Genomic DNA, 72,089 nt, shown 5'->3' with positions numbered 1-72,089 from the left:
TTTGTGAAATTCATATAGGAATTTGGTTCTTTTAGATGCGATGTTAAGTCCTTTAGCATTAATGGACAATAGTTTAAGGGAAAGGGGTGAAATTTGCGGTCTTTGAGAAGGCATATAAAAAAAAAAAAAAAAAAAGAAATATAGAGGGGTGAGGGGGGGGGTGTTAGAGGGTAGGTGTAGTACCTAAAACAGGTACAAAGAGTACAAACCGGAGGGAGGGTTAGACCAGCTAAGCCTACCTATATATATATGCCGGTAAGGTCAAGGAGGGGTGAAGGGAACCACTCCTTGTGTGGGTTCTATGACCATATGAGGTACAATCCAGTGATAAAAAATTGTATCACAAAGTAAGAAGTTTCTTATCTGTTGGGAGGGACCGGCGCCCAGGGAGTTCCTAAGGGCATAATAAATTTATAGAGGACAGGATTAAGGTGCAGAGAAGTGGGGAAAAGGATGGTGTAACTGTATCTTAGTTTTTGCGAATAGACGGCTAGAGCTATTGCTATATAAATGAGGTGTGGGAGAGAATGATCTCCTGTAGAGAGACTGAAAAGGAATTAACACAGTGCGGGCCTCTGATCTAGAAACCATGAAACCAATATGAAAATTTTTAACAGCAAATGTGCTAACAGATGTAACCCTTTTACCCATGGATGGGTTTTCCTAATTAGGTGCATTGTTTAACCAAGTTGTGCGGTATATCAAGTCAGTAAGGAACCATTCCAGAAACATTCATTCAAATCTTATATAAAGAAGAGAGGTGGCGTATCGAGAGTCCCCCCAGGCCGCGGTGGGTTCAGCTCTGAGGGTGAGCGTCCTATAGTTTTTATCCCCCATTATGAAGTATTTTGAGCTACACTGAGATAAAAGGGTGCAGCTATATCTCTAGTAAAAAAAAAAAACGATCAAAAACAGCGCATCAAAGGGACTAGTAGATTGATGTGAAAAAGACTTTAAAATGTCATTTATTAAATGTAAACAATGAACACAGACATCTGATCCCTGCAGGATCTAAAACACATAAAAAAACACCAATCATAAAATGGACAGATGTTTGATAATGAAAAGCTCCTCAGATCTCTCAATTATAACTTTGGAAAGGTGAAAACCAAAGACCAATGTGCACAGCTATCGAATGCCTAATGAATGCAATCAATCATCTGAAAGAACCCAGAGTGTTGTATGAAAAGTCAGTGTAAACGAATGGAACAACGTTCCTAGGGATACTCACTTCATAGGTGTTCAATGGGCTGCAGAGCTGATGAGTCCAGTCTGATGACCGAGGGGGAGGTGTTTATTTCAGCTCCATCTGAAGCGTTCGGCTTGGAGGCAGAGGTGTAATGCTGCACGCTGGGTGGTAAGGATCAAGCTTAGTCACCAGATGATATCAGCTGTACACATAGGCAGCTTAGAGAACGCTGCACTGCTTGCAGCGCCGCTTGTCCGAGCGGCTGTGGATCACATGAGAGGCTTGTCACGTGGAAGGCTGTGAAGGGGAAGGTTGCTTACATGTTTCGCGCTCCTGCGCTTTGTCAAAGGGCTTTGACAAAGCGCAGGAGCGCGAAACATGTAAGCAGGAGAGTCGGCATAGCAACCTTCCCCTTCACAGCCTTCCACGTGACAAGCCTCTCATGTGATCCACAGCCGCTCGGACAAGCGGCGCTGCAAGCAGTGCAGCGTTCTCTAAGCTGCCTATGTGTACAGCTGATATCATCTGGTGACTAAGCTTGATCCTTACCACCCAGCGTGCAGCATTACACCTCTGCCTCCAAGCCGAATGCTTCAGATGGAGCTGAAATAAACACCTCCCCCTCGGTCATCAGACTGGACTCATCAGCTCTGCAGCCCATTGAACACCTATGAAGTGAGTGTCCCTAGGAACGTTGTTCCATTCGTTTACACTGACTTTTCATACAACACTCTGGGTTCTTTCAGATGATTGATTGCATTCATTAGGCATTCGATAGCTGTGCACATTGGTCTTTGGTTTTCACCTTTCCAAAGTTATAATTGAGAGATCTGAGGAGCTTTTCATTATCAAACATCTGTCCGTTTTATGATTGGTGTTTTTTATGTGTTTTAGATCCTGCAGGGATCAGATGTCTGTGTTCATTGTTTACATTTAATAAATGACATTTTAAAGTCTTTTTCACATCAATCTACTAGTCCCTTTGATGCGCTGTTTTTGATCGTTTTTTTTCTGCTGCATCCATTTTTTGCCAAGTCCATAATGGGTTAACAGCCGCACATTGAGATCATCTACAGGACATTTATTTAAATAAACGAACATCCCACGAGATAGCCAAGCGCTCTTAAAGAGTCCAGTCATTTGTGCGCCAACTTTATATTGTTTTGTTTTACGTTGTATATCTCTAGTAAACATATAGGTATCGGTTTTTCTGGATCCAAGAAAGGTGTGGACCTGAAGGACTCTCCACACGCCCGACCATCTTAAGTGCTAATAAGGTATTAGTGACTGTGACTCCAAGTGGTAACCATTCACCAACACCCACCTGGTTAACAGTATTGATAACTAAGGACATAAACTTTGTTAACAGTGAAAAACATAAAACTTGAAAAGTAAAGAAACCTTCAAAAAATCAACATTTTGAGGAATATTAATCAGATTAAAGGAGCCCCCTCAATGTTACTGTTACATAGGTATTTCAAAGATCGGGTCTCGTGGGATAGATACCGCTTTAGTAATCAAGGAGAGTCTTAACCCATTAAGGCATTAATATAGAGAGTGCTGAAGAAAAGGACAAAAAGGGTTAGAGGCCTGCACATAACACAATAGAACAAGGCCTGACAAACAAACCTAATACAAGTTCAAACCTTGTCTCTATAAAGGGCTATTATGTCCGTAAATGTGTAAAGAGTATCGGGGTTGGAGCCCTGTATTGGCAGTTCACTTGTGAAAGGAAAAGTGATATGAGCTACTCAGATCAGACTTGCCCTGGGTCAGCATATACGATGAGGGTAGCGAAGTGACTTCACATTTGTAAGCTGATGTCTGTGTTCATTGTTTACATTTAATAAATGACATTTTAAAGTCTTTTTCACATCAATCTACTAGTCCCTTTGATGCGCTGTTTTTGATCGTTTTTTTTCTGCTGCATCCATTTTTTGCCAAGTCCATAATGGGTTAACAGCCGCACATTGAGACCATCTACAGGACATTTATTTAAATAAACGAACATCCCACGAGATAGCCAAGCGCTCTTAAAGAGTCCAGTCATTTGTGCGCCAACTTTATATTGTTTTGTTTTACGTTGTATATCTCTAGTAAACATATAGGTATCGGTTTTTCTGGATCCAAGAAAGGTGTGGACCTGAAGGACTCTCCACACGCCCGACCATCTTAAGTGCTAATAAGGTATTAGTGACTGTGACTCCAAGTGGTAACCATTCACCAACACCCACCTGGTTAACAGTATTGATAACTAAGGACATAAACTTTGTTAACAGTGAAAAACATAAAACTTGAAAAGTAAAGAAACCTTCAAAAAATCAACATTTTGAGGAATATTAATCAGATTAAAGGAGCCCCCTCAATGTTGCTGTTACATAGGTATTTCAAAGATCGGGTCTCGTGGGATAGATACCGCTTTAGTAATCAAGGAGAGTCTTAACCCATTAAGGCATTAATATAGAGAGTGCTGAAGAAAAGGACAAAAAGGGTTAGAGGCCTGCACATAACACAATAGAACAAGGCCTGACAAACAAACCTAATACAAGTTCAAACCTTGTCTCTATAAAGGGCTATTATGTCCGTAAATGTGTAAAGAGTATCGGGGTTGGAGCCCTGTATTGGCAGTTCACTTGTGAAAGGAAAAGTGATATGAGCTACTCAGATCAGACTTGCCCTGGGTCAGCATATACGATGAGGGTAGCGAAGTGACTTCACATTTGTAAGCTCGGGAGTTGGCCAAGTTCACTTGCAACGGATTGTCATCAGTTCGACCCAAAAAGATACAAAATGTATTCAAAAATGAGACTCCAAAGCACCCCAGAAGGGCCTTACCTTTCAGTGTAAATCTGGATCATTCAATTACAGAAAAAGAGGTTGAGGGTTGACAGAATAGGTTTACTCACTGTATACAGAGTGTATGGTGGTGGTGGTAGTCCAGGAGTAGATAGATAGCGGTTGAGATGGGGTTATTTGAGAGAGGCATGGAGCTACTGTCTAGGTGTCCATTGAATCTTGCCTGTTGATACGGTCTCTCCTTCTGGGTGGAGAGATGACTGGGCTTCCTTGCTCTGCTCTTCTTCCATGGTGCTGTGCTGACGGAGATCTACGACGTCGATCTCTGTTTCTTTGCGTTCTGGGAGTCGTGCTGGTTGCCACTTCAACCCATGTGTCATGAATCTGGAATGAATTGTACCAGTCGGGTACATCTGTTACGGGGAGGTTGAGCGATTCGCAAAATGATTGCAGGTCGTCAGGAGTGCGTAGGAAAGCTGTGTGGCCTCTCCATGTTGCAGATAGGCAGAAAGGGAATTTCCACCTATAGGGGATGCCTCTGGTCCGGAGTTGGTCAAGTAATGGACGCAGGGCCCTGCGTTGCTGTAAGTTAATGTTGGAGAGGTCTTGGAATAATTTGATTTCATCACCGTTGAAGAGCACTCTGTTTCTTTCTCTGGCCTTTTTGAGAATGGCTTCCTTTAGCGGAAAATTTACCAGGCAACAGACTATATCTCTCGGCGGGTCGGTGTCCCTTCCCCTTGGACGGAGAGCGCGGTGAATCCGTTCAAAGTCAATTGGGGAGTCTGGGGGCCTCTCCAGCAGCTCATTGAAAATAGAGGTTGCCGTCTGTATTACAGGGATTTGATCTGTGGTCTCGGGGACTCCGCGGATTCTAATGTTATGACGCCTGCCCCTGTTGTCAAGGTCTTCAATGTGGCGATGCATCTCTATTAAGTGACTCAAGTGGTTATCCGAAACTCTTTGTATTTGTTTCAGGGCATCAGGCTTAGGCGAGGCCGTGGCTTTGGGGCCTTCACCTTGTGGCGGACGGAACATCGCCGGGATATTAGCAAGCGGGGACAGACTTGTCTCGGCGGCGTCCCGGGATCCTGGAGCGCTTCTGTCTCCCTTTCCCATGGTCGGATGGGTGATTTGGAGCCCTGTGTGCGGCGAAAGTTCTCCCTGAGCGCCGGAGGAGATAAATCAAGCGTCCATCGCTGTCCCCGGTCCGGCCACGCCCCCTAATTTCTTTACTTGTTAACTGAGAAAGGCACCAGGACAGCATAAAAGGTTTTTAATTTACTATACGTTTCAAATATAATATAAAGAAAAACTTTAGCTATAAAAAGACTTTAGTATTAGTGGCATACAGAAAAAAACAAGAAAAGACTAAATGAAAGCCACAGTTTGTACTGCTATATTCAGCTGTTTCAGGAAAATTTCACAAAGTACTAAAATGGTCCTTTTCCAGAGAATAATGTTTTGCTCTGTTGGTGACATCAGTACCCTACAAAGGAAATACTATACTTTATTATTAGGATAGAGCCTAATTGGAAATCTATGGCTTCCTTATTCATCCAATATTTTCACATATCACATATGATTGCTCCATAATCCTCTAGGGCAAGGGTCTCCAAACTTCTTAAACAAAGGCCAGTTAATTATCCTTCAGACTTTATGGGGGCTCGAATGTGGCTATCAGGAGTAGAAAATGTCCTGGTATCGGTAACAATGCCCCATCATTGGTGTCAGTGGGAGGAATAGTGCCCTATCGTTGATGTCAGTGGGAGGAATTGTGTTCCATCATTGGTGTCAGTGAGAGCTATAGTCCCCCCATCCTTACTGTCAGTGGAAAGAATAGTGCCCCATCATTGGTATCAGTGGGAAGAATAGTGCCCCATCATTGGTATCAGTGGGAGAAATGGCACCCCATTATTGGTGTCAGTGGGAGGAATATTATGCCAAGGGCCAGCTAAAGGGAAGCAAAGGGTCACATCTGGCCCCTGGGCCACAGTTTGGAGCCACTGCTTTAGGGCATTAATTGCAAAACCCCCAATGGATCTTGCTGGCTGGGAAAGATTTTACACAAGACCTTAAAGGTTATGTCTTGAGACCCTACGTGCAGTACTTTCCACCCAAGATACTTGATCTAGGACCCCTGCTTGCCACTTTTTGATCAACCACTTTGTATTTGACCATTCTACCATTTGTGCTATTATTGCAGCCTTGTAATATCTCTTTATATCCGGTGTTGCTAAACCCCTGTGTTTTTTCCCCTGCTTATTAATGCAAATTGTACTCTGGGTTTTTTATTGTCTGGCAAGTGTTCTAATCATTTCTTGCTCTATCCAAAACTAAAACAAAAAGAAAAGTTTTTTCCTGACATTATAACCGAAAATTTTAGGCACATCTTTTTTTTTTTGTTTGTTCCTGTGAATATTTATTGAACAGAAGGGATAATGCAACATTGTATGTTCAAAAGGCTCAATAATGACATTTATAAAATGTATTAATATTTTATATAGCATCAACAGTTTGCACAGTGCTTTAGAAAATACGGACGGGCGACAGTACAGTTGGAATACAATTTATTAGCTCATGAGAGCTTACAATCTGATGCTGGGTTCACACTAATGTGAATTGGATGTGGGTTCCTCGCATCCAATTTGCAGTAGCAGAAGATTGTGACCGGCTCTCTATGGAGCCAGATCACATATCTCTGCTGTGGCTCCGCTGAAAAATTTCACTGGATCCTGTGTGTCTTTTGGTTTGTTCAGCCAAAAATTTGGCTGAAATCGGACCTGAAATGGCAAACGGGGATGCACCGGACTCCTGCTTGTAGCTTAGATGTGAACCCAGCCTAAAGATATATTAGGACATTTTGGTGAAAATGACTTTCGGGCGAAATGTTATTACAAATGTCTGTTTCACAAACTTGGCAGATAAATATCTATCAACATATAATCCAACACAACTGAGTTTAATGCTGGCCATAGAGGGATACTATCTTTCGAGATTTTCCAAGTAACATTATTTACTTTAAAAAAGAATTGGATGTAAATGGAGGAAGAACGGGAACATTACAGTCACTACTGTATGTGGTTCATACAATCATTTGCATTTTGCACAGTAGCAGATATCTATGTAACTCATAAGTTTAATTTATTTTTTATCTGACCCGCTCCGATCCGAAAAAATGTGATGGAGGAAAAACCTACTTTTCCATCCATCTGAGGATTGGATTGGGTGACCACAGTCTCTACGGCCCGTCCTCATCCGATCCCCTATAGGGACCTGTCATCTTCCTGCTCAGTGTGGATCGACAGAGCGATGCCCCGCTGAGCAGAGCAGGCTCCGTACACGGACACATCCATGTGAAGGAGCCCTAAAAGCTACTTCTAAATAATAAATTAAACTTATGAGTTACATAGATATCTGCTACTGTGCAAAATGCAAATGATTGTATGAACCACATACAGTAGTGACTGTAATGTTCCCGTTCTTCCTCCATTTACATCCAATTCTTTTTTAATGTAAATAATGTTACTTGGAAAATCTCGAAAGATAGTATCCCTCTATGGCCAGCATTAAACTCAGTTGTGTTGGATTATATGTTGATAGATATTTATTGCAGCACTTCCTGCTTAAATTCATATAAGATGTGTGTATCTATTTGTTAACAGTTTGGCTTAGAAAGAACAAAGTGAAATAGAAGCTGTGTCCACAGGAAAAGAAAGGTGTCAGACTGGACACATATCCAAAGCTCATAGATCATTCTGCATGACTGGATCCTAGTATTTGTGGCCATTGTAACACTTCCAGATGGTAATATCAACACCCCAAAAAGGAAGGCCTTGTAAAAAGCTCAAGCATTTCCAGTATTTCCACCCCTGTAGTCCTAAAACAGAAAGTATGTATGTCTTATCACTTCCATCACATAATAAACAAATTCCTAAGCATAATTCATGAGCAATGGCAATTAAATTATTGTTTTGTCTTGTGAATTGTGCATCCAAAATAACTTTTACGTTTTATACAGAATGCATTGTTGCCTTGTTAATGGAAGTATAAAAATTATAGATCTGATGGCAAAATCAACAAGTAAAAAACGACTGTATGCTACAGGGGAAACTTATAAAAACAAAAATTGATGTGTTAATGCTAATGACAAATTGCATCATTTATCGTTCGTTTTGATTACCTGATTTTCCTGATTTGGTCCACTATAAATTTACCCATCTATTATAGGAAAACATCGCTGGCTATGTTGGATTTTCATTTATTTTATTTAGAGCGTTTTCTCAAGCAGTATTGCTTCTATCACCAGAGGCACAGTGGACACTTTCAAGATAAACTTTTGCATTTTACGTTAAAAAGACATACAGGGCAAAGTGGAAGTGTCTCTGCAAAGCCCCCTTCCAAACCACTTATACTTACCTTACCAGTGCTCCCTTGACACTACCGCTTCCTCCTCCATAGCTGATGACAACACTAGGTACTTCCAGGTATAGAGAAGCTCGTGACCTCCTCCCATGTGATAGTGCTTAGTTACTGTCACCTGACTAAGGGACTGACGCTCTACCCGCTTGCTGATACCAGTCATCATAACATTTCTCATTGGCTCCCAGGGTCAACAACAGTGGTGCAAGGAATGCTGGGCATAGACAGATGAATGTTGTCATAACTTGTTGCTGTCTATGAACAGTAGAATAGGGAAATGAGAGGGTTGTGATGCAATATTTCCTTAGGCTATCTGAGTAAATTAACCCTGCTTGCAGGGCCTTGAAAAAGTAGTCATACCCCTTGAAATTTTTCACATTTTGTCATGTTACAACCAAAAACTTAAATGTATGTTATTGGGGATTTTATGTGATAGACCAACACAAAATGGCACATAATTGTGAAGTGGAAGGAAAATGATAAATGGTTTTCAAAATGATTTACAGATAAATATTTGAAAAATGTGGCCTGCATTTGTATTCAGCCCCCTTTACTCTTAATACTCCTAACTATCTAGTGGAACCAATTGCCTTCAGAAGTCATCTAATTATTAAATAGAGTCCACCTGTCTGTAATTTAATCTCAGTATAAATATAGCTGTTCTGTAAAGCCCTCAGAGGTTTGTTAGAGAACCTTAGTGAACAAACAGCATCATGAAGGCCAAGGAACACACCAGACAGGTCAGAGATAAAGTTGTGGAGAAGTTTAAAACAGGGTTAGGTTATAAAAAAATATCCCAAGCTTTGAACATCTCATGGAGCACTGTTCAATCCATCATCCAAAATGGAAAGAGTATGGCACAACTGCAAACCTACCAAGACATGTCTGCCCATCTAAATTGACAGGTTGGGCAAGGAGAGCATTAACCAGGGAAGCAGCCAAGAGGCTAATGGTAACTCAGGAGGAGCTGCAGAGATCCACAGCTCAGGTAGGATAATCCATCCACAGGACAATAATTATTCATGCACTCCACAAATCAGATCTTTATGGAAAAGTGGCAAGAAGAAAGCTATTGAAAGAGAGCTGTTGAAAGAAAGCCATTAGAAGTCCCATTTGCAATTTGCAAGAAGCCATGTGGGGGACACAACAAACATGTGGAAGAAGGTGCTCTGGCCAGATGAGACCAAAATTGAACTTTTTGGCCTAAAAGCAAAGCACTATATGTGGTGGAAAACTAACACTGCCCATTTCCCTGAACACACCATCCCCAGCATGAAACATGGTGGTGACAGCATCATGTTGCGGGGATGCTTTTCTTCAGCGGGGACAGGGAAGCTGGTCAGAAAGATGGATGGAACCAAATACAGGACAATCTTAGAAGAAAACCCGTTAGAGTCTGCAAAAGACTTGAGACTGTGGCAGAGGGTCACCTTCCAGCAGGACAACGACCCCAAACATACAGCCAGAGCTGGAATGGTTTATATCAAAGCATATTCATGTGTCAGCATGGCCCAGTCAAAGTTCAGACCCAGAATCTGTGGCAAGACTTGAAAATTACTATTCGCAGACACTCTCCATCCAATCTGACAGAGCTTGAGCTATTTTGCAAAGAAGAATGGGCAAAAATGTTACCCTCTAGATGTGCAAAGCTGGTAGAAACATACCCAAAAAGGCTGTAATTGCAGCAAAAGGTGGTTTTACGAAGCATAGACTCAGGGGAGCTGAATACAAATGTACGCCACACTTTTTTCACATATTTATTTGTAAAAAAAAATTGAAACCATTTTATCATTTTCCTTCAACTTCACAATTATGTGCCACATTGTGTTGGTCTATCACAGAAAATCCACAAAATAATACATTTATGTTTTTGGTTGTAACAAGGCAAAATGTGGAAAATGTCAAGGGGTATGAATACTTGAATACAAGGCACTATATTTTTGGCCCACACAGCAGCAGCAGAGAAATGGCCAACAGATTAGTATTGGCTGGGGAACTCCAATTGCTAAATAAGTACTTTATATTGGCATAATATATTAATTTATCCCCTAATGTGAGCTTTGTGATTGGCTTGGGAGAAATAATCGGCTTACCACACACAGGACATACACTCATGGAGAAGCCCAGCAGGAAGTTTGCATAGAAAACTGAAAAATTCCTCTACTTCTCACAAAAAAGTCACAGACCATCCAATATGAATGCTTCTGAACTTTTTGCACTGAATTCAAATTTCAGATGATTTAAAAAAAAGCAGTGGGTTTTGTATCATGCACAGTATATGAAGTTGGCCATGTTGGAGGGCCTGAAATCAGTTAGTAAAAGTTAGTGGGTCCTCAAAGTCCAATCAAAGAATAGCCAACATAGGTACTGACCTAATGCTGCAGAACTGTCAGGATTAAGTCCCCAAACACCTGTACATCATCTTACTGTCAGTAACACATTCTTAAGTATAATAAAAGGTTCCAAACTGCTGATATGACTGCAAGTGTAATCTAGCTAGATCCTCATTGTCATGATACTTGGTATCCAGATGTGTACAAATTTCACAAGAATTTCTAATTTCACTGAATTTTATTGTAAGTTAAAGTAATTTACAAAACAAGAAAACAAATATTGAACTAAGTTCAGTTCCACAAACACATGGCATAGAATATATGGAAGACACGCCTAGGAAAAGTACAGTTCACGTGCTAACAGTGCAAATATAGAGGTCATCCATAAAACATTCTAGTCAGATGTACATGTACTTGTGTCAATCAGTGTATTGAGTCATATCTATTTTCACACCAAGTAAGCCAGTGTGAAGCCAATTGTTCAACATTGAAAGCAAGCTCCCCCTGCTATACCCCAACATGCATTCATACATACAATTAGTGTGCACTATGGTGATCACCTCCGAGCAAGGTATATCCACACACATTTATGTGAAATATCACAATATCAACATAGTTGCTGTCTGAAATACTTTTTCTTCTTTTTTTAGACTAACAGTAACATTTTCAGAACAATCATTTAGGGAGCTGTACTGATACACAAATGTTTAGTGAAATGTTATGAAAAAATAGAGTAGATTAATGGAGTATAAATTGAGGGAGGATAAACTTATGTCCCTAGAAATGATTTGTGATGCAGTGTGAAGCAGACACAAAAAGGGTTAATCGGGATGTATTTTAGTTGGAATGATGAGAAGAGGAGATGAATTGCAACAATAATTGAGTTCTTAACCCAAATAACATGATCAATCACCTGCTTGGAGCAAATCAACATTAAAGCAGAACTAAACCCCATTGATTTAATGTTTTCAAAAATGGTTCCATTAACTTCAGTACAGATGGGGATAAAAACCTGAAAGTGGTTTTAAACATACCCTACACTATCCAAAAATGGTTTGGCTTTAATTACACTTTAATGGTGGTTATGCTGTAATTTAAGTTTCTAGAAGGAGAACAACATCAGAGGAAATCAATAAAGAACTCACAACAGTTTTCTGGTGTTATAACCCTTTAAATGGCCTAAAAAATCCCTACCACTCATTTTGGTAATTTTACTGACATGTGTAGCAGATTTAGGTAGTTCTTTGCTTCTGCTGCAACAAATTAAAAAATAATTCCCTCCAGTTCATAGTTAACAAAACTGGAGGTGATAAAGGCCTACTATTACTTGACATTCAGAGAAAGGAAGCATGCCTGTCCTTGTACCTGGTGTAGCAGAGTGGCATTTTTGCTGCCACTATCCTCTTCCTGTTACTGATTGTAAAGTACTCTTTACAGCTGACAACCTCCCTCCCGACAACCTGTGATGCTGCAGTGGGTGAAGCCTGCTGGAAAATCTGAGATCAAGTTCAAGTGGGGAAATAGTGGGGGACTAGTGTCTGTGAATCCTCATCAGACTCCACCCTTCAGGAACAAAATTTCAACGGTGGTGGTGGTGGGGGGGGGGGGGGGGTGGAGAAACAGTTGCATTCAGAGTGGAATGTCTGTATGAACACTCCACACTTGATGCATGCTCCAGATTCATGCACCTGTCTACAACAGATTCATGAATCTGTCACCGGCACCATCCTCTGACATGTGAAGGCAATTCAGAAATTCCAAAGCGTGTCTTAGATACTCTTTATGAGTTCCCCTGTATGTGTCTTATCTAGGGGACCAAAACGATCATGAACCTCCCTAAGCATCAGTTGCTTGATATTGATTATTTCTGTTGTGGTAATGTAGATATACCAATGAAAGCAGAATTTATGCAAAACAATATAGGATCTTTACACCATGCAGGCATTGTGCATCCCTGAATGGCTAATTTGGTGTGCATTTATTCAAATATTTTAATTAGTTATGTATCCTATATAGAATATTACTTATTTTACAATAGATTAACAATGTTTTCAGTAGACACGTGCGCCGTCAATAAATTTGTTTTGTTCTGTTCCGTTTCGTATTAGAATTAATTTGTATTTCGTAATTCGCATGAAATACGAATTTTCGTTAGGGGTTCAATATCTTTTTGTAACAATTACGAATGTTCATTATGATGAATTTATCATTGTGAGGGGCTCCCACCATCCCTGTGCTGTGCTGACTTCCTGGGTTTTTAACTTTTAGATTTGTTATCTTTTCATAACAATTACGAATGTTCATTAGGAATTTGGATCTGAAATTCGTAAACAAAATGTCATATTTCGTACAGAATTCACAAGCATAGCAATTTGTATTTTGGATCCTCCTGAATGTATGAATTTACGGGAAATTCGTTACAAATTTTCGATTCGTACAATACACATGTCTAGTTTTCATTAAAGCTTCAAAAATAGGGGTGGCAGTACAGCATTATGGCAAGATTCACGCAGCTGTATGCTATGTCACTGAATGGACTCCCTAAAATATGAAATATGTTTGATCACGCAAAAATAAGAATTTAACATGGCCATCTGGATTGCAACTTATAAGTTTCACTAATATGGTGAGGCTTAGATAGACAGTTTATGAGCAATTCTAGTCTTTGTGATGCCAGAAGCCAAGTTAAACATGCAACATTTCTATTTCAGTCTGATCTTTTTTGGACATATCTCACACAGGACCTTTCTTCTTACATGAATTATAACCACCAAACTAGTGAAATAGGTTATTTGAAAGCATCAATGGCAGGGGAACATGCATTCATATATTATTTAGTTATGTAGAATTCCTGAAAAAACTTATTTTAGTAATTAGCATTATAGTAATAATTGCATCTTACAATATGCTATTTATGAGCTAGAGCCATAAAACATTTCCCATAAAGTATTTCACTGCAAAACCGTGTAAGGAAGTGTAGTCTTTATCAAGCTCAGAACGACTGGGACCTCAATTGATTTAAAGCCTTATATCATATTTAAACACTCAAAAACAAAAATGTAAACAATTGCATTTTCTTAGTCCTTATATTGTGAATGCATTCGTTTTCTGTTTTTTTTTTCATGTTGTTTTGGGTGATTTATTTATATCTGTTAATACTGTGCATAAAACACATGCTGTCCCCTCATGTCTACACTAATTTCTATCTATGGAAGGAACTGTGGTCGACACATGCTGGATTTTAAGCATGTTTACCTTTGTTCATCTTCATTACATCATGGATTGATGAGACTAAAAGTTTACAAAAGTGAGATAACATTGTTTGCACTGTCATTCCAGCTTAGAGATAATGAAAAGGACACTACATTTTTGGCTAAATCAACAAGTATTTTCTGTACTTGCTAACATTTTTAAATAGGGAAACTAATGCAACCACCACATATAAAGACTGGTAAGCTGCAATATTTTTTCTTTAAATACACTTTAACACTAGTCTGTCGTGTTTAGTTACAACAATATCAAAATTTGTTGATGGAGATGTTATGCACTCTGTGCATCGCACAATAACTGCTGAGTTTTAACATTCCCAGAAGAAGTTAAAGTGGTTGTAAAGACAGAAGGTTTTTTTTTATCTTAATGTATTCAACGCATTAAGATAAAAAGCCTTCAGTGTGCAGGAGCCCCCCCTCAGCCACCCTAACACTTACCTAAGCCCCTTCTCAATCCAGAAATGTTGTACGAGAGACTCGGCCGTCCGGAACTCTCCCTCCTCATTGGCTGAGACAGCAGCAAAGCACCATTGGATCCCACTGTTGTCAAAGTCAGTGAGCCAATGAGGAGACGGAGGGCATGGGGCATGGCCACTGTTTTGCATCTGAATTGACACACAGAGCTGCGTCTCAGCTTGAGTGCCCCCATAGCAAGCTGCTTGTTGGCTGCTTGTTGTGGGGGCACTTGAGAAAAGGAAGATCTGGGCTGCTCTGCACAAAACACCTGCACAGAGCAGGTAAATATAACATGTTTGGGGTTTTTTTTGCACAAAAAAAAAAAAACAAGACTTTAGTATTACTTTAAAGCCTAACTCCATGTTTTAATGACCTTTAAGTAGTTTGAGTCAGACTGAGCACTGTGCAGCCATTCACATACAGCTTTGTATTTTATGAATGATTACAAAGCTTCCTCTGACTGGCTGAAGTTGAGATCACGGCATTATCTGCCCACCTCTATGTCTCAACCAATCAGAGGAAGCCTTGTAATCGTTCAGAAAACACAAGACTTCCTGTGAATGGCTTAGCAGTGATCGGCCTGGCTCTATTTTGTTCTGGGGTTGGGACTGGAAGTCCCTGTACTGCTGTCAGAACACAGCTCTATATACTCTATGTAGCTGATGCTACATACAGTTCATACAGTGCTGAGAGCTGCAGCATGTGTTAATAAAGGTAATCGTTTGTTTAGACCAGCTTAGTCTAAACAAACTATTAAAAGTTCACTACAACCTGGAATTAGGCTTTAAATATGTACTATGTATTTAACCACCTCAATACAGTGCACTTACACCCCCTTCCTGACCAGACCAATTTTTAGCTTTTCAGTGCTCTCACAGTTTGAATGACAATTACTCAGTCATGCAACACTGTACCCATATAAAACTTGCGTCCTTTTTTCCACACAAATAGAGCTTTCTTTTAGTGGCATTTAATCACTAGTGGGTTTTTTATTTTTTGTGCTATAAATAAAATAAAACGTAAATTTTGTGAAAACAATGCCTTTTTCTTTGTTTCTGTCATAAATTTTTGCTAATTAGTAATTTTTCTTCATAAATTTTGGCCAAAATTTATACTGCTACATATCTTTGGTAAAAATAACCCGCATTAGTGTATATTATTTGGTCTTTGAGAAAGTTATAGTCTACAAACTATGGTGCCAATCACTGAAAATTGATCACATCTGATTAGGCCTTCAGTACATCAGGTGTATCTAATTTCTTGAGACACTAACAAGTTAGGAATGTACAAATACCCCCCAAATGACCCCTTTTTAGAAAGTAGACATTCCAAGGTATTAAGTAAGTAGCATGGTGAGTTTTTTTAAGTTGTCATTTTTTCCAACAATTCTTTGCAATATGAAGATTTATTTTTTATTATTATTTTTTTTTACAAAATTGTCATATTATCAGGTTTTTTCTCACATGCAGCATATGCATACAACAAATTACACCCCAAAATACATTCTGCTACTCTTTTCAAGTATGGTGATACCACATGTGTGAGACTTTTACACAGCCTGGCCACATACAGAGCACCAACATTGAAGTAGTACCTTCAGACGTTCTACGAGCAAAAATTACGCATCTCATTTCTCAACCACCTATTACATTTTTGAAGGCCCTGGAGTACCAGGACAATGGATTTTCCAATAAAATGACCCCATTTTGGAAAGCAAACACCCCAACGTATAATCTGTGAGGCATAATGAGTCTTTTGAATGGTTCATTTTTTTCCAGAAGTTTTTGGAAAATGTGGAAAAAAATGAAAAGTTGTCAATTTATAAGATATTTCTAACACATAGCATGTATATAGCAAAAATTACACCCCAAAACACATTCTGCTACTCCTCCTGAGTATGGTGATACCACATGTGTAGGACTTTTACACAGCCTGGTCACATAGAGAGGCTGAACATTGAAGTAGTGCCTTCAGGTGTTCTAGGAGCATAAATGACACATCTCATTTCATTCCTACCTATCACACTTTTGAAGGTCCTGGAGCACCAGGACAGTGCAATTACCCACAAAATTACCCCATTTTGGAGAGCAAACACCCCAACGTATATATTCTATGAGGCATGGGCTGCAAATAGGTACTCAGGTACTCTGATGGGCTGCAGATAGGTACTCTGGTACTCTGATGGCCTGGTGACAGGTACTTGAGTACTCTGATGGCCTGGTGACAGGTACTCGGGTACTCTGAGGGCCTGGTGACAGGTTTTCTGATAACCTGGTGACTGGTATTTGGGTACTCTGAAGGATGCTGATAGGTACTCAGGTACTCATATGGACTGTGACAGGTACTCGGGTACTCAGATGAACTGTGACAGGTACTCGGGTACTCAGATGAACTGTGACAGGTACTTGGGTGCTCAGATGGACTGTGACATGTACTCAGGTGCTCTGATGGACTGTGACAGGTACTCGGGTACTCTGATGGGCTGTGACAGGTACTCGGGTACTCTGATGGGCCGTGACAGGTACTTGGGTACTCGGATGGGCCGTGACAGGTACTTGGGTACTCGGATGGACCGTGACAGGTACTCGGGTACTCTGATGGGCCATGACAGGTACTCTGGTACTCAGATGGACTGGAACAAGTACTCGGGTACTCTCATGGACTGGGACAGGTACTCGGGTACTTTGATGGGCTGTGACAGGTACTCGGGTACTCTGATGAACTGTGACAGGTACTCAGGTACTCTGATGGATTGTGACAGGTACTCAGGTACTCTGATGGACTGTGAGTGACAGGTACTATGAGGGGTGGTGACAGGTCCTCTTTATTGGGGGGGCAATCAGTGTGATTGGTGTACACTGTAAGCGGTAACGAGATGTTACCGTAATCTCCTCCTCACACACGATTGGTGTGTGAGGAGGAGAACCCGGTAACATCTCGTTACCGCGGTTTGTTTACATTTTAGTGATCGGCTGTGAAACGGTCACAGCCGATCATGTGGGTAAACAGCCGGCCAATGGCTGTTTACCAGCGTCGTTGACAAAAAGTGTTCCCGGGAACACGCTGCCACCGCCGTGCACACGCAGCAGGCTCGCGATCGCGCGGGCGCGCCGTGCACAGTGGGGGTGTGACCATCTGTGATCGCCGTGACTTCATCACGGCTGATCACGTGGTAAACAGCCATACCCAATGGCTGTTCACCCCCTTTGGTGGCCAGCAGTGTCTCCGTGACACGCCGCCACTGAAGAAACAGGGATGCACGCGTACGATCGTGCGCAATCCCTGTTAAAACGGGAGGACATCATATGATGCCCTCCCGCCACAATAGGTGCGCTGCCTGGCCGGAATTTTTTTTCTATCTATTGCAGTTTTATCATTCTTTGGATGTGGTGGCTACATTTTTTTTTTCACCTGGTAATGCCATTAATAACACATTTCCCTTATGGTTGGGGAGTTCTATGCAGCTTTAAAGTCAACACTGATGGGTAAAACACCAGGCCCAGATGGGTACACAATTTCTTATTATAAGAAATTTAGGAGGGCTTTGGAAAAGTGTCACTTTCTGCATATATAACTGTAATCCGCAAACTGGGTAAAGATTTAACAAGTTGTGGAAACTATCGTCCAATATCATTACTCAACGTAGACACAAAATGATATGCAAAGGTATTGGCTACTAGATTACTCCCTATGATCCCACAATGGATAGGGTTGGACCAGACAGGTTTTGTCCCAGGACGGGAAGCCAGGGACAATTCCTTACGATCTTTGTCTATAATTTCATATATTGGGAATAGTTCCGAGCCCACCCTGTTACTTTCAACTGACGCCTAAAAAAAGGCGTTTGACAGGGTGGACTGGGAATATTTGATGCTGACATTTAAATTTTTGGGAATCGGCCCAAGAATGTTTATTGTCCATTATCACCATTCTATTTTACATTTATTTCTATCAGTTGTGAGAATGAAAATGAATATGACTAAATCTGAAATACTAAATATATCAATACCTACGCACAAAGCTGAAATTTTAAAAACATCATTCCCTTTTACTTGGCAACCAGACATCTTAAAGTATCTTAAAGTATTTAGTTATCCATTGTACACCTAGCCTTACCAATTGATTCCAATATAATTATGCTGAAACATGAATATTTAATGCCGGGAGTACTTGATAAGGGTTTTGAATCATGATTCCTAGCGGTAACAATGCTATTACACCAAGCATTAAAAGACTCAAAAATGAAACCAATTAAGTCCTTATGTGGAGTAGATTAGCCATCATTTATGGACCAATGGAGATACATACAGTTGTCTCAATTTATTCAAAATCTCCCGTAGCCCATTCGTTTGTTAAAAACGGAATCCTATTGAAACAATTATGCAATATAGAAATAAACTGCAACATTGTATTTCTCTTTTTATTAAAGCTTTGATCATTCTTCAATACCCTGGCTACCCAGATTATATAGGTCATAGGAAAAAGATTTACAAATAACACTTACAACTAAACAACAAGATAAGATTATACAATTTCCTTATATGCCCACCATCTCGCGTAGAATGATGTAGGTAAACTTTAAACTTTTATCTCAATGGCATTATATACCGGTAAAACTACATGCAATCTCCAATCCGACCTCGCCCCTGTGTTCGAGGGAATGTGGAGAGCGAGCTACACATGGGCACATATGGTTGTTCTGCCCATTTTAGGAAGAAGTTGTCAATCCAGTTGCCAGTTAATCTCTCTGATACTGGGCTGAGTAATTAAACCTAAACCATTAACATTTTTAATTCATTGTACGAATGAAACAGAGCAATACAAGATGTCTATGACCCCATATTTGTTAAACGCTTGTAAATCTTTGATTCCACTATACTGGAGAAAAAGTTTAATATCTACTTTCTCGCAGTAGCTACAATGGGTTGACAAGCTCCATCTAATGAAAGAAATAACCTGTAGAAAAAAAAGGCTGACCAGTAAAAATATATTAAGGCATGAGCAAAATGGTTTGAATTTAAAGAAAATAAACTATATTATGAAATTATATCAGACCCTGATGGTTCTTTTTTTTCTTCTTTTTCTTCCTCCATTTTTCTCTTTGTCTTTCTTTTTGTGTGGTTCCTGCCCCCTATCTCTATTTTGGGGAGAGGACGGGAACTGATAAGATAAATTGCATTGTATATGTTTCAAGATAATGTTTTGAAATTTTCTTAAAGAGTAGGGCCGTTTAAAAAAAAAAAAAAAGTCAGCAGCTGCAAACACTGCAGCTGCTGACTAAATAAGCACACTTACCTGTCCAGGGCGCCCGCGATGTCAGCCGCCCGAGGCCGACCCGTCCCTCGGCTCTTGGGTCCCGGCGCCGCCATTCCTTCTAAGGGAAACAGGCAGTGGAGCCTTACGGCTTCACTGCCCGTTTCCTACTGCGCATACGCGAGTCGCGCAGCGCTTTGTGAATGGGACGCGCTGTGTTCTGGAACACACAGTTTCCAGAACACAGCGCGAGCCATTACCCAGAAGACAACGCGACGAGGAGAGAAGACCAGAAGATCTCCACGGAGGAGGAAGAGGAAGATTAGGATTATGTGCCTAGCAACAGGCATTTCTGGTAAGTAAAAAAAAAAAAATTTTCATTTTGTTTTTTTTTTAGATTTTTTTGTAATTTTTAATATATATTTTTTTCAGGGTGGCCCTCCACTTTAAATACTGAAAATAATAATAATAAAAAAAAAACACATTTCCTTTTCTTTTGCGTCTACACAATTCTCCATGAGATCTATAGAAGGAGCTATGGTTGTGACACAGGCAGGATTTCAAATCTGTTCACTTTTGTTTTTCTCCATTACATGATGGAGTGATTGGAGAAAAAATTACAAAATATATATGACCTTGTTTATGCTGTCATTTTGGCTCACAGGAAATAACAAGGACACTGCATTTTTGGAAAAAATCAACATGTATTTTCTGTACTTGGTAAAATATTCTTAAGCGTCGTACATACGATCAGATTTTCAGCAGACAAAACCTCAGACTTTTATCTGAAGGGTTTTGGCCAGGAACTTGTCTTGCATAGAAACGGGAAGGAATTTCCGGCCAACAAACACAACCGTAGTGACGTACTATGTGGTTTTTCAGCTCTTTAGTGCCACCCTCTGGGCTACTTCTGCTAATTTTGTGTTAGTCAAAGTTTGGTGAGTGTCGATTCACGCTTTTGAGTTTGCGCTTTTCAGTTCACGCTTTTCAGTTTGCGCTTTTCAGTTCACGCTTTTCAGTTTGCGCTTTTTAGCTAATTTATGAATGGCCATTTGTCAACCAGCCATGTTCCGTGAATCGGAGGAGATAAGGTGTAATTTATTATTAACCTTGGAGTTATTGCTTTGACCCAAGTCCAGTCCAGGAACAGAAGGAGGAGGATTTCTTGGACCAAAAATTAGTTGCTTTATTAATCATGACCAATTATGTCACATGCCTTTGCTGCGTGAGCTCCAGGAGAATAATCCAGATGATTTTCTGAATTATCCCTGGATGACGGATCCTTGTTTTCACTAACTCTTGGCATTGTTGACCCCCTATATTAAGAAGCAGGGCACATGCATGAGGCTTTTATTTTATTTTTTGGTTGAATAATGATTTGATTTGGTATATTTGTGGATGCATAGAATGCACTTTTTGCTTAAGTTCTATTTGCAGATAGCATGTCTAAGGTTATTTGTTTTCTTTTTTAATGCACAATAAAAATAAATGTGGAGAATAATACTTAGCTATGTGTTTTATTTCAAAATGACAGTTTGGGAGTATGCAGTTATATTTTAAAAAATACAATGTAAAATTAACAAGAGACACCAACATAGTTTGTATCTTTGATCTTAAAAACTACGGGATAATGGTGTTGTGGTAACTTGCACCAAAAAAAACAAAAAAACAAAAAACAAATAACAAGCATAATAATATTATTCTTGATATCACTAGAAAAAAAAGCCTTTGAAAATTAGTTTGTAATAAATAACTCCATCAGTATCACCAGCAAGGCACCTTCATTATTATCCCATTATAGAAGATTTCATAATTTGCCATGGAACGCTAGTTTGCAAGACCGATTGCTTCTGGCTCGTCCTTGCTTCCGAGCATGTGTGTTTGTACTTTGTACTTCTGTCCAACGGACTTGTGTACACACGCTCGGGAAATCTGACAACAGACATTTGTCCGTGGAAAATTTTGAAGTCTGCCATCCAACATTTTTTCGCGGAAAATCTGTCTACAATTGTACGATGGAGTGTACAAACGGTCGGATTTTCTGCCAACAGCCTGTCATCACACAATTCCCGTCAGAAAATCCGATCATGTGTATAAGGCTAAAGCCTGAAAAAATGGGAAACAAATGCAACCACCAGATCTAAGGACTGTTAATCTGCAATATAGTAGTACAGTTTTATTCTTGAGTCTAGCTTCTCTGCACAGAGTGAGAGGGCTGAATATGGCCCAGAGCAATATAACTTTGACATGCTTAGTTTCTTTTCAATAGTATTTTTTTTTTATTGAAGCTTAGACCAGAAACATTATTACATCAATTGCATTGTACTATACATTAGATTACACAAGCAGTCGACAAGCAATACCACAATGAATATGTTTCAATCAAAAATCATGCACATCCCACTTCTTCATTGTGGATGTCACGCACAACCTGTAAAGTCTAAACTGCAAATAAACATTTTTCATTCTATAACAATAAATGAATGAACAAATAAAAGAAATAGAAAACAAAAAGAGAATTTAACAGCATATGTGTACCAATATTTGTGAATCTTAATTACAGTCATCAATACACGAGGATAGTAAATAACTCAATACAAATGAATCATCTACTGGGTATTGTAAGATCCAGGGTGCCCATTGTGGCGTGAAGAGCCCATGTTATTAGAGTGTGATGCAAAGTATTTCTCATATTTGGTATTGGGATGTAACTCTGTGAATTACCTCAGTAACGTTTGGTGTCAAATTAGATTTCCATTTAGTAGTAATAGTGAAACGTGCCGTTATCAATATATAATCAGACAGACTTAGTTTCAACAATATTAGTACTCTTGATAGAGATTTTATGTACAATACAATTCAATACAGGGGGAATCAGGGGGCTCTGCTCATTCAGAATGTAGGCTCTAATGAGCAGGGCCATCCAATTCCTCCTGTATTGAATTGTATTGTAACTGTACTGTCTGCCCTCATGTTGTGAAGCGCTGCACAAACTATCAGTGCTATGTATATACTACTGTATAATAATAATACTTTAAACATTGTGCAATAACGATGAGATTGCACATTCCCAAAATAAGTTAAGGGTTGATATTTGTAAAATTTGAGGAGTCTATACAAATTCAATCTTGCATAGAAATATTTTTTGCTAGGAAGACCCTACAAATCAGATATATAGGTATTGTGATTTTGAGAAACTATTTTTTATTTATGGAAGATATCTTTGCATTTGTTTTGGTAAATGTGAAATGTTCTGTTAAGAAACATTTGGCTTGAGCTTCACCCTTGAGAATGAGATCTCTTGAAAGTTGGCTCATTTACTAGCATGTGACATCATAAAATGCGTATAGTTATCTTGTCTTTGTTCAGATCACTTCCATTGTCTGCAGCAAATTCCACTTATTTAAAGATGTCTAGTAAGCATCAGGACTATATGTCAGTCAGAATAGTATAGGAATAACTGGAATTCTCTCTAACCATGATGCTTTGTGTCCAGTGGAACTGCAACGTTTGGCAGCTTCCTGCTATTAGGACAATATTCCAGTTAAACTAATTTCAAGAGATTGAAATGCATTGAGCTGTTCAAAGCCTTTTAATAAATTACACCAGGAAGTCAGACATTTGAATGGGAAAACACAGGATCTTATCAGTGCCACTGACTTTATTGTTTTGCCAGGATGTCTTTCTTTGTCATAAAACAATAACTAGCGTTGAGTGGTGTTCACCCTACAGACACACACTAATTGTATCTTTTAATCTGGGTCAAACTGCTCCGGTTTATTACAGTCTCAACCAAAAGAACAACAACAGCAAAAAAAGACAAAGAAAAAAAAGTGGGGAAAACATTTGCTAATAATTTAGCTGCAGGATTGAAGAGATAAACGCTAATGACTGAACACAATTACCCCTCTGAAATGTGAAACCTATTTATCTTTTTAACCCTGTTTCAGATGGGAAGTGGGAAATAATTATTTATTTTCCCAGGACAAACAATCTTGTTAGTATGCAACAGTGAAATGATATAGGAGCAGACATCCTTTGTTTTATTTGTTATTAATTTAGCAATGCATATGAGTAATTTACAAATTAAATTAAATTGCAAGGTAAGGAAGAGCTAAGGTGGTCACACCCTACTCAGTTCTGACTGATCAAAAAAAAAAAATTGTGATTCTCTATTATACTTTAGAAAATGAGCCATAGTAAATTAGAGGGGACACAGTTCTATACCTTTAAGTCAATTCAAATTTGCTTTGTGTATGGTCGCAAGTTTGCAAGCACAGAAAATTACCTTTTATCTTGTGAAAGTTCCAGTATCATTGTAACCAACTGTTCACTGAATTAATATCAAACAATCTTATCAGATTCCCCAACTACCTTCTTTGAGCTACAAAAGAACAACTTCCTGCATAATGGAGAGGCAGAGGGAAGGAGGGGATAGTAGTAGTAGTAGTCCGTATAAGGAGAGCAGCCTTAGGAATAACCATGACTCTCTAGATACAATGGAATGAATGAGCATAGCCACCCTCGGTCAAGAAGTGTTTTTTTTTTCACAGGATTACCAGGTGAACATAAAGTTAAAAAGCCAAAGGAAGTCAGCCACCATCAGTGCATGTGTATTAGGGATGAGCCGAACAACCCCCCCCCCCCCCCCCTCCGTACAGTTCGCACCAGAACATGCGAACAGGCAAAAAATGTATTCGAACACGCGCACACCGTTAAAATCTATGGGACACGAACATGAATAATCAAAAGTGCTAATTTTAAAGGCTTATATGCATGGTATTGTCATAAAAAGTGTTTGGGGACCTGGATCCTGCCCCAGGGGACATGTATGTACACAATGCAAAAAAAAGGCAATTTTTTTGGGAGCAGTTATTTTAATAATGCTTAAAGTGAAACAATAAAAGTGTAATATTCCTTTAAATTTCGTCCCTGGGGGTGTCTATAGTATGCCTGTAAAGGGGCGCATGTTTCCCATGTTTATAACAGCCTGACAGCAAAATTACATTTATAAAGGAAAAAAAGTAATTTAAAACTCCCCACGGCTACAATGAATTGTCGGTCCACAGTACACATAAAAGTTTTTTACATTTTGGTTCGGTGTTCCCCTGTGGTAAAATCCCCATGCCGTTTTTATCAATGAACTTTTATTTGTATTGCGGACCGATAATTCATTGAAGCCACGAGTAGTTTTAAATGACTTTTTTTTTTTTCCTTTAGAAATGTAATTTTGCTGTCAGACTGTTCTAAACATGGGAGACATGCACCCCTTTACAGGCATACTATAGGCACCCCCAGGTAGGAAATTTAAAGGAATATTAAACTTTTATTGTTTCACTTTTAGCATTAATAAAATCACTGCTCCCGAAAAAACTGCCATTTTTAAAACTTTTTTCCCAAGGCGTCTTTCAGGACAGCACCTGAGAGATAGTGACTCCTCCCTCCTCGTTAGGAAACACCTTCTTCCTCCAGACTTTAAAGGGAGGCACCTCCCTACCATACCTGAGTTATTGTGTTTCCTCCGGCCCGGAGGGAACATCTTTTGGGAGGGAGTCAGATCTCTTGGGTGTTCCTGAGGGACAAGGCTTCCTTCCCTTTTTTTCCTTCTTAAGGGACCCGCTGTCCCCCCGACCTACCCAGGCCTCGGCAGCGGTAGCAAGCGGGCTCCTCTTCCCCTCTTGGTGCTCGGAGAGAGCCGAAGATTCGGTGACCCGCACGTCCGTAGGCGCGGTGGCGCGTGTGTGCCGCCGCCATGTTTTTTTTTGGCGGTCGTGCCGGAAATGACAGAGCGGGTCACTGGGTCGGCTGAAACGTAGTTTTTTCCGGCGTGGATGCAGGGGGGAGGAGGGAGGACAGGAGCTGGTGCCTATTTCCGCTTCCAGTCCAGTGCAGATGCATTATGGGAGTCCGGAGGCGGCGTGTAGCCACAAGTGGAATTCTGCACACCTGTTATGGAAGATTCAGCATCTGCAGTGGTGGGGACAGGCACCAGCAAAGCCCAGGTAGGAGGCAGCGGTTAAAGTCTGCCTTTTTTCTCCTATTTCTTGGCTTTTGGTTTCTCTCTTTTTTCTTTCCCCCCTGGTGGCAAGGGGCCTGTCTGGGCACTAGAGGCTGACTGGTTTCTTCTTGGTCTTTTTGCATTGATACATGTCAGGACCCAAACACTTTTTATGACAATACCATGCATATAAGCCTTTAAAATTAGCACTTTTGATTTCTCCCATAGACATTTAAAGGGTTTTCCGCGGCTTTCGTTATTTGCCATTTGCCACACCCAAAATTGTTCGCTGTTCGGTGAACTAGCGAACAGCCAATGTTCGAGTTGAACATGAGTTTGACTGGAACATAAAGCTCATCCCTGGTGTGTGTGTGTATATGTATATATATGTGTATATATATATATATATATATATATATATTAGGGCTGTTACTGATTAAAAATGTTGTGCTCCATTAATCAATTTTTTTTCAACTAATTTAGATTAATTATTTATAACCCACATACAGATCCAACTACTTTTAGCTGATTTAGCACCACTGTTATGGCAACAGCTGAAGCTGGACATAGCGGAGCAGGGCTAGGATGTCACACACCATAAACTCAGTCTCACCGTGCCCATAATCGCAGCCTTACCGTGCCCATAATACAGTCTCACCATGCCCATAATCTCATACTTACCATGCCCATAATCGCAGCCTCATCGTTCCATAATGCAGTCTCACCATGCCCATAATCGCAGCCTCACTGTGCCCTTAATCACAGCCTCAACGTGCCCTTAATGCTGCCTCAACTTTGCCATAATCACAGCCTTGCTGTGTCTATAATCGCAGCCTCACTGTGCCCATAATGCTGTCTTACCCTGCCTATAATCGCAGCCTCACCGTGCCCATAATCGCACCCTCACTGTGCCCATAATGCAGTCTTACCCTGCCTATAATCGCAGCCTCACCGTGCCCATAATCGCAGCCTCACTGTGCACATAATGCAGTCTCACTGTATCCTCACTGTAGCCAGTGCCTGTGCCTGGAATACACAGTCTGCGGGCATCTCCCGCTGTGTGTCTCTGAGCTGAGTGTGAAAACTTTGGCGGCACTGTGAGAAAAGTCCCGCCCTCCTCCTAGATCAGTTTGTGTGATAGACGCAGTGTTCTGTCTAGATGCCCACAGACTGTGTATGACGTATAGTGGAGGAGGAGGAGGAGGAAGCCTGATTGATCAAAAAAATTAAGGATTAATCAAGAAATGTATCATTAATTTCCGCAGCCCTAAAATATATATATATATATATGTAATATATTCTCACAAAAGTGAGTACACCCCTCACATTTTTGTAAATATTTTATTCTATCTTTTCATGTGACAACACTGAAGAAATTACACTTTGCTACAATGTAAAGTAGTGAGTAAACAGCTTGTATAACAGTGTAAATTTGCTGTCCCCTCAAAATAACTCAACACACAGCCATTAATGTCTAACCCACAGGCAACAAAAGTGAGTACACCCCTAAGTGAAAATGTTACTTGGCTTCTAAAAACAAGCCACTTCAAAGACAAACCCCAAAATTCACATGTACAGTAGGATTCTTGAGCAACAAAAAAAAACACAATGGTATGTCCCCTTAATCATTATTATATCTGTGAAGATCGGGGTGTTCCCTCTCACGCAAATATGTAATGTTACCCATTTAGAATAAAGCAACAGCTTCACTTTAATTCCTCCTCTTCCTCGTACAAAACTTCCTCTTTTGTGACAACAATGATTCGTGGTGACTAGCCCAGTGTTGTCAAATAGAGAGATTTAGGGCTTACACAAGTCTTCCTTTCCTCACTTCTGCACATAGCAGAGGGGGAGTAAAGGGCTAGTGAATACGAGCTGTTAAAGAGGACCCTTAAAGCCAAACCTATGCTTTGCCCTGTATGTTCTTACTACTTTGCCAACAAATATATCAGATGTTATATTTGACTACTTGACTATTGAAAGTTACCATGGTACAACATGTTTACTAAAATGTAGTACAGCAACAATATTTATGAAATGCCTGACAGCACTATTGACAGTGTGTGAATCCTCAGTCCACAGAGTGTCATTTCCTTTGGTTTTTCACTTGAGTGTGAGATCATGTTCAAGCCAGAAAACTTAACAAACATATAACCTCTATCCCCACCTTATCTTTATTGACTGAAGAAAGGTTAGAGGTTGAATAAACACGTAAATGACAAAGGGATAAACACTGTAACCTACTCATTATTTGTGCCTATGTTTACATTCTTTTTAAAATGCTCAAATTTAATTTAATTGAGAGTTATGGTATGGCTGATCATACTGGATCAGAAATCATCAACTTATGTGTATAAGTACAGATTTAAATTGTACAATTTAATTTTATCGCTATTCAACAGTCAAACTGGGTAAGGAATAGGCCAAGAAGAGCTTCCCTAGAGGAATCATTTGAAATGTTAATTGCTGGCAATGAGCAAACTGGGCAAAGTTTGGTTTACTGGAGGTTTGGCATACTCGGAGGGAAGCCTTCCAACCCCAACCATAGCAGTGAACCCTAATAAAATCTATAGGAAGCACATCTTGCATTTTTTTTTCAGTTTTTTTTTTATATATTAATTTTAATGCTATTTTTAAAAATTAGTAATGGGAAACTGGAAACTTTCATAGGAGACATATGCCAATTCAAAATAAATACAAAAAAATGCTGTTCGGCATTGAGTTTTTAATTAATATTAAAGAGCAACATTTTGAAAACACACAAGAGGGATGAGCCAAACACCCCCGGTTCGGTTCACACCAGAACTTTCGAACGGACCGAAAATTCATACGAACTTTAGAACCCCATTAAAGTCTATGGGACTTGAACGTTCAAAATCAAAAGTGCTAATTTTAAAGGCTAATATGCAAGATATTGTCCTAAAAAGGGTTTGAGAACCCGGCTCCTGCCCCAGGGGACATGGATCAATGCCAAATTATTTTTTAAAAACTGAGTTTTTTTCGGGAGCACTGATTTTAATGACGATTAAAGTGAAAAAAAAGTCAAATATTCCTTTAAATATTATGCCTGATGGGTGTCTATAGTATGCCTGTGAAGTGCCACGTATTTCCCGTGTTTAGAAAAGTCCCCGCACAAAATGACATTTAACGGAAAAAAAGTCATTTAAAACTGCTTGCGGTTTTAATGTAATGTCTGGTTCCGGCAGATGAAAATAATTGAGAAAAATGGCATGGGTAGCCCCCCTGCCCATTACCAGCCCCTTTGAGTCTTGTACGGCTATATCCATACCTAAATTTAAAAAAGGAAAGGTGTGGGGCCCCCAGACCCTATATATTCAGAACAGCAGTATACAGGCGGTGCAAACAAAACAGGGACTGTGTAGGTTTGTTGTGTTAAGTAGAATCTGTTTGTAATTTTGAACTGGTACATTTTTAAATATGTAGCTCCAGTCAAAAATCTATTTTAAGCTTTTTGGAAAACATAGGGAAGGGTTATCACCCCTGTATAATTTTTTTTTGCTGTCTGTCTTTTTTCATCTCCCTTCCTGTTGTCTCCTTCCGTTTGTAAGTAGGAGACGTTTGTAAGTTGGATGTTTGAAAGTAGGGGCCTGCCCTATATGCTCTGCAGAAATGTGGGCCTAAGGTGTTTGTGTTGCCACAACACTGTAAGCCCTCAAAGTGACTCTTGGTGGGCGCTGGAGCGCCCTGCTGTGAACCATTATATCAAGAATTGTAATTACATGCCATTGTTGAACAGTGGTAGAAAAATTGGGCCTTTCATGGTTGTGGTGGTGGTACTGGTGCCACAACACTATAAGTCCTCACAGTTACTCTCGGTGGGCGCAGGAATGGGCCCTGCTGTCAAATATTATATAAAGAATTGTAATTAAATGCCCCTGTTAAACAGGGGCTGAAAAATCGGGCCTTAGGCACTGGTGCGGGTGCCACGACACTGCAACCTCTCCCAGATACTCTAGTTGGAGTGCAGGAATGAGCCCTGCTGCAAAGCATTGCATCAAAAATTGTAATTACACGCCCCTGTTAAGCAGGTGCTGAAAAATTGGGCCTTAGCAACTGGTGGAGTCACCCAGAACCAAAAATGTTCTTCCAAGCTATCAGCAGGATCATTGAGGAGGAAGAGGATAGTCAGTAACATAACAGGACAGTCACTCAGCATCAGCATAGGCAGTCTTGAAGGAATGTGACATTTAAAAAAATATATATTCATCAGTTACATCAGCTTCCGGTGCTTGGTAGCTGGTGATGATCCAAGACTGATTCATCTTTATGAAGGTCAGTCGATCAACCAAGTCAGTGGACAGGCGCACGCTGTGATCGGTTACAAAACCTCCAGCAGCACTGAACGTGCGTTACGAAATAACGCTGGAAGCAGGACAGGCCAGTAGCTCAATTTCATAATGTGCAAGCTCTGGGCAGTGATCCATCCTCAAGACCCAGTAAGCCAGAGGATTTTTGGTGGGAAAGGTGTCCAAGTCTGACCTTGCCCCTAAGTTTTCCTGCACCATGTAAATCAGACGCTGGCGATGGTTGCTGGAACCGATCATACCTTGGGGCTGCGGACTAAAAAATTGTCTGAACACATCGGTGAGACGGCCACCTTCTCCACCGCTCCTTCTATGACTGATGGAGCCTCAGCAACACATTGTCCAGGACCAGGAGTTTGTAACCTCCCAGTCTCTGGGAACGCATTGCACAGAACTTTCTGCAAGGCCTTCCGGAGATGTCTCATCCTCTGCTCCCTCTGCGACAGCAAGATAAGGTCCGCAACCTTACCCTTGTACCGTGGATCAAGGAGAGTGGCCAGCCAGTAATGGTCCCTCTCCTTGTTCCGAAGAATGCGTGGATCCTTCCACAGGCTTTGCAGGATCAGTGAGGCAATGCAGGGTAGGTTAGCTGAGGCATTTGGTCCGGAGTCCTCTGGGTCACTAAGGACAACATGATCCACAGCCACCTCCACCCAGCCACGTACAAGTCCACGGGTTTCTTGGGACTGTAAATCATCCCTAAAAGACTGCTGCTGCTGGTGCTGAGTGCAAGGCTCCACCTCCATGCTGACACAATCTGTCTCCTCCTCCTCCTCCTCCTCCTCTTCCTGTGTGATGGGTGGGACAGCAGGAACATTGTCTGGATAAAGGGGGCCTCTGTTCTGCCTCAAGTGCCCTGTCCATTATTCCATGCAGCGTATGCTCCAATAGGTGGACAAGAGGTACATTGTCACTGATGCGGGCACTGTCACTGCTCACCATCATTGTGGCCTCCTCAAATGGTGGAAGGACAGTGCATGCATCCCTGATCATGCCCCACTGGCATGGTGAAAAGAAAACAAGCTCCCCTGACCCTATCCTGGTGCCGTAGTCACACAGGTACTCATTGATGGCCCTCTGCTGCGTGTGCACCCACTGCAGCATGGCCAATGTTGAGTTCCACCTGGTGGGCATGTCACATATAAGGCGGTTCTTGGGCAGGTTCAACTCCTTTTTGGAGCTCAGCCAGCCGAGGACTGGCATTATATGATCGGCAGAAATGCACACAGACTTTCCTGGCCTGCCTCAGGACATCCTGTAAGCCCGGGTACCTGCCCAAGAACCGCTGCATCACCAGGTTAAGGACATGAGCCACACAGGGTACATGGGTCAGTTGTCCCTGTCGGAGGGTGGAGAGGAGGTTGGTGCCATTATCACAAACCACCATTCCTGGCTTAATCTGGCGTGGCATCAACCACCTCTCAGCCTGCCCCTGCAGAGCTGACAAAATATCTGTCCCAGTGTGGCTCCTGTCCCCCAAACCAACTAGTGCAAGCACAGCATGGCATCTTTTTGCCTGCGTACTTGCATTGCCCCTTGAACGCCTACGGAGCACCACTGGTTCCGAGAACAAAACACTGGAAGAGGCCATGGAGGAAGAAGAAGAGGAGGGGGTGGAGGAGAGAGGCGTGTCACAACCAGTAGTAGCATTTTGGAGGCGTGGTGGCGGAACAACCTCCAACACTACTGCACCTTGTCCTGCATCCTTCCCAGCTGCCAGAAGAGTGAACTAATGGGCCGGGAAAGATAGTTAATGTCCCTGTCCATGTCTGCTGGACCATGACCTTTCCAGCGAGGCATGGACATTGCCTTCCACATGCTGATAGAGAGCCAGAATCTACTTCCGTGAGAAAAAGTGGCATTTGGGAACTTGCCACTGAGGAACCGCACATTGCACAAACTCACGGAAGGGGGCCGAGTCTACCAACAGAAAAGGCAGCAGTTGAAGTGCTAGCAATTGAGCCAAGCTAGCATTCAACCACTGGGCATGTGGATGGCTGGGAGTGAAGTTCTTTTGAAGGTCCAGCAGCTGGGGCAGGGAAATTTGCCTTCTACAATCGGACATTGGTTTACTGCTAGCAGAGTGCCCGCAAGTACTTGGCTGTGATGCCTAATTCTACACCTTCATTCCTCTCAGTGCAGGTTTCAGACAGGACTGAAGGTCTAGTGGGGTTGGAGATCCCAGCTGATGAGGAGCAAGGAGAGGTCCGCTTTGTTCTTTGGTGTGGGTCTTTAAGGTACGCATGCCAACGAGCTGCATGGCAGGTCAACATATGTCTGGTCAAGCATGTGGTGCCCAGGCAGCTGATGTTTTGGCCACGTGAGATACGCTTGAGACATATGTTGCAAATAGCAGTGGTGCGATCTAATGCACTCATCTCAAAAAAGGCCCACACCAAAGAACTTTTGGAATAACGTGCAGAGGCAGCGCCCTGCACAGGCGGAACTCTGCGGTTTGATTCAGTCGGTGTTCCCCTTAAGCTGGCCCCCGGAGGGCAGCCTGCCTCATTGGAGATGTGCCTCCTCCACCTCCTTTGTCCTATCAGGCACCCAAGTGGAGTCAGTGACCTCATCATCCCCTCCCTCTTCATCACTGGAGCAAACATGGCAGTATGCTGCAGCTGATGGAACATGACTGCCAGATTGATGTCCTTCTTGAGCATCCCCTCTCTCTGCGCTCACACTACTGCCTTCTTATAGCTGGGTATCATCCTCAGAGCCTTCAAAACACTGGGCATCCTCCTGGAGCATGTACCCAACACTGTGCTCAAACAGTTCGGGGGACTCCTCAGGAGGACATGGTGGGTCTAGGGAATGAGTAACTGATCACCGATGACGAGGGAAGGGGACACGTTGGCAGCTGCTTTGCTAGTATCCTGAGCCTGGGTGAGAGAGGATGAAGTCACGTGACAGTGACGAACATGTGCGGAAGGAGAGAGAGAGAGACACTGGAAGTGACGCCCAGACCCGCTGTCCACCGTTCTGTTTACATTCAATGCCTGTTTTTACCTTCTAAAATGTGAATAGCCAGACAACTCTATTTAATAAAAAAATCAATTTACCAAAATACTACACTATTTGGCAACATTTCTTGCATTTTATGAGGTTCATCTGCCACAAAATCATCCGATATAAGAGAGAGGAAGTCCCATAGTGACCAATATATATGTTGTTATGCACTGTAACCTTACAGCGGTAAGGTAAGGGGACATCCATCAATTTATCCCACGAAGGGGAAAGAAGGAGTGTGCCACTGCATTGCCTGCATGATTTGCACAGCACAAAACATGGATTTGGTTTTTGTCTGAATACCACGACAGAAATAGTTGCACTGTTTTCACTTCCAGTTTATCCATCTATGCGATTAATTGCTTGGACTTATTGGCATTTAGTACTTTCTTTATTTATTTATACGGATTGTTTTATGGATTTATTTCTGAGTGCCATTATTTTAGTTGATCATTTCATATATGTGTGCACTAGTCACTTTATTTGAGTTTTTATCATTTCATGTATGTGTGCACTAGTCACTTTATTTGAGTTTTTGCACTTTAACTTCTAGCACTCGCTATTGTATCATATGTGTATCACTATGACACTTTGATCCACATTATTTATTTAACAATTGTTGTTTGATTTCAATATTATTCACTTACTATAGGGAACATATAGTGTGTTTATGATTAGCCATTTTTATGGTGTAAAATCGCTTTTTATCCTTTATTCACCCCCAATCATCCACTCCCCCCTTTCTTCCCTTGTTTTTTCCCCTTTCCCCATACAGCGCAGCACTATTACACATTTTACAGCTTCAGGTGTATACTGTGCAGGAGGCACACAACACCCACTCTAACTTCTGCAGATGCCTGTATTACAGAAACAGAACACCAGCAATAAGGAGTATCTTGAGGTGTATACTGTGCAGGAGGCACACAACACCCACTCTAACTTTTGCAGATGCCTTTATTACAGAAACAGAACACCAGTAATAAAGGGTAGCATAAGGTGTATACTGCGCAGGAGGCACACAACACCCACTTTAACTGCTGCAGATGCCTGTATTACAGAAACAGAACACCAGCAATAAGGAGTATCTTGAGGTGTATACTGTGCAGGAGGCACACAACACCCACTGAACAAGCGCTAGGTTCCCAAGAAATAAAGACACTGTCCCTGCCTATCGTGCTCTTTCCCTGACTGCCGCAACACACTACACAATTCCGCCACGCTGGCGGCCTTATATAGTGTGGGGCATGTACTAAACCCCCCTGAGCTATAATTCTATGGCCAATTATGGCTCTCCTTGCTGCTGGCGTTGTGATTGGCCAATCATGGCGCAGTGCATTGTGGGCCGTGCGTGCCACACAAATATGGCACGATTGGCCCACAGAGTTCTGGCTTCGCTGAACGGGCGAACAGCCGGTGTTCATGTCGAACATGCATTCGACTCAAACACCAAGCTCATCCCTACACACAAGCCCTTTACAAAAAAAATGAATGAGGGTGCCTTAAAACTGCACATGAAGGTATGGAACATGGGACCATTTGTCCTAAAAAATATGAAAAATAAGTGTGCAAAATGTGACAACTTATTAAAGTGTTTGTTCACCAATGCCAGAAGTCTAGGTGAGTTGGAAGCTTTGGTGCATGAAAAGAACTATGATGTAATTGGTATTGCTGAATCTTGGCTTCATTCTTCACATGGTTGGGTTATTAATATTTCTGGGTATCCTCTCTTTCCAAAAGACAAGGTAAAATGGAGGGGTGGTGGTGTCTGTCTCTATGTGAGAAGTTATCTCAAAGTGAGTGTAAAAGAGGAGCTAGTTGATGGACAGTGTGATGAGGCTAAAGCATTAAGGGTGAAACTTCACATAGGTGTGCATACTACAAAAGTAATCATTGGAGTTTGTTATAGACCTCCCAGTGTTAGTGAGGAGGTTGAGACTCAGCTCCTTGCATAGATATAAAAGGCTACAAGGGATGGGACAGTGGTAATAATGGAGTATTTTAAGTACCCGGAGATTGACTGGAGTAATCACTTCTGGAGCAGTTAAAGGGAAAAAATTGATAAACCTATTACAAGACAATTTATTGGCATTAATGAACACAGAACAGAAATGGGAACTCTTCAAAAAGACTGTATGTGGGGGGGCGTGGCGACCGAGCTCCAAGATGGACGCTTGATTCCGGAGCTCCGTTCGTCCTCCAGAGAGACCTCGCCGCATCAGAGCGCACCGGCCAACAAAATACCTCCGAACCTACAGAACGATCGGCGGAACGGCAGAGGCATGTCTAGGCGACGGAAGAACATGATCCAACCGCAGAAAATGGCTCAATTCTTTGCGGCGAAAACCCGCAGACCTCCGCGAAATGGCGGCGGACGGCGCCCTCACGACGCGGAGCCACAGGCCGCACACAGCAGCAGCACGATAGAAGGCGGCTCCCTCATGTCCAAAGGACATGCAGATATCAGCAGTGATCCATCTTCAGGGACGCCGAGTCCCACGACAAGGAGCCCGGCCAAGTCTAAGCCTAGACTGCTCTCCCCTGACAGACAACAGGACATGGAGGTTAGCGCTACCTCAGGCATGCAGGCTGCACAGGCCTCACACACGCAGGCCCCAACTGACTTTCCCACAACTGACCAGCCAATTTCTGACACAGTACTGAAAGAAATGTTGATTTCACTTCGGTCAGCTCTTCACAGTGATATGGTACAAGGCATTAATCAATGTCACAGGGAAGTGCAAGCTATGGGAGTCAGAGTAGACAGAGTTGAGAGCAGGATGGAGGATTTCTCCACAACATATAACGTAATGGTGGACGCACATTCAGCACAGGGAGAGGACATAGCTTGGTTAAAGGATAAGGTCGCTGACCTTGAAGACCGCAGTAGACGTAACAATATTAAATTGCGTGGTATACCCGAATCGGTCCCTGCACAGCAACTTTTACAATACGCACAAACGCTATTTTCCTCTCTACTGCCTAACCTGACTGCACAAGACTTGATAGTGGACCGCATACACAGGATCCCTAAACCCTCCTTTTTACCAGAAGGTACGCCTAGAGACACTCTCCTGCGGATTCACTTTTACCACGTTAAGGAACAGATCTTTCAAGCAGCGCGCAACCCTGACAATATACCTCCTCAGTATGCTGACTTGATAATCCTCCCGGATCTCTCAAGACACACTCTGCAGAGAAGGCGCAATCTAGCCACCATTACCAAAGCTTTAAGGAACCACAAAATTCCACATAAGTGGAAATATCCTGCCACACTGGTAATCACGTACAATGGGGTTACAAGATCCGTCAACACCTTGAAGGATGGCATAGCAACCTTGACACAATGGGGAATCCTGCATGACCCACACCCAGTCTCAATTCACCCGCCACAACCTCCCTCCCTCAGGGAGGAATGGCAGTTAGTCACGCGTAGACGTCACAGCAAACATCAGGCCAGGAGCGGCTCCTGAACAACTTCTGACTTTCACGTTATGTCTCTCTGGCTGACGGAGTCATTTATCAGTCTCCGATCACCCTATTGCTCAGTTCAGCAGACATGTCTGCACGCGGATCAGTTATAAGATCCTTTTTTACTATGCAACAGTTACTTGTTTTTGCCTCATGTTTTTGTTTTTTCTTTTCCTTCTCCCTTTCTGGACACGGTGGACCACACGCCTGGAACCTGACTGCACTTGCGGATGAACCGCTGGCACCCTTTCCTGCTTTGACAAGAGGAAGACGCAGTGAGTACCCTGCATCTGTTGCATTACAAACTTTTCCCGCACCACCCCAATGACCATTAAGTGTCTATCCCTTAACGTGCGCGGTCTGAATCACCCTGCCAAACGTTTTTCATTATGGCGGGAGGCTCAAACCCAGAAGGCGGACATCCTCCTCATTCAAGAGACTCACTTCCAACTAATGAAAACACCTACTTGTACGCATAAGGATTTCCCGCACATTTTTCTAGCATGTACTCCTAACAAAAAAACTGGCGGGGTCATGATAGCCATCAAAAACACAGTGTCTTTTCTTCCTAAGGACTCATTCATCGATGCCAAAGGCAGATTTATCATTCTAACAGGTGACTTTGATTCCCAGCCCCTCACCTTAGTGACGTTGTACGCCCCTAACTTTCACCAATTGAGATTTATCAGGCGGGTTCTCAAAAAGGCTGATTCCATGTTATATGGCAACCTCCTCATTGGAGGGGACTTTAACCTCATTGCGGATCACGATGTCTGGAGATGTCATCACGCAATGGAACGGGACTATACCTTTTTTTCCACAAGACATTGCTCCTATTCACGTATTGATATGTTCCTGACTGACAAATGGCTTTTGCAGAGGGTCCGATCCACTGAGATACATGATATTTCATGGTCAGACCATGCTGCAATTACCTTGTCTTTTGCCACCCATGGTGCCGCCTCCTCACCACCTATCTATTTGATAGACACCTCCGTAAGTTACAACTTAATTCCTATGCAAACGCTAATCGTGCGGGAAAGTACCTAGCCCATAGAATCAAAGCGGCGCGCACCCGTTCTAAAATCGCTCACCTACTACATCCTCTCACCAGCCATAAAATAGTGAACCCCCAAGATATAGCGGACCAATTTGCAGAATACTATGAGGCCCTCTACAACCTCCGCGATGACATGGACACTCCCCAACCGTCCATGCAAGGCATTCAATCCTTCTTACAGCATATTAATCTCCCTTCCCTATCCGCAGATCATATCACCTACTTAAATGCTCCGTTTACGTGTCGAGAGATACAAAAAACAATCAGTTCAATGCCTTCTGGCAAATCCTCAGGTCCAGACGGCTTTGGGAATGAATATTATAAAGTCTTCCAAGACTTGCTATCCCCACACCTTTTAGAAGTTTTCACGAAAGCTGAACAGACCTCCTCTTTCCCCCCTGAGATGCTGAGAGCTCACATAGTGACTCTACCAAAACCGGGTAAAGACCCTACCACTCCCTCCAATTTTCGGCCGATTTCTCTCCTAAACTCTGACACAAAAATTTACGCAAAAGTACTAGCCAATAGGTTGATGACTATCATACCACACCTCATTTCTAAAGACCAGATGGGCTTTGTGAGGGGGCGGCAAACTTCGGATGCCACCAGGCGAATTGTTAATATTATTCACCATGCGAGGTCCTCGCGAACGCCTTCTCTGCTTCTCTCTGTAGATGCGGAGAAGGCGTTTGATAGGGTGCATTGGACCTATATGAAGGCTGTGTTAGACAAGATTGGTTTCCAGGGTCCAATGCTTAATGCCATCTTGGCACTTTATTCTTGCCCATCTGCACAGGTGTACACAGCGGGTCTATTGTCCAAATCCTTTACCATTACCAACGGCACTCACCAAGGGTGCCCTCTTTCCCCCACCATATTCAACCTTATTATAGAACCGTTGGCAGAATCTATACGGGCAAACGACCTCATCAAGGGATTTACGTTTAATAAATCCAAACATGTTATAAACTTGTTTGCTGACGACATTATACTATTACTAACAGACCCCTTACACTCCCTCCCTCAAGCCCACAAAATCTTATCGGATTTTGGGGACATATCCTATTATAAAGTCAACCACTCCAAATCATTGATCTTAGACCTGGGAGTTCACCCATCCACTAAACTATTCCTGCAATCTACTCTTCCTTACTCCTGGTCTGAAAACGGCATCACCTACTTAGGCCTGACGTTGACGAGCACAACATCCACTCTTGTAGAGAAGAATTTTGCACCGCTATTGACTAACATAGACAGACAACTCGCGGACATTGGGAAGAAAGAAATATCATGGCTGGGCAGAATAGCAGCTTATAAAATGTCAATACTGCCACAGATACTCTACATCTTCCGCTCCTTACCACTTCCGATACCCACTCAATACATTAACGCATTGTCCAAAAGTATGTGGAAATTCACATGGGGGGGTAAGAGAGCCAGATGTCCTCGCCGGGTTCTTCTACCCCACAAAGCGTTCGGGGGAGCTGGATATGTAGATCTCACAGATTACATGTGGGCCACTAGACTCGATCAACTCAAATACTGGTTCCGCTCTGCAGAAAGTCCGCAATGGGTGGACATCGAATCCTCTTTGCTTCCTGTAGACCGTCCTGCGGACTTTCTGCTCAGCGATGCCTGGGACCCTTGGGTGACCAGTCATATGTCCCCAACTATACAGGGGTCATTACAAGCATGGCGCTATCTCCTCAAATGTAAGAGTGTGGCAGCGACTGGGTTACAATACGACCTACCTATAGAACTTCTATCCGCCAAACTCCCCTCACTACAGACGTCACGTTTTAAAGTGAAAAATATATGCTATGTCCAGGACTTGTTCCAAGGCACAGTGCATATGTCGGTAGAACACGTTATCTCAAAATTCGAACTATCGCACTCCATGTGGTTCTCCTGCGCTCGTGCTCATCACTTTTTGAATTCACGCCCAATACCCCCCATTTCAATACCCACAAAAGCCTGGGATTTCTACTCAAACTCGAAACACAATGATAAGGGTATCTCCCTGTTTTATAACATTTTCCAGGACAAAAAACAGTTTCACAAACACTCTGTCTTTAGCAAATGGGAAAGGGACTTAGCAACTACCTTTACTGAAGACCAATGGCTTTCAGCCCTCAGAACCATCCAAAAATCCTCCCATTGTGTAAGTCACTGGGAAATGACCCTGAAAATACTACATAGATGGCATTACACTCCTTACAGGCTGTCGGTCATGTTCCCGACCTCCTCACCTCAGTGCTGGCGGCAATGCGGTCACATAGGGAACTTGATACACGTTTTATGGGAATGCAAGTGTCTGAGAGGCCTATGGAACAAGACGTTCCGAACGATATCTGATCTTACAGGTATCTTAACGCCCCCAAACCCCAACTTGGCCATCTTACACATCGGTATAGATAGGTTTCCATATGGCGATAGGGCCATTGTAACACATATTCTCCTGGCAACACGTAACCTAATTTTACGTAACTGGAAGAGTTCTCTAGCCCTCAATTTTTCTGAGGTGATTGCTATTGTGAATAGGAACCACTCCTTTGAAAGACTGCTGGCACTCAACTCCTTTTCTTGCAAAACCTTTGACAGTAATTGGAAATTGTGGACCACTAGGTTTAAACCTTGTTAATGAAGTTATCTCATATCTCAGTAATTGCATGGTGTATGTTGCAGATACTTTGTGATTGTACATACCCAGGTATTTTCTTGTTTTACTGTGTCCAATAACCTAACCTAACTTACCTTTCTTTATTTCCTTATCCTTTGTTTTGTTATATCTGTATGTGATAAAATCCAATAAAAATTTATTGAAAGAAAAAAAAAAGACTGTATGTGAACCTACTGCAAAGTATATTCCCATGGGCAATAAGTTTAGAAGGCTAAACATAAAACCTATGTGGCTCCAGGGCAAAGTTAAAAAAAACTATAAATATTAAGAAAAGAGTTTTTCAAAAAATATTAAAATGAAGGAACACTATCATCATTTAAATGTTACAAAGAATATAACAAAACATATAAAAAGGAAATCAAGGACATAAAAATTCAAAACAAATGAAAAATTGCAAAAGATAATAGGATCAAACCCCCAAAATTCTTCAAATATATTAACCACTGGAGATCCGCGCTATAGCCTAATGACGGCTACAGCGTGGACCTGCTTTGCCTGGACTACGTCTATTGACGTCGTCCCGTGCACGAGTGGCCTGCGCGCCCCGTGTTCAGCGAGTCTATGAGACTCGCCTGATCACGGATCGGAGCAAGGGGTCGATCCCGACCCCTTACCACGTGATCAGCTGTCAGCCAATGACAGCTGATCATGTGACACAACAGAGCCGGTAATCGGCTATTTTTCCTCCTTGCGCTGTCAGCGCGAGGAGAAAAAAAAAGCCGATCACCGGCGGCCGTGAGAGGGACTTCAGTTGCGATCACGGCCAGCTCATCAATGCCCACCTGCCCCCTGCCAGTGCCACCTAAATATTAAAAAAGTGCCACCCATCAGTGCCCACAGTGCCACCCATCAGTGCCCACAGTGCCACCTATCAGTGCCCAAAGTGCCCACAATCTGCCTCAACAACAGTGCTGCACCTCAGTGCCACATATCCGTGCCCATCAGTGTCATCTACCAGTGCCCATCAGTGCCGCCCATCAGTGCCCAGCAGTGCCACCTATCAGAGCAACCTATCAGTGCCACCTATCAGTGCCCATCAGTCCCATCTATCAGTGGTACCTATCAGTGCCCCTTAGTGCCACCCATCCGTGCCACCCATCAGTGCCACCCATCAGTGCCATCTTATCTGTGCCCATCTTTGCCAATCAGTGCCGCCTTATCTGTGCCCATCAGTACTGCCTTATCTGTGCCTATCAGTGCCACCTTATCTGTGCCTATTAGTGCCGCCTTAACTGTACCTATCAGTGCCCACCAGTGCAGCCTATCAGTGCCCACCAGTGCCGCTTCATCAGCGCATTTCAATGAAGGAGAAAAATGACCTGTTTGCAAAATTTTATAACAAACTATTAAACATGATTTTTTTTTTTTTGCATTTTTTTTGTTTGTTTAGCAAAAAATAAAACTCCCAGCTGTTATTAAATACCACCAAAAGAAAGCTCTATTTGTGAGAAAAAAAATGATAAAAATTTCATTTGGGTACAGTGTTATATGGCCGCGCAATTGTCATTCAAAGTCCATCAGCGCTGAAAGCTGAAAATTGGTCTGGGCAGGAGGGGCGTTTAAGTGCCCAGTAAGCAAGTGGTTAAAGGAGTTGTTAAAGTTCATTTTTTTTAAATAGCAAACATGTCCTATTTGCCTCCTCTGTGCAAGAGTTTTTGCACAGAGTGGCCCTGATCCTCCTCTTCTGGGGTCCCCAGTGGTTCTCCTGGCTCCCCCTCTTCCCTCTTCTCAAGTGCCCCCAGAGTGAGCTGCATTCCATGGGGCACATGTACAGACATGCTACCGAGTCCTGCTGCTGTGTCCATTGACACAGACAACAGGACCTGGTTCCCATGTCACTGGATTTGATTGACAGCAGTGAGAGCCAATGCTGCTATCAATCTATCCAATGAGGACCCAAGACAGTGGTTGGAGCTGCTGTGCTCATTCACGCCGCTGGAAAGATCAGGTTCAGGTAAGTAAAAGGGTACTCTGGGGGGCTGCTGCACTACAGAAGAGAAGGTTTTTCACCTTAATGCATAATGCATTAGGGTGGGTTCACACCGCTGCGGCAGCGAGAACCGGATGTGATTCGCACCGCACTGCAGTGCAAATCACATCCGATCTCTGTGCAATGCGAGTTCAGCCATACAGATGGTATGGCTGAATTTGCATCGCACCCGCCGCAAACTCGCACGGGACCCTTTTTTTGGTCCGCAGCAGAATCGGATCGCATGGGTGTTCACACCATGCGATCCGATTCCTGTCCGAGTTTGCAGATCGCACTGCAATATGCGAACTGATCTGGGGGTGTCATTAACATTTCACTGACACTCCCAGCAGTCCACATAGGGCAGTGTGAACTGCTGGCGGGAGGCATGCGATGCGGGAAAATGCTGCGGATTTGCGGCGTTCCCGCATCGCTCCAGTGTGAACCCAGCCTTAAGGTGAAAAGCCTTGAGGATTTACAACCCCTTTAATAGAAAAAGGTCAGGTCTGAGCATGTAGGCCCTTTACAAAATAATCTATAGTGGGTGACTGGGGACAAAGAGAAGGCAAATGTATTAAATACCTTCTTCAGCTCTTTCTATACAAAGGAGCATGGAGGGGGGGGGGCTTGTGTCCATAATGGGGATGGTATTGACACAGCCCCAAATGATCCACAATGGCTCAAAAGTGATATGGTCCAGAAATATTTAAACAGAATAAATGTGGATAATGCACCTGGTTCTGGGAGGACATCAAATGACAGCCCCCAAAACTGCCGCTCTCATGCATCTGCGGGGGTGTGCAGTGCAGCAATCGTGCCATGTTCCTAGGGTACGGTGTGGCACCTGATTTCTGTAAAGAGCCCATGATGCAGATCTTTAACCATGTGATTGGCTCTGTCCAATCACAGCCAGTGACACTGACAGAGTGTGTGGTGAGGAGAGCTCATCAGCGGCATCTCCTCACAGGGGAGACCAGGGCAGGTCATCAGGGAACTGATCATCAGTGCCCTCATTACAGTAAAGCCCCAGCAGTAACACCAATCAGTGCCCATCAGTGCCACAAATCAATGCCCATTACTGATGCCAGCCAGTGCTGCCTTTTAGTGCCCACCAGTGCCTGCTCATCAGTGCTGCCCATCAATGCCTCCCATCAGTGCCCTTCAGTGCTGCCCATAAGTGGTCATTAGTGCCACCTATCTGTGCCACCTATCAGTGCCCACCAGTGCCACCTATCAGTGCCCATCAACGCTGCCTGTCAGTGCTCATCAGTGCCGCATAGTAGTGTCACCTACCAGTGCCCATCAGTGCAGCATATTAGTGACCATCATTGCAGCCTATCAGTGCCCATCAGTGCACCTCCTCGGCGCACATCAGTAAAGTAGAAAAATTGCTTATATACAAAATTTACTGACAGAAACTAAGAAAAACATATTTTGTTCAACATTTTCTGTCTTTTTTGTTTAGTAAAAAAAAAAGCAGAACCCGCAATTGTCATTCAAATTGCGACAGTGCTAAAAGCTGAAAAATGGCCTAGGCAGGAAGGGGATGAAAGTGCTTAGTATTGAAGTGGTTAATTACTGGACTAATACCATTGGATTGGTGTAATACCAATGTGGTGCCTATATTTAATGTAGAACTATAGACAAAACTTTTTATTTTATTTTGGATAGAGCAATGAAGGGTTATAATCCCTGTCATATTTTTTTTTTTTGCCATCTGTGTCCCATTGTGGAGATTTCCCTTCACTTCTTGTTACATAGCCAAACAGGCAATGAGAGGAAATCCCTGTAAATCAAGGGAATTTCTTGGGGACTCCCAGGTCACCAGAACTAGTGTACCCATTTGCAGATTTGCCTTCTATTAATTTTCTGGGGACAATTCAAAATTTGGGTAATTTCTCTTACTTTTACTTTCAATGATAATGGTAAACAGGACCAATAGAGATTGTGAATCTCCTTAATGGGGGGAACAGACCGCAAAAAAAATTACAGGTGTTCTAATCCCTCTCCACTCTATCCAAAACTAAAAAAAATGTTTTGCCTTTAGTTATACTTTAAAAAGTGACCAAAGTATTTACCAAGTAACTATAGAATTGTAAAGCCCCATACACATCAGATTTTCTGCTGATTTTTTCCTTTAGATTTACCAAAACCATATAATATGAGGTCAAACCTTAGGGGTTTCAATGTGTATGCAATCAGGCAGGCCCTTGTACTACATGGTTTTGGTAAATCTGAAGGAAAAAAAATCAGCAGACAATCTGATAGTGTGTATGGGGCTTTAGTTTAACTTCTGTAGTTGGGAACATACTGGAGCATTTAAAGTAGATGTAAACCCTCACATATACCCAGTGAAGTGTACAGCCTCAGATGATACACAGGGATGAAACAAATCTCCCTACATAAGTTTTACATGTATATCTGCTGTCTTAAACTTGCTATATTCTTTAGAATGTTCACATTGTGTTAGATATTTTCTCTTCCTGCTCAGCACTGGGAGTGGATTCCTGGCATACAGCCAAGACAGCTGATTGAAGGAAAGGCACCCCTCCCCCCACATAGGCAAAGGAAGAAACGAATGTGCTGTGAATAGACCAGCTTTCTGCTAATCTATTTATAGCAACCTCCCGCCACACAAATTTCAGGCTGGTTTTATCTCAGTTTACATAGGACTTGGCAGAAGTTTTCATGCTGATAACAGAAGAATGAAGCAGCAGAAACACACAGGATTTGGTGCTTTGGAGAGAGATAATAAAACACAATAGATATGTATGCCCAGGTCAAATTTCATGAATCAGGTTTACATCCACTTTAATAAAAATCTGATTTCTTTTTATGAGGAGGTAAATAAAACCTTGGACAGAGGGTGGCTGTAGACGTGATATACTTGGATTTTGCAAAAGCATTTGACACAGTTCCCCACACACGGCTAATGTGTAATGTTAAGTCTACAGGTCTGAAAAATTAGTAAATGGACAGAAAACTGGCTAAAAGACCATATTTAGAGAGTAGTGGTTAATTATTCATATTCTAAATGGTCTAGTGTTATCAGTGGTGTACCCCAAGGTTCAGTGTTGTGATCCTTATGTTTTAATATATTTATAAATGATATAGGGTCCATGACTAAATGTACCATTTCAGTGTTTGCAGATGACGCCAAGCTATGCAGTGGAATAACACCCGTACAAAATGTTGAAGAAGGATTTGGGGGTTTTGGTAGATCATATGCTTAATAATAGCATGCAATGCCAAACTGTGGTTTTCAAAGCAAGCAAAGTATTTTCTTGTATTAAGAGAGGTATAGACTCCGGAGAGAAAAATATAATTTTGCCCCTGTACAAATCATTAGTAAGACCACATCTGGAATATGCAGTTCAGTTTCAGGCACCAGTTTGCAAAAAGGATATCAGGGAACTGGAGAAAGTGCAGGGAAGGGCAACCAATGTATTTATTCTCTCTTAAGAAGAGGAGATTAAGGGGGGTATGATAAATATGTATAAATACATAAGGGGTCCATATATACTTGCTGTTGAGTTATTCACTTCAAGATCTTTACAGAGGACAAAGGTGCTAAGGGAACCGTGTGCCAGGCACGCGCGAGTGCGCATGCGTGCATGCATGGGACTAAAAGAACCAGCAGAGATCACCATGCGCACACTGGTGCACATGCGCGCACACACAGGGGACCACAGATGCCTGTGTGCGTGGCATGTGTGTGCGGAAGCACGCTTAACGCTATTTGGTGCCAGTTAGTCTATTTAAGGGGGGATCCAGCAGCAGATCAGTGCTGACTGGTCTTTCAGATTAGTTCCTATTACTCTGAAACCCACACTGTCTGTCTGATTACCCGTTGCTGACCTTGGCTCCCGTTGACCCTGCTCTGAACTCTGCTATACCTGATCTTTGGTTCCTGATCCCGGCTTCCCATCTGACCAGTCTCTGCCTGATGTTATGGTACCCTGCTTCCCGCCTGTTGATGAACCGGCTTCCCATCTGACCAGTCTCTGCCTAATGTTCCGGTACCCTGCTGCCCGCCTGTTGAGGAACCTGGCTATTCCTGTAACCTTGCTCAAGTGCCCTGCTCGGCTCAACGTTACTGCCTGAGTGTTTGCCACCACAGTCCTGCTATGGAGCCGGTTCACATATCTCTGCTGCGGCTTTAGTGTATATTTGCACAGGAGCCCTGTGCATATTTTGGTCCATTTCAGGTCTGAACTCAGTCAAAAATATGTGCTGAAATCAAACCTGAAACGATGAACTTATATGAACCGGACCCCTATTGTGAGCCGCATGCGAAGATAGTGTGAACCCAGCCTTAAAAACCCTTTAAAAATGGAAAATGGCAGATCCCTGTCTTACTGCTGTGTGCAAACAAACTTGCCAGGGATTCTAGGTGACAGGATTGAGGAAATATGAAATGTCTTTAAGCGATGGTACACATTTGCAAAAACAGGAAAAAGAACATAGTATTTCCCCGATTATTCGCACCAGACTTTTTTTTTTGTTTACCAACTTTTAATTCCCACCAGACTTTATCTTGGTGCCTGGATGGCCAGGAAATGGAGGGCAGTAAGCATTTAAGCCCCCTTCCTGATCCATACCAGGTCACATGCCTTTCAAAATAGGGAGGGTACTGTGCAAGGGGGATGGAAAATCCTCACCCCTTGCATGACATAATTTTACCATGTTAATAGGACACGGAGGGCTCATCAAAGCTCATCAAAAAAGATGTTAGGGTCCTTGTGGGGGCTCAATAGATTCTGGAAGCTCCCTCTATAATAAGGTCACTCCCAGATATCCTACCCTAGAGAGCTAAAAAGGTTTGGGATTCCAAGTAAAAAAAAAAAACTAAATAATGAAGTATTTTATTTAGAAAACAATGTCAATAATGTTGTGTAATATGATCTACAGCTAACATCAGTCACACTGTTCGGTGATGTAGACCTTCATCAGTCATGATGATCTGCTGTGACATCAATGTTGTACCGCCATGACAACCCACTGCATGATGATTCTTCCCCACTTCTATTCCCAACTCAAATGATAGATCCCAGATCAGCTGCTGTTTATATTGTCATATTTGGTTAGTGATGTCACCCAAGATCCCTGACAGGTGTGCAGTTTGTGGCTTGCTGAACTGCAAACAGTCTCACATTTGATCCAAAGCTGAAGGTCATCACAATCATTACTGCTAAGCATTTTTCATCATAGCCTAGTACACACAACATTTTTTTTTTCTTCAACACTCTGGTCGGCCATTGGCTGAAAGTGCTGATCAGGAGCTGGTTTTCCAACATGTTCGCCTGACAGAAGTTGTTTTTTATTAAACCGGCTGATGTGCCCCAACATTTGGCCGTTGTGTACTAGGCTTAAGCCATGCATGAGCATTTCTTAAAGCCGAAGGTTAATCTGCTTATATTTTGCCTTCTCTGGTTTGCTCCAAAATACCCCCCCCCCCAAGTCAACATAAAACTTCAATTCTTAAATAAAACCTTTTACTTACAATACATGCTTTATTTTAATCTCAGGATCATTAGCACTAGGTCTTGTGCTTCTCTATGCAATGCAGGCAGATTATGGCTGGCAGGAGGGACCAGCAGGTTGCTGAACATAGCTTGTTTTCAAAACAATGACCTATGAAAACCCCCACATGTGTTGCTGAGTCTCCATTATTGAAAGCACTGAAATCCAGTGAATGAAAGGGGAGGGCCAGGAATAATAAGGCTGGAGAGGAAAAGAAAGTCCCGGGAACGAGAAAGAGGGAAACGAATGGTAGTGTAGGGACAGCATGACAGGGTGATGAGGGCACAGGAAAGGGTTAAGTAAAGTAAATGGTGAGGAAAGGGGGGTGGTTAGAAGAAGGGGTGGGTAGACTTTAAAAGGAGTAAACAGGAAGAGGAGGGGTAACAACGTAGGAGCACGAGGAGAAGAAAGTTTCCCGCCCACCCTCCCCTTTTTGGTTTAGGGGTGATGGGACTACTAATTACTTTGCTTTGCAGGTGGAGTTTTTTTCGTCATGGCAGCTGTTTTTGCAGGCGGTGGTGGTGGCTTGTATGGTGGTAACTGACCCAGGAAATGGAAGTGTTGGGGGGCCCATTAGGGACATGGGCTCCCTGGGTTACAGCTAACGCGGGTTAGCTGATTATGGGATAGTGGACACTGCGGGTAGGGAGTTGTCTCCGGGCTGATGCTATCACGGCCGGAGGCCTAGTACTTTAGCTTGCCCGCAGTGTAACAAAGTGAGATGGTGTTGGGAAAGTGCCATACAAGCCACCGGGTTCAGAAAACTGAGGAGGTTTCAGAGTTATATGGAGGTTTATCGAGGTTAAAATGGTTTAAATGGTTAATTGTTATATGTTGATATTTTTGATATATATTTTATATATATTTCTATATTTATAAATAAAAGGCTGCTGTGGCCGGTTATACCCCATAAAAGGTGTGGTCTCATTTCTATAGATAAGAAACGGGAGACAGGTTGGGGGGTGTTACGGTGGGGCCGCAGTGGGGAAAAACGAGGAGGTGCATCTTATCTACACTAGTCATGGTTATTTGAGGGCAGATTTGCTTTAGCTTTGAATGCACACTAAGGCAGGCTCAGTGTGCAGTAAAATCTGAGTAATCAATTTCAGTACAGGAGAGATGGCTGTACAACTGTGCAAAATGGAAGGTATGTCTAGAGTTCAGCTTCAAACTTAGAGCAGACTTATCTGGGAGGTGTCCCAATAACTCTAATTTATATGATATATAATACATAAAATCCCAGCTATAGAAAATTGCAAATGGAGACTTTTCATGTGTATGCACCCAGTCTTATTAATTTCATTCTCAGTTTGACATTTCTCTAAATATAGTTACTCTCGGGTTGACCAATAGTGAGTGCAGATTGTTTTTGTTATGTGTGCTTAGTAAAATTGAGTCACCTGCAAAACTAGACATGTGTGCATTTCTATGCCAGAGCTGATTTTTATCTCATGTCTAATTTTGAGCCCAAAATAGTTCATGCTTTGTAAAAATATACCTGCCTGTATGGGTACCTTAGCTTTGGGTAAAATGTCATAGTGTGAAAAAAAAACTGTGGGTAAAATACTTTAGTATTGCAATCATGCTCTTTATGGAGGTGGAAGACCATATCAGAGAAAATGCATGTCTCTGTAAAAAAAGATTTATTTGTTGCCTATCCTTATCAATCTCCAGTCATTAGAAATTATTACTTTTTTCAAGTTTTAACCTGAATTAACAATAGTTCCTTCACAGTATGAAAAAAAGACTACAAATGGATATTAATACATAGTGTAAAATCCTTCTTCTTAGAAAGCATTGTGTGTTTGCTCCTCTTCCACCGGGGCTTCTCCTTTAAAGCAGAACTCTAAGCAAATGCTTTGTTATTTTCTCTAAGAGTAAATCTCTATAAGATTCAATATTAGAGCAGTACAGTACAGTGTGAGAAAATTTTCTGTTTACAGAATGAACCAACTGTAATAAAAAATATTTTCTCTTATTTTGATTTTGATAATTTGAAATTTGGTGAGCATTACTTAATTATGGGATCATAAGAGACCTTTACAAGTTCATGAGGCTCAAGTGTAAAGAAATTTTACATAAACTCTCAAGTTCAAACTTTAAGGACTTATTCATTTTCTGTTGGGCGACTGAGGGGTGAAAAAATCGGTGTACTTTCTGCTTAGGCTAAATTTTTGAATGGGGGACCAATAACAGTCCTGTGCCTTCTATAAAAATAGATGGTACTTCCGCTCTTCCAAATCCTCCAGCTACAAAGATTCAAATCCATATTAGTACTTAGGTTTCTACTTTGAGGTACATGGGACATATATTATTATTATTATTATTATTATTATTATTATTATTATTATTATTATACAGGATTGATATAGCGCCAACTGTTTGCTCAACTCTTTACAAAATGAAGGCAGACATTAAAGTTAAAATACGATTTACATAGTTGCAAAGTTAGTAAGGTTGAAAAAAGACACCAGTCCATCCAGTTTAACCTGTGTTGTGTGGGTGTGCTTGTGTTTATATCAATAGTAGATTGTATATCCCTGTATGTTGTAATCATTAAGGTGTCCAGCTAATGTTTTTTTGAAACTATTGACACTCCCTGCTGTTACCACTTTTTGTGGAAGAGAATTCCACATCCTTACTGCTCTGACAGTAAAGAACCCCTCTCTTCCAATTTCAGTGAATGGCCACGTGTATTTTTAAATACCATTTCACAGAAAAGTTTTTTCCCTATTCTAGGGTCACCAGTATGATATTTGCACATCACTATCATATCCACTCTCAAACATCTCCTCTAGAGAGAATAGTCTTTCCTCATAGCTGAGATCCTCTAGTCCCTTTATTAGCTTTATTAGCTTTGGTGCCCTTCTTTAGATTCTCTCCAGTTCCAGCACATTCTTCTTGAGAACCAGTGCTCAGAACTGGACGGCATACTCAAGATACCGCCAGACCAGAGTCTTGTAGAGTGGGAGGATTATTGTTTTATCTCTGGAATGTATCCCCTTTTTAATGCATGCTAATATTCTGTTGGCTTTGCTTGCAGCAGCTTGGCATTGCATGCCATTGCAAAGCCTGTCATCTACTAAGACCCCCAGGTCCTTCTCCATCCCAGATTCCCCCCAGAGGTTTTCCCGCTAGCGAGTAACTTGCACTCATATTTCTAGGACCTAAATGCATTACTTTACATTTTTCAATGTTAAACCTCATTTGCCATGTAGCTGCCCACCCCATTATTTTATTTAGGTCTTTTTTGTAAGGTTTTCACATCCTGCGCATTAGTACAAGAGGAAACAAAGGGCCCTGCTCATTAGAGCTTACAATCTAAGAGGGAGAAGGAAGTGATACAAAAGATAATAACTGTGGGGGATGAGCTGATGGAGAAAGTAAAAACACAGTATATTAGTTAGAAGCAGTATAGGCTTCTTTGAAGAGTTTTCAGGGATTGTCTAAAGATAGATAAATTAGGAGATAGTCAGACAGATTGGGGTAGGGAGTTCCAAAGCATGGACGAAGCTCGAGAGAAGTTCAGGAAGTGAGCATGGGAGAAGGTGACAAGGTAGCTAGAGAACAGGAGGTCTTAAGAGGAGTGAAGAGAGCGGTTTGGTTGATTTTTTGAGACCAGGTTAGTGATGTAGCTGGGGCAGAGTTGCACTTTGAGTTCTTGAGTACTTTGAATTTCATTCATTGGGTTTAAACCAGTGGAGGGACTGGCAGAGAGGGGTGCTAGACACTGAACGGTTGGTAAGGTGGATGAGTCTGGCAGCAGCATTTATGGTTGACTGAGGGGGGATAGCCTATGCAAAGGTAATCCAATGAGGAAAGAGTTGCAGTGGTCAAGACAGGAGATAACCAGGGACTGAATTAGAAGCTTTGTTGTGTCATTGGTTAAAAAGGTGCATATTCTAGAGATGATTGCAGAGGCAGCAATATTTGGACAGGGATTGGATGTGGGTCTGAAAGGACAGTTCAGAGTCCAGGGTTACCCCAAGCACCCTAGCATGTGGTGAAGGACTGATAGTTGTGCCATTGCTCTTGACAGAGAAGTCATGTGAAGGGGCACGTGGGGGAGGAAATATTATGAGCTCGGTTTTGGATAGACTAGTTTGAGGAAGTGGTGTGACATCCAGTAATTTATGTCCGTTAGTAAATCCGTGATAAGTGAGGAAACTGAATGTGTGAGCTGAAGGGTAGAGAGGTAGAGTTGGGTGTCATCTGCATAGAAATGGTATTGGAAGCCATGGGAGGCTATCCTCTGACCTAAGGAGGAGCTGCAGATTGAGAATAGGAGAGGGCCAAGGACAGAACCTTGGGGGACCCCAACAGTAAGAGGAATATGAGAGGAGGAAGAAGAGTTGTAAGTGACACTGAAGGTGCTGTGAGATAGGTAAGATTAGAACCAACGGAGAATACTGTCATTGCTTTATACACTATTTCTTAAGAAGGCACTGATAGGTGCGTAGGTACACAATTCCTGTCTTAATGGCAGTTATGCCGTGTACACACAAGCAGACTTTTCAACGAACTAGGTCTGACAGTTTATTCGGCGGCTATCCGATGGACTTTCCGAATGAACGGACTTGGCCACACACAATCACACCAAAGTCTGACGGATTCTAACGTGATGACGTACGACCGGACTAGAATAAGGAAGTTCATAGCCAGTAGCCAATAGCTGCCCTAGCGTCGGTTTTTATCCATCGGACTAGCATACGATTTCTCGGTCCGGTGGGAAAATGTAAAACATGTTCTATTTCTAAAGTCCGCCGGATTTTCGGCAAGCAAAGGTCCGATGGAACCCACACATGATCGAATTGTCCGATGGACTTGTTCTGTCGGACCTTTGATGTCAAAAAGTCCTGTGTACGTGGCATTAGCACCACCACCCCACTTAACAAAAGTTTATTTAAAAATCAACTGAGTCATGTGAAAAATTATTGGCGGAACAGTAACTGTATCCTATCATTTACGGTTACTGCTTGGGTATTCAGGCAGCTGAGGGTAGAGTTGCTGAAAACAATAGCCAGCATGGGGAGATTCCTCCATCCTGGCTGTTTAGAGTGGATGGAGGAATTGATTGACTTTACCTTATTCAGCACATGACCTGAATGGGAGGATATCCAGCCATATATATAACTAGATTCTGTCACTGCTGTTAGCTACTGTGCCTGTAGAGACATGACAGTCTACAAATTTCTACATTTAATGCCATTACAAAAATATAGCAACGCAAAGAAGAATACTGTGAAACTCACATAAGAATTATTTGAACATAAACATTTCAATAATGACTAAGGAAGTACTGTATACACTTTATATGCTGTGCTTACCCTTTAGGCCATACCAGTTTTTCTTTTTTCCACAAACCTATTACTATTAATGTATTACTTATATTACTTGATATATGTTTTTCAGTACTGGGTATTGTTATATTATTATGGATATTTGTGAATTTAGAGCACACCAGTTTTTTGTAGCTGGAAGCATGCAGAATTTATTTATTATGGTTACTTTTAATATAAATGACCTTTCTACAGTTAGTCTATGCAGAAGGCCAGCTAAGCAGGTGGTAGTGTGGGAACTGAGTATGGAAGTCCAGTCTAAATTTGAGCTAGATAACTCAGATTATAATAAATACTTCCAGATGGCAGCCTATCATTACCTTGAAGGCAAACTGTTAAACGCACATTGAAAAGCCGGATGAGATATTGATTTGGCTAATATGTTTGTGTGACTGTCTAGAAAAGACAAACATGTGTATATAAACTTGTTAAATTTATAACGTAAATAAGAATTATTCAGCTATTCATTAAAAGACATTATTTATTTATGGCGTATGTGATATAGTCTCATACTTCAGATGGTTGCTGGAGTATTAACCATAATAGGTCCCTCTTGTTTGCGTTCATCTGACACAGATAACCCAATTCATCATTTTTGTTCTGCTGTATATAGTATACATAACTATAAGTAAAACTATCCATAAATCTTATATAGTGGTCACATTACTATGTTGTTTTTCTTTATGCATGTATTATGTTAACCACTTTGCTTACTGGGCATTTAAACCCCCTTCCTGCCCAGGCCAATATTCAGCTTTCAGCGCTGTCACACTTTAAATGACAATTTTGCAGTCATGCTATACTGTACCCATGTGAAATTTAATATATATATTTTTTTTTTTCACACAAATAGAGCTTTATTTTGTTAGTATTTAATCACCACTGGGATTTTTAGTTTTTGCTAAACAAACAAAAAAAGATCAAAACTGTAAAAAACAAAATACAAAAAAAACGTTTTCTATAGTTCGTTATAAAATTTTGCAAATAGGTAATTTTTCTCCTTCATTGATGTGCGCTGATGAGGTTGCACTGGTGGGCACTGATAGGTGGCACTGATGAGGTTGCACTGATAGGCGGCACTGAAGGACACTGATAGGTGGCACTAATAGGTGGCACTGGTAGAGGACACTGATAGGCAGCACTGATGATGAGGCACTAATGGGCACTGATAGGTGGCACTGGTGGGCACTGGTAGGTGGCACTGGTGTGCACTGCTCAGCAGTGCTGATATGCCCTGGTAGGTGGCAGTGGTGGGCACTGGTATGTGGAACTGGAGGTACGGCTTAGTAGCAGTGGGTCTGGAGTGTGTGGGACTGATGTCCCGTTTTCTCCAAGTGGTAATCAGCTGCCAGCATGAGGAAAAAATGCAGTGTTCTGGTGGAGGGACATATCAGCTCAGTGGGGGAAATCGCTGGATTAACCTTGCATGGTTAGTACAGTGGCTTCAACCGGAGCTGACAGTTTTTTGTTCGTACAACCCGCTGGATTACATGACAAAAAACTGTAGTGTGTCCCCGGCTTTAACATAAAGAAGATTATACAATCAGAGCATATGGCCCCCTTTATATATCTGAAATGAACTAGTTGTACTTTCTGTGCCATTAATTGTTAACAGGACCCCAAAAGTGGAAGCAAATGTACATTTTGTCAAGTGCAGAAAAAGCTACTTTATTGCATTAGTTGTGTAGCAAAGTCTTTAACCTCTTCCAGACTAATGAGGACCTTCAAGGCCAAAGACAGCATGTGAGGCATAGTGGGTGTAAAGATGGCGAAAGTTATTGGGCGCCAGACACTTCTTGGTAGCAAAAGAGGTTTTATTTCTTTTAAACATCCTTTTAATATTTTTGAAGGGAAAGAGGGTTAGGGCCGGGACACCTTTGGGTAGTTACAATTTCAATTGGCAGACTCCAAGACTTCAATAGGAGGACAGCCATACAGGGAAAGTCCCCAGCCTGGTGCCACTTCTGCATGTGCACGATTTGCTCTCTCCTATGGCAACAGTACTTAACAGTTCCTAACACAGAGTTCAACAGTTCTCTCAGCTTTACTACAACGTCTACTTGTAGTTTTTCAGACCCTTGAGCTCAGAGTCTCTCACTTGACTCTCTGATTCACTGACTCTAAATCCTGTGAACTCAAGGCTTTTGCCATGGTATCTCCCTCAAGTGTCACTCACGCTTCCCTGCTGGGTCCCTAGCTTGGCACTCCAGATACTCTTCAAGCTTCACCCCTGTTATCCAGCTCAGTCCCTGGCTTGAAACACAAGGCTGCTCTGCAAGCATCACCTCCACTGGCTGGGTCCCTGACTTGATCACTTGCTGAAGTTCTCGATTCTCCACCGTGCCCGATTGGTGAGAATGTTGCTCTGGTACTTGCTTCAGTTACTCACTGTGGTCCGTAGTAAAGGCGATTGGTCCCTTAGTTGTGACAGCTTCCTCTCCACCACTGACCACAACAGGTTCTCCGGCTGTCACCTTTGGTTGGACTGCAAGCCGCAGTCTCAACCCTGCGTTTCCCTCTTACTTCTGCATAAGTCCTTACACAGCCTGGCAGACATATGCCCTTAGGCTAGGTCCAATCTCCGGGCCTAGCAGCCAAGGGTGTACGACACACGTCCACCCAGACAGCCGTCTGGGTGGCACAGAACAGAGATCACCTGACCTCACCCTTATATATAAGTTCTTCCAGCAGGCCAAGGGATTCAAGAAAACCCCTGTCCATTGACTGAGATACCCCATATACCCACAACCTGACCTTGGGTTGCCCTTCTCGTATCTAGTAGGGATGAGCCCGATGTTTGAGTCAAGCATAAGTTCAACTGGAACATCGGGTGTTCGCCTGTTTGCTGAATAGCAAACAATTTTGGGGTGATCGCGGCAAATCCAAAAGCCGTGGAACACCCTTTAAAAGTCTATGGGAGAAATCAAAACTGCTCATTTTAAAGGCTTATATGCTTGGTATTGTCATAAAAAGTGTTTGGGCACATGGGTCCTGCCCCAGGGGACATGTATCAATGCAAAAAAGTTTTAAAAACTGACTTTTTTTGGGAGTGGTGATTTTATTAATGCTTAAAGAGATACAATAAAAGTAAAATATTCCTTTCAATTTCGTACCTGGGGGGTGTGTATAGTATGCCTGTAAAGGGGCGCATGTTTCCCGTGTTTAGAACAGTCTGACAGCAAAATGACTTTTTTAAAGGAAAAAAAGTCATTTAAAACTACTCACGGCTACAATGAATTTTCAGTCCGCAATACACATAAAAATTAATTGATAAAAACAGCAAAGGGGAACCCCGAACCAATTTTTTTTTTTAATGCGTAGGGGTCCACCTAAATTCCATACCAGGCCCTTCAGGTCTGGTATGGATATTAAGGGGAACCTTGTGCCAAAATTTAAAAAAATGACTTGGGGGTCCCCCTCAAAATCCATACCAGACCCTTTTGCATTGATACATGTCCCCTGGGGCAGGACCCAGGTCCCCAAACACTTTTTATGACAATACCATACAATACCATGCATATAAGCCTTTAAAATTAGCACTTTTGATGTCTCCCATAGACTTTTAAAGTGTGTTCCGCGGCTTTCGAATTTGCCGCAAACACCCAAAATTGTTCGCTGTTCTGCGAACTGGTGAACCGCCAATGTTCGAGTCGAACATGAGTTTGACTCGAACATAAAGCTCATCCCTGGTGATGGAGCAAATATTTGTATAGTGGTCGGGACTCTGTACCATCGAGTTAGGATCTTATACCCATTTTCTTTTACATTTCTTTTACATTTGTTGATCCTTTAAGGATGTTCTCATGAATTTGTTTCCATTGTTCTTCCGTAATTTCTAGAGCGAGTAATTTTTACCAAAATTGCCATGTCTTGTTGTGTATGGGATGTTTGGCAAAAAGTAATGAGTAAATAGTTGAGATAAGATGTCTTTGTGTGGTCTGATAAACTTATTGAGTTCCGATGGTATCAAGTGTGTGCAGACTGGCTAAGCATGTCTCCAGACCTAAGCCCTATTGAGAATCTGTGGGGCATCCTCAAATGAAAGGTGGAGGAGCAAAAGGTCTCTAAGATCCACCAGCTCTGTGATGTTGTCATGGAGGAAGTGGACTCCAGTGGCAACATGTGAACCTCTGGGGAACTCCATGCCCAAGAGGGTTAAGGCAGTGCTGGAAACTAATAGCGGCCACACAAAATATTGACACTTTGGGCCCAATTAGGTCATTTTCACTTAGGGGTGTACTCACTTTTGTTACGAGGGGTTTAGATATTAATGGTGTGTTGAGTTATTTTGAGGGGACAGCAAATTTACACTGTTATACAAGCTGTACACTCACTACTTTACATTGTAGCAAAGTGTAATTTCTATAGTGTTGTCACAAGAAGAGATTTAATAAAATAATTACAAAAATTTGAGGGGTGTATTCACTTTTGTGAGATACTGTTACTCATAATGAAAATGTTTACATATAAAGTAGCCAAAGACATACAAACTTCTATTAAACATACAACTAATACTGAGGAGAGGGGATAACTGAAAAATGATTTCACTTTATCTCTGTCTCTTACCCTACAGAGGGGTAGCAGTAAGGAGCAGATTAAACCATTTATTACCAACTTCATAGGAGATAGACAGAGGTGGCACCTGTGGTTTACCAGCTGTTCAATCAATTATGAAGAGACTAGTAACATACACCGTATATGTGCATTAAAATAAAATGTAAACTTTTTGCAGGCAGCAATTTAGAGTGGAATTCATGTATCTGTAATACTATTACAGTACAGATATCTATTAGACATACACTAATTAATTAATTGTTTAATTTCTAGTCTCTAAATAATATGCCTTTGCTAATGGTTTTGTGTTAAAGAAGAACTCCGGTATGGCACAGAAATATGTGTAATAGCCATGTATAAATAGTTAAAGTGGTTCTAAAGGCAGAAGGTTCTTTTACCCTAATGCATTCTCCGCATTAAGGTAAAAAACCTTTGCATACAGCTCCCCCCTAACTATATACCTGAGCCCGATCTTGATCCAGCGATGTGCATGAGAACAGCTGCTCTTCTGGCTCTCTCCCTCCTCATTGGCTCAGACACAGCTGTCAATAAATGCACTTTTTTACCTGCAAAAAAATGTGCATGTATTTAATTAAAAGGTGAAATTATAATTTAAGGCAGGGATATGCAATTAGCGGACCTCCAGCTGTTGCAGAACTACAATTCCCATGAGGCATAGCAAGACTCTGACAGCCACAAGCATGACAACCAGAGGCAGAGGCATGATGGGACTTGTAGTTTTCCAACAGCTGGAGGTCTGCTAATTGCATATCCCTGATTTAAGGTCATTAAGCAGTATTTGCAAAATTGTTTAAGTGTGACGTTTGTGAACTTTGCAATGAATGACCCTATAGAAATCCATGGGGCAGGATCCTGTTATTTGTTTCTGGCCATTTGTAGGGATAATTAGCAAATATTGTAAAAAAAAAAAAAAAAAAAAAGTATTAGAAGCCAGTCACTGCCATAGGGGACATTCTGTATACCAATGCCAACATTTAAAAAAAAATTAAACTATTAAAAAAATCATGCATGCAGGGGCTGGTGGAGGACTTGGTGCCCAGAGTGGCTGAGAGAACCTTGTTGGGTCTCCTGCTGTTCTATGCCAGGAAATGCATTGTCCTATGCTGGAAGCGAAAGACTCCTCCCTCTATAGGCTTATGGAAATAACTTGTTAACAATGTGATACCCCTTTGCAGGGACAGCTATGCACATAAAGGCTGTCTGAAAAAACATGACAGAGTCTGGAGTAAATGGTTAGCGGAACTCTCCACTGCTGCAACAAATTAGGTGACCTCTCTGATATATGATGGTTCCCCTTAACATCCTAATAGAGATATTCTAGGTGAGGTAGCTCATTGTCAGTCCACCCATGGAGCAGGAGCCATGACAACCTACTGTTGTTATACTATGATAGTCGTAGATATTCTAATGGTCCTTGATTTTGTAACAATACCTTGTGACCCCTGTGTGGGTCCCTTTCCTGTTAATAGCCAGATGTTGGCTGAGCTGTTGTGCATCTGTATTGTTTTGTGTTTGTTAAGAAAATAATAAAAAGTAAAAAAAACAAAAACAAAAAACTATTAAAAAAATCTCTCTAAAACATAATTGTCAGCTCTCTTTATCACCTACAATACATGCTGACAGTATGGCTGCACCAACCCACTCTTTTATACAAAAGAGACTTGGTTATCCTTTCCTTCTTATTGGCTCGTGTGGCTTAGCTGATGAGGAAACTGTGCATGTACTGCATTAGAGAGTGTTCCTTATTTCTGGTGAACCTACACAATTTTTATCCCAAAAATTGGATGAACTTCGGGAATTCCAGGGATTCACAGCTAAAGTATACAAAAAGTACCACTTTCAAAGCAATCGTATGATAATCTGATCGTTAGTACAAATACAAAACATCACTTCCGAATTTTTATTTTGTCATATGGGAATTTTCGTAATTTAGTAACCTATTCGTTTTTGATATGGAGACTAGCATGCAAAAAAAAAATAAAAAAATGCACAATCATTCATCCAATAAAATCTCATCATATGTACTAAGCTTAACTCATGGTAGCAGTGAAGCTAAACCTCATCCCAATATGTTAGTAGCCCAATGACTAGTTTCATGTATTGATTGGAATTCCTCTTTAATTAATAGCAAGAGAAGGTATTCCTCATCTCTATTTTTCATCTTCTAAAGAAAGAATAAGTTAACATTTTAGGATAGCTTTTCATGTTGGTTACCTTAACGCATGCCTGTTAAGGCATTTTATGCTGCTCAATAATGTACATTGCATTATGGCAGTACATTAATTTTATGCGCCAGGGCAGATACAAAAATGTACCTGCACACTTTTTTCAAATGCAGGGTATAAAAGACTATAGTTAGGTCCCCCTTTCACACGACTGTCAGTTTTTCAATCAGACCCTCTATTCTCTTCTATGGAGTGGCGGGTGTAAATGGACATGTGTCCGTTTACACCCACGAGCATCCAATCCGATACGCTAAAAACCTTACGTCTAGCGAATTGGATCAGATGGAAGTCAAGTGTAAACAGACAGGTGGTCTGTTTACATCCGACTGCCCATAGAAGAGAGCAGGCTGAGTGTACACAGACCAACCATCCACCTGCTCAGCAGGGATCAGCTGAGCAAGTGGACTCCTATGCACTGCAACTCACTTGTTATCATGTTGTGGTAATGCAATACATTAATACAATGCATAAGACATGAGAAAAGTGCTCAGACAGAGAGCAGGGATATTTAAGGTTCCAATAACGTAAATTGCGAACATCAGATAAAACTCATGTATTTTATTTAATCAGTTCATATTAAAGAATAGAAATCGGAAAAGGATAAATGTGAAAAAAATAACATTTCATTTTGGATATTAAAAAACATGATCTAGAATAGGTGGTAACCGTGGAGTAATTTCCTGACATGTTTCGCCAAATGCTAGGCTTCTTCAGGGGATGTGTACAGTATGTTACAACACCTGGACAGGCAGATCAAAATATAAGAACAGATATATGTATAATTACCAATGACATCAATCAAACATGAATATTACATAATTTTTTTAAGGTTTCAATCCCAGAAAATAAGAAATGAATATTAACAAAGATATAATGAATATAATATAGCATAAAGATTGGTGGGGGCACCTTACTCCCCACCAATTAGTTTTATAGATGTCTAACATCAAAGTCCATAGATCCAAATAAAAATGTAAACAAAGGGTGGAATTGTTGTTTAATTTCAATTTCATGGGTTTATAAATTCAAATGTACAGGATTGATATGGGGCATTGCTTCATTACTTTATTGAATAATTTAATGTTCAAGTTCATTGAATTTCTAATCCTAAATTTGTAAGGTTCTCTCAGGGGAGACACACCGCCTCTTGGTTTGGGGTGTTTGGTTGGCCGTATGGATGCCCAGGGCACCCAATGATGGGCATCACATTGATCACCATTTTTCCATCTCTGGGATAATTTGATTGCCTGTTTTGTTGGGTACCCTTTTAATTACATCGTGCTCCATCCTGTTCCATCCTGTTTGTCACCTCTGGCTCCCTGTCCAGTCCCTTGCAGTATTTTAGAGTTTGGTCCCCTTTATTTATTTAATCTCTATAATTTTTCATTTAGAAACATTTATGTTTGAATCCGGTTTAACTCTCAGTTCTTATATCTGTTCCCTTTTGTGGACTGTATTTGGTAATCAAGGTTTTGATTCTCTGTGGTTGAACATTATTGTGTTATGGTACTTTGGAAGGTTATGGGCACTCCTTTGCACCCTTATAGGTATTCTATTAATAGACATATGTGGTTTATATGTTTTCACCTTGCTCACACACTGCATTTTCCTTATTATTTAATTTGCAGGCAGTAACTATATATTTACCCAGAAGATGACTTTTGGTATTTTGATGTTGTTTTTTTTTTTATTTCTTTTTTATTTCTTCATGATTTTCAGTTGTTACTGGTCTGATCTACTCCTCCTGCAGCCAATATATCACCACCTCACCCTCTTCTCTGGGTGTGTCCCCCCTTTACTGAACTTTTATTTGTGCAGAACGAAAAAATGTGTTTTGTTTCTTTTTGATTCATTATTTACATAAATTTGTTTAGTTAAATTTGTTTCATTCGTTTAATTTATTTTGGAATTTGTTTTGTTTATTCGTTTTTGAATTGATTGAAATTTTCTGAATTCGGAACGATTCGAAAAGTTTTCAAATTTGAACATTTTTCCGATTGCCAAAGAGAATAAAATAGAATAGAAAATAAAGAAATATAATATAAAAATATAGAATAGAATAGAAAACAATATAACAGAAAATAAAATAATATAATAGAGTAAAACTGAACAAAACATAATAAAAAATAAAAGAACAGAATAGAATGTAATAGAATAGAATTTTTTTTTTTTTTATAAAATTGAAAGATTTTAACCATCTTCTGAAATTTGAATAGAATATAAAAGAATAGAAATAAAAAAAAACAATATAATAGAATAGAAATAACAAAAACATTTTCCAAAATTTAAATAGAATCAATTAAAATAGAATAGAAAATAACACAATAGTACAGAAAAAAACAACAGAATAGAATGAATATAACCATCTTCCTATTCTAATCTATTCTTTTCTATTATATTCAAATTATTCTTTCTATTCTAATCTATTCTATTCTATTTTTTTTATTATACTTTTTTATTTGCATATTCTATTCTATTATTTTCTATTCTATTATTTTATTTTATTTTCTATTCTTTTCTTTTCTATTCAAATTCAAATTTGAAATTCAAATTTTGGAAGATGGTTATATTCTTTCTATTCTATTCTAGTCTGTTTTTTTTCTATACTATTCTGTTATTTTCTATTCTAATCTTTTCTTTTTTTTCTATTCAAATTAAAATGTATTATATTTGAATTTTGAAAAATGGTTATATTCTTTCTTTTCTATTCAATTCAATTATTTTCTATTCTATTATAGTCTATTTTATTCTATTTTTTTGTTCTATTCTTTTCTATTCTATTATTTTCTTATGTATTTGCATTCAAATGTATTCTATTTGAAAGTTGAAAATCAGAAGATGGTTATATTCTTTCTATGTTAGTCTATTCTATTATATTTGTTGCTATTATATTCTAGTCTATTCTGTTTTTTTATTTTCTATTCTACTTTGTTCTGTTTTACTCTATTATTATTATTATTATTATTATTATTATTATTATTATTATTATTATTATTATTATATTATTCTAGTCTTTTATTTTCTGTTATATTCTTTTCTAGTCTATTATTTTGTTTTTTTTATGTTATTCTTTCATTTTCTATTCTATTTTATTCTGTTTGGAAAATGGAAAACAATTCGAATTGAAAAAGTATTTGGATTTGAAAAGTATTCGAAAACGATTAGAAAACTATTCAAAAACATTTGGAATTTGGAATTTGAATTCTGTCCATTTTTTTTTTTTTTGTTATTTCAGATTTGTTTAAATTCGGTACTATTGAAAAACAAAAATTCATTCGAATTTAAATTTGGAACGGAAACGAACCGCACATGACTAATATCCCCTGAAGAAACCTAACATTTGGCCAAACATGTCGGGATTACGATTACCATCTATTATAGATCATGTTTGTAAATATCCAAAATGAAATGATCCAGTGTTTTTAATGAATCTTACATGATTTTTTTCTTTTCCTTTTCTTATTTCTATTGTTTAATATGAAATGATTAAATAAAATATATACATTTTATCTGATGTTGTGATTTAGGTTATCAGCACCTTAAAAACCTCTGCTCTCTGTCTGAGCACTTTTCTCGTGTCTTGTTCAATATTGATGGATGCGGTGCCTATGAGATCTCCTCTGACCACCTGCTTTTGTGCTTAACATAGTACTGCAGAAAGTAAAGCTTGCCCTACACAGTTTGGATCTCGGCCGATTCCTGCTAAACTGGCAACGATTAGAACTGTTAATGGGTAGTCTGAATGTAGCAAGTTGGTCGATCGATCAGCTTGGGTAGAACCAGCCTGACAGATTCTCTTGCTATTATCGCTAGTGGCTACCCCCACCCTCACTCCGGCAGAAGACAATGGCCCAGTAGGAGAGATTCCCACATCTGTCTGTGTTGATGGGGGAATCAAGCAAATGTATTTTCTGCAACCCATGGCCTGCAATGTATGGCCGGCCTAAGACACCAATTTATTTTGTTTTATTTTTAGTTTTGGACAGAGTGAGAAAGGACAAGAGTGATGGAGTGGGTAAGAGTAAGATAAGACATCTGTCATTTTTTAGCTATCTACATTCCCAAGAGGAAATATTTTGCTTGACTTTACCAGTGATGGCAGTCACAGAGACAGGGAATCTCAATAATGGGGACATGTACAAAAATCAAAACTTCTTTTTTTTTTTTTTTGCTGTTTCAATGGGGAAGGATCGGAAAGTCTAGTTTGGTTTTATCTCTGTGTTATTGTTTAGAAGATAATTTTCTTCTGAATCCTTGGAAACATTGTAATATGTGCTAATCAGTACTGGGTGGGTCTTTTAAAATGGTGTCTCTGCAGAATACAGTTAGGAGATTGGGTAATATCCAAGATATCTGCTATCTGGGAGAGTGGACTCATATCCTGTGAGGATTTTGGACAGAGGGGATTTTTTTTCATTTTTTATAGAAGAGAAAATAACTAGTTGGTTGAACTTTTAAAGGCACATAGATAACAGGTCTAAAAATGGTTACATTTATTAATCAAATATATAAAAAAATAGTTACATATAGAGAATCAGCAAAATTGATATTGACACACCCTTACACACCAGTTCTGACACCATAAAATATAATATCAATTGGTAGTAACACAATACTACCATTTGATATTATATTTTATGATGTCAGAATTGGTGTGTAAGGGTGTGTCAATATCAATTTTGCTGATTCTCTATATGTAACTATGTTTTTTTATATATTTGATTAATAAATTTACCTATTTTTAGACCTGTTATCTATGTGCCTTTAAAAGTTCAACCAACTAGTTATTTTCTATTCTATAAGCAATACCGGGGCGTTGGCACATTATTACCTTGTGTATTCACAGTGTCACCCTGTGAAAGCACACTTTAATCTAAATATTTTTAAATTTTTCTTCATTTAGTTATCTCTAAACACTGTTATCTCTAAATCACTTTACTCCCATGATCCATTAATATTTAAATCAGCAAAAGTAAAGATACCATCCATTTAATTTTATAATAACCTATAAAAAGTGTATTTACTCTCATATTATCCACACTTCACTTTCCAAAAGTGTCAAAGTGTATGATAAAAGCGTCTGTTATACATCTCTTAATATTGCATGGTGCTGAATCTGAAAAACATGAAACAAATCAAAGACAACATTTTTTGCTTGAATGTAAATACAAAATGACCTTGCAAATGTGTACTTTACAATCTACAACACCACTCATTTGGTAACTTATAAATACACAGGAATGTGATGATAAAAGAAAAAAAGAACCTTACATTTTCATCTAATGTTATACCAGCATCATCCACAGCTGTGCGAATATTAAAGGAAGGAGGAGGTATTGAATCTTTCAAAGCCCAACTGTTGAAGTTACAGAAAGAAAGTGGGATGTTATGCAGGAAGCGCCAAGTGTTTGAACTTCATAACTATAAACTTTAGTAGCATAGTGGACAGAAATTTTTTGCATGATGTTCTGGTGCCTGAATGTGCTTAACAGCAGATGTTTGGTCTCTCTAAGCAGATAATCGTCCTGCTTTTGAGGTTGGCCTGACCTGTATGAATAGTATTATGTACAGTGCACTAGTAATAACAAATGGTCTGAACTCTTTTTCTCCTCTTTGAATGCCCAGCCACGCTTCCTTTTAAGAACATTATTACTCCATCACAGCCCCAAGCCCATACATTTTCCTTGGTTAATGGCAGAGCACCCATTTTGTCATAATTTATAGAGGAAGAGTTCAAAGTTTTCATAATATTTGGATAATATCGTGGCCACAGTGTCTTGTGAGCTGTGATAGATAGCATAGAAGTGGGCAGATTTTAATTCTGAGCATGAGGCAGAGAATGTCAACCTTTATGGAAGCCATCTCAGACTGATTTCCTGGTGATTTATAGAGAAGAACATGAAAGATCATAAACAGCAACAGCCTTAAACCAAGGGGTGAGCGGCCCTGGTCTGTCTTTCTGGTTATGCAGATAATTGAATAGTAGATAATTCCAAAATGGTTTGAATAAACCCTTAGCATATAATGCATTAATAGATCACCATAAAATCCCATGGATGTTGGCATTCATCTAGATATTTATGTTCGTACTCTACACTCAAGTGGATCTCTAAGTTTCTGGCTTCTGTCACTGGTCTAATAATTTGTGCATGCTAACTGCACCTCTGGGCATTTTTATTTGACTAACCAAGCTGCTCAAATGCTGTTCACTGAGAATATCCCTGCCAGCTGATGATAAGTTAGGGCTGTGAATCACAGATAAAATGGATAAGGCATAGACTGTTCTATTATGCCTATAAAAAAAAGATGTGTTTGTGATATATTCAGAATGTGCCTATACATAATACATGGTGATCAGAAAATCATAATTTTATTAGCATAACTGGTACATAAACAAACTCACTGTACCGACCTACATGAACATTTACTCTGTATACCCTCTTTATGCCAGGCTTATCTTGGGTGAACAAAAGTGATTAAGGATGAACGCTTTTGGGTTTGGTTGAGGTGGCATTTGATGAACCTATTGTAAAGTCTGAAATTTGAGAGCTTTAATGAGTCTGAAATGAGAGCTTTAACTTAACCCATTGGAAGTGTATATATAGCAAAATCTTGAAAATCAAAAGCAATTTCTACGTTTAATAGGCAAGGGTTTATCAAATTAAAAGCACGCGGAGCAGAGCACTGCATGTGGACATGTATCAATGACAAGAAAAATGAAAAAACGTATTGTACAGTGGGGTGAGGGTCCTCCTTTTATACATTTTCAAGGGAGACACGTGGAAGACACCATTCCTTATGTTTACATGCTTGAGAGATGTCTTTAAACTGTATGTAGTGTTATGAAACAGTACAATTCCCATGGCATCACATATGCTGGATGAGTAAATTATTTTTTTTTTTTACTTTTACATTATGGCTTGGCTTACAGTAATTACAGCAGCTCCCCAATTTGATTAATTTCCATCAAAAATACTTTTTAGATAAGATCTACACTATTGTGAACCTCTATGCTCCCAATTCCCACCAACTTAGATTTCTCAAAAGACTGCTGACCAAAGTTAGAGAAGTGCGACAAGGAGCTCTGGTGATGTGTGGAGATTACAACATAACTGTGGACTTCCGAATGGACACGACCACCAGATCTCGTCGACCTCTTCCCTCCCTGCGGCACTTACTGCAGGAGGAGGGGTTGTATGACGTCTGGAGGTGTCAGCACTCTACTGAGAGGGATTATTCTTTTCACTCCTCCAGACACAACATGTATTCAAGAATTGATATGATTTTGGTAGATAGATTTCTGTTGCAAGCAGTGTCCTCCTCCGCCATACACGGTATATCTTGGTCTGATCATGCACCCATATCAGTAGTGGTGGCGGAGGGGAAAACTCATACTGTGTCTGGGGTCTGGAGGGCGAGTGCTGGCATATTTGATTCACATGAACAAATGGTAGAAGTTCATAAGAGTCTCAAAGAATTTTTTGTAACTAACACTGGTTCGGTTAACGACCCAATGACTCTTTGGTGTGCACATAAGGCCTTCATAAGAGGCATCTTACTGCAAGCTAGTGCTAGACTTAAAAAACAGAGGTCTCTTAGGCTTGACCGAATTCTAACTGATATTGACTCACTAGACAGTCAGAACAAGATAACCCCTTGCCCCAAGACAGCCCATAGGCTAGACGCTCTTCGATCTGAACTCAGACTTTTGCTCCTAGAAGACCACAACAAATTTGTCCACTACCTTAGATTGACTCATTACTCGGCGGGTAATAGAGCAGGTAAACTTTTGGCCCAACGTTTAAGAGAGCAGAGGACTAGAACTACTATTCCTTACTTAATTAACTCTTCAGATAGCAGCAAGATATATAATCCTAAAGACATTGCTGATTCCTTTGCCAGGTATTATTCCTCATTGTATAATATCAAAACAGACTCCAATACCCCACAACCAACAGAAGCTGACATTCAGGCCTTCCTTGATGGTGTCTCACTACCCAAGCTCTCGGAGGAGCAACTTTCCACTTTAAACGCCCCTATTTCCCAGGCGGAGATACAAAAAATCATTAGAACACTGCCATCGGGCAAATCTCCTGGCCCTGATGGTCTTCCTGGCGAATATTATTCCAAATTCGGCGAACTTCTAACCCCAACGTTACAAGAAATTTATTCGCAGGCGATTACCTCCTCTTCTTTCCCCTCAGAAATGTTAGGTGCCTATGTTGTCACCATACCTAAACCAGGAAAGTCCCCGGATACCCCAGCCAATTTCCGCCCAATTTCGCTTCTCAATACAGATGTAAAAATTTATGCTAAAATTCTGGCTCATAGACTATTGCTTATTTTGCCCACTCTTGTGAATCCCGACCAAGCGGGGTTTACAATTGGAAGGCAAGCTTCCGATGCGACTAGACGAGTGATCGATGTTGTCTGCCACACGAGGGCCTGTCGGACGCCTTCTCTGCTCCTCTCTTTGGATGCGGAGAAGGCGTTCGACAGGATACATTGGGGATACATGAAATCTGTTCTGGGTAAATTTGGATTCCAAGGCCCTATTCTGTCCGCAATTTTAGCTCTCTACTCCACTCCTTCTGCAAGGGTCTATACCTCTAGCATCCTATCCCAACCTTTTACTATAACAAATGGTACCCGACAGGGGTGCCCATTGTCCCCCTCCATCTTCAACTTGTTGATAGAACCCCTGGCGGAAAAAATTAGAGCCCATCCAGACATCCATGGTTTTGCTTTTAGGGGGAAGACACACAAAATAAATCTATTCGCGGACGATATAATCCTCTTCCTTACATCCCCAACGTTTTCCTTAATACACACTCAGAGCATTCTGGACCAATTTAGTAATATCTCCTACTATAAAGTCAATGACTCTAAGTCCCTTATCCTTCCCCTTGATATCCCATCACAAACTATGCTTAAACTACAAAAATCTTTTCCGTATTCCTGGAAGAAAGACAGCATAACATATTTGGGCCTGCAGATTACGGCAGACCCTAACAGATTAGCTGAGGCCAACTATTCCTTACTACTTCAAAAATTAACCTCTGAGACCAGACGCATTTCTAAAACGGAACTAACATGGTCAGGACGCCTAGCCTCTTTTAAAATGTTACTGCTCCCACAGATCCTATATGTATTTCGCACATTACCAATACCTATCAAACCCATGTACCTTAGATTACTTAACTCCCTTCTCAATGGGTATATATGGCAGCAGAAGAAACCTAGGTGCGCTAAAGGCTTACTAATAAAGCATAGAAAGGTGGGAGGCATGGGTTATGTGGAGCTCCAGGACTATTTTAAGGTGGCTCTGCTCACCCAACTAGTCACTTGGTTCCACAAAAAAACGTCTATCCCTTGGAGGGATATTGAGCAGTCTATGTCCCCGACAGGAGACCTCCCCTCTTTGCTCTGGCTTGATAGGCTGAGGCCCTTTAATCTGAGACAACTACCGCTGACGATCCAGGCCTCTCTTTGGGCATGGAGGGACCTTGTGGAGGGGGGAACATTGGAGGTCCCCATAGATATTGATTTACTTGGTAGAGCTATCCCTGGTCTTACTACTCACACCTGGAGGCTCAAAGGTATCAATTTTCTCTCTGACCTGTTCTGTGATGGTCAAATCAAAGACTTCAAAACGTTGCAAGATGAGTATGGCTTAGAGAGGGGTGAACTATATAGATACGGTCAGATCTCACACTTTCTACGTTCCATGCCCACAGCCCGAATTCTCATGCATGCAGATGTCTGGAAGTTTTATACAAACAAACTCACGCTAGTAAAAGGGGTTTCGTTTTTCTATGGCATCCTCCAGCACAAAAATGTATTTATCAAATCCTCCCCATATTTAAAATGGGAGGGAGACCTGGGAAGGGTATACTCACTGACACAGTGGCATCAAGCCATCAGTTCGATCTATAAGGCATCCCGCTGTGTTAACCACTGGGAATTACACCAAAAGATAGCATTGCGGTGGTACCTTACCCCATATAGATTGTCTAAATTTTCCGAAGGGATTTCTAATCTGTGCTGGAGGGGCTGTGGAGAGGTGGGTTCACTCAAGCATATTCTTTGGTCATGTAGGCACTTGACTAGTTTTTGGAATAGTGTATTTAGATTGTTATCCTCCCTCACAGGGATTATTTCCCCCTCCGATCCAGGTTTAGCCTTATTGAATTTGGGCATTGAGAAATATCCCCCCCAGTATAAAACGATGGTGACGCATGTTCTTCTAGCCGCCAGATCACTTATAACTCGAAAATGGAAAACGGATGCTGTTCCTTGCCTTTCTGAAGTCATTACTATTGTGAAAACCAATTGTATATATGAAACGTTACTACTTTCTAGGTTAAGTAAGAATATGAACCGTACAGATGCCTGGAAAGCATGGAAAATTAAATACCATTAATCGGTTTCCACACTCATAACATATTAGAAACATCGGGTCCATCTCAATTCCTCCTATCCTCACTCTGCCCTTCCTCTTTCTCTTTCTCCTTACCTATCCCTTTCCCCAAAGCTACTCTCTGCCTATCTTAGTTTAAAGTCTCTCTCTTTCTTTCTCTTCTGCCTGATCTTTCTGTTCTTCTTCGGCTTTTTCTTCTTCACAGTTCTTGGTTCTATTTAGATCCTACTTGCCCTCTCTTCATTCTCGAACCACTCACAATTTGCATATTCTGAAGGGGCTTAGTTGTAAGTTGCAATTTGCTATCTTAGGAACAGTCTGACTAGTTATATGTTGGAAGATTACATTATTGCGCTTCCTGTTCTTTATACAGTATAAGATCTGTAAATCTGTGTATGGTATAGCACTGTTGTAATTCCTATCATATACAAAATGTCCATAACTGTCTATTTTCTATGTTTGTGAAAATTTCTAATAAAAACTAAATTGAAAAAAAAATACTTTTTAGGTAGTTTTGGCTATAACACATGATGATCTATCTAGTAGTAATAGGACTACATCAAACGGCATTTGCAGCCAAGATCTAAAATCTATAGGAATTTGTATTATCATAAAACAAAAAAAAATGTAAAAGCTAAAATAAAGCTAAAGCCATTGACTTCAAACCAATTAACTATAGGCAAACCCAGCTTCATTTTTATTATTATTAAATTTACTTATATAGCACCATCAACCTACATAGCGCTTTACATGTATATTGCACATGCACATCAGTCCCTGCCCTCAAGGAGCTTAAAAACAAAACAAAAACAAAAATTGAGTACCTGGAGAAAAACCCACACAGGCACAGGAAGAAGATGCACACTCCATGCAGGTAATGCCATGGTTGTGATTCAAACCTACGACCCTAGTACTGCTAGGCGGAAGTGCTAACCAAACAGCCACTGTGCTGATTTTTGCAGTACCTTACTGTATTGACTTATACATTTAATAAAATGTCAAAACAGAGTTCACAAAACACGTAAAAAACTACAGCTGCACATTTTAAAGACAAGGCAGTTTTTATTGTGAAATTAAAATTAGAGTGAAATATTTCAGTTACAATAGACACACATATGGTGAAGCGTCTGGACAGTATGTGAGGGCAGTTTTTGACATGAAAATAACATTAGTATGTATTATTTCAGAGACAACAGGCCAAAAATTAAACTGACTCCCTGCACAGTGTATAAACAATTTTACTAGGTAGCAATTTCAATAGAAGAGATGAAGCAGGTTTTGTTGTGAAAACCCCCAACTTTTTGAGCTGGAAACGAGGGACGCCTATAAGCAAAAGTATATAGACATAGCACACACCCCCTGCCACATCATCTTAAAGGAAAATTACATTTAAAAAAAAAATTGTTAAACCCACAAATGCTTTTTTTTTACCACTACTATTCCTTTATACTGGCTTTTGTAATTTACAAATGCAACAATTTAGATTTTGGATGGAAGGTTCAGCACTGGGAAACACTTTTGAAAGATACATTTTATATATAAATAAGACCAAAAAGAGGGACAAATGGGGAGGAAAGAGGGACAGAAGGACTTTGTTCCAAATCAGGGACAGCCCCTCGAAATCAGGAAAAGTTGGGATCTATGCAGTATTTCAAAGACATTTGCTATACATGTTGTATAGGTTTGATGTTCACTATGTAAGCCTTTCTACTAGGCTGCAATTTAGAAATGAGGCAAATTATATTATGATATAAAATTGGGCATCCTAGCAACTAGTGAC

Source organism: Lithobates pipiens, unplaced genomic scaffold (assembly GCF_037356315.1).
Source record: "Lithobates pipiens isolate NorthernLeopardFrog02 unplaced genomic scaffold, aLitPip1_a1.2 Scaffold_10, whole genome shotgun sequence".
NCBI classification, from domain to species: Eukaryota; Metazoa; Chordata; class Amphibia; order Anura; family Ranidae; genus Lithobates; species Lithobates pipiens.
This window is presented reverse-complemented; position numbering follows the sequence as displayed.